This window comes from Canis aureus, chromosome 16 (genome assembly GCF_053574225.1).
Source record: "Canis aureus isolate CA01 chromosome 16, VMU_Caureus_v.1.0, whole genome shotgun sequence".
NCBI lineage: Eukaryota > Metazoa > Chordata > Mammalia > Carnivora > Canidae > Canis > Canis aureus.
In genome coordinates, this window is record NC_135626.1 from 63,029,441 (window position 1) to 63,090,733 (window position 61,293).

At 63.6% G+C, this 61,293-nt stretch overlaps 9 protein-coding genes and 1 long non-coding RNA gene across 28 annotated transcripts; 3 read left to right on the forward strand and 7 right to left on the reverse strand.

Annotated features, from left to right (window-relative positions):
• Positions 1-468: 468 nt before the first annotated feature.
• ALYREF (Aly/REF export factor) lies at positions 469-4,222 on the reverse strand. Its single transcript, XM_077854630.1, has 6 exons — positions 3,930-4,222; positions 3,478-3,609; positions 1,823-1,970; positions 1,162-1,225; positions 882-1,059; positions 469-795 (listed from the first exon to the last, which is right to left on the reverse strand). Exons 1-6 carry the CDS (start codon positions 4,164-4,166, stop codon positions 781-783), a joined length of 774 nt encoding a protein of 257 aa, XP_077710756.1. The 5' UTR covers positions 4,167-4,222; the 3' UTR covers positions 469-780.
• Positions 3,514-9,360, forward strand: ANAPC11 (anaphase promoting complex subunit 11). Of its 6 annotated transcripts, none has more exons than XM_077854634.1 (3): positions 3,514-3,644; positions 5,304-5,423; positions 8,919-9,360. In XM_077854634.1, the coding sequence occupies exons 2-3, from the start codon at positions 5,315-5,317 to the stop codon at positions 9,179-9,181; spliced, it is 372 nt and encodes a 123-aa protein (XP_077710760.1). In that variant the 5' UTR covers positions 3,514-3,644; positions 5,304-5,314; the 3' UTR covers positions 9,182-9,360. The 6 variants fall into 6 exon arrangements, with proteins under 6 accessions (XP_077710760.1, XP_077710758.1, XP_077710762.1 ...); XM_077854632.1 differs by lacking the exon at positions 3,514-3,644 and adding an exon at positions 4,327-4,458; XM_077854636.1 differs by lacking the exon at positions 3,514-3,644 and adding an exon at positions 4,327-4,458 and having other exon boundaries at positions 9,036-9,360.
• A 1,578-nt stretch (positions 9,361-10,938) lies between these two features.
• On the forward strand, positions 10,939-13,773 carry NPB (neuropeptide B). Its single transcript, XM_077854639.1, has 2 exons — positions 10,939-11,177; positions 11,425-13,773. Exons 1-2 carry the CDS (start codon positions 10,944-10,946, stop codon positions 11,551-11,553), a joined length of 363 nt encoding a protein of 120 aa, XP_077710765.1. The 5' UTR covers positions 10,939-10,943; the 3' UTR covers positions 11,554-13,773.
• Positions 13,194-19,641, reverse strand: PCYT2 (phosphate cytidylyltransferase 2, ethanolamine). Its single transcript, XM_077854638.1, has 13 exons — positions 19,487-19,641; positions 17,591-17,679; positions 16,983-17,144; positions 16,766-16,832; positions 16,153-16,237; positions 15,935-15,979; positions 15,158-15,296; positions 14,881-14,963; positions 14,541-14,618; positions 14,377-14,442; positions 14,232-14,297; positions 13,925-14,013; positions 13,194-13,839 (listed from the first exon to the last, which is right to left on the reverse strand). Exons 1-13 carry the CDS (start codon positions 19,573-19,575, stop codon positions 13,737-13,739), a joined length of 1,161 nt encoding a protein of 386 aa, XP_077710764.1. The 5' UTR covers positions 19,576-19,641; the 3' UTR covers positions 13,194-13,736.
• Positions 19,642-19,846: 205 nt separating this feature from the next.
• LOC144287198 (uncharacterized) lies at positions 19,847-22,849 on the forward strand. The gene is made up of 2 exons (XR_013355060.1): positions 19,847-20,143; positions 20,221-22,849. It is a non-coding gene; the product is annotated as an uncharacterized LOC144287198 (long non-coding RNA).
• Positions 19,976-26,194, reverse strand: SIRT7 (sirtuin 7). 5 transcript variants are annotated; one of them, XR_013355058.1, is made up of 11 exons: positions 26,036-26,194; positions 25,825-25,962; positions 25,640-25,744; positions 23,570-23,640; positions 23,389-23,461; positions 22,587-22,685; positions 22,275-22,511; positions 22,037-22,117; positions 21,763-21,869; positions 21,237-21,322; positions 20,478-20,620 (listed from the first exon to the last, which is right to left on the reverse strand). XR_013355058.1 is itself a non-coding variant. In XM_077854640.1 (10 exons), the coding sequence occupies exons 1-10, from the start codon at positions 26,126-26,128 to the stop codon at positions 20,422-20,424; spliced, it is 1,203 nt and encodes a 400-aa protein (XP_077710766.1). In that variant the 5' UTR covers positions 26,129-26,193; the 3' UTR covers positions 19,976-20,421. The 5 variants fall into 5 exon arrangements, 4 of the variants coding, with proteins under 4 accessions (XP_077710766.1, XP_077710769.1, XP_077710767.1 ...); XM_077854640.1 differs by lacking the exon at positions 21,237-21,322 and having other exon boundaries at positions 19,976-20,620; positions 26,036-26,193; XM_077854642.1 differs by lacking the exons at positions 20,478-20,620; positions 21,237-21,322 and adding an exon at positions 21,380-21,614.
• A 54-nt stretch (positions 26,195-26,248) lies between these two features.
• MAFG (MAF bZIP transcription factor G) lies at positions 26,249-35,207 on the reverse strand. Of its 10 annotated transcripts, none has more exons than XM_077854645.1 (3): positions 35,052-35,154; positions 31,079-31,141; positions 26,249-30,985 (listed from the first exon to the last, which is right to left on the reverse strand). In XM_077854645.1, the coding sequence occupies exons 2-3, from the start codon at positions 31,112-31,114 to the stop codon at positions 30,533-30,535; spliced, it is 489 nt and encodes a 162-aa protein (XP_077710771.1). In that variant the 5' UTR covers positions 31,115-31,141; positions 35,052-35,154; the 3' UTR covers positions 26,249-30,532. The 10 variants fall into 10 exon arrangements, with proteins under 10 accessions (XP_077710771.1, XP_077710777.1, XP_077710775.1 ...); XM_077854651.1 differs by lacking the exon at positions 35,052-35,154 and adding an exon at positions 34,526-34,671; XM_077854649.1 differs by lacking the exon at positions 35,052-35,154 and adding an exon at positions 33,731-34,127.
• A 3,336-nt stretch (positions 35,208-38,543) lies between these two features.
• PYCR1 (pyrroline-5-carboxylate reductase 1) lies at positions 38,544-42,987 on the reverse strand. Its single transcript, XM_077854656.1, has 8 exons — positions 42,924-42,987; positions 42,401-42,517; positions 42,137-42,207; positions 41,247-41,426; positions 40,810-41,031; positions 40,535-40,627; positions 40,198-40,361; positions 38,544-39,369 (listed from the first exon to the last, which is right to left on the reverse strand). Exons 2-8 carry the CDS (start codon positions 42,465-42,467, stop codon positions 39,204-39,206), a joined length of 963 nt encoding a protein of 320 aa, XP_077710782.1. The 5' UTR covers positions 42,468-42,517; positions 42,924-42,987; the 3' UTR covers positions 38,544-39,203.
• Positions 42,988-43,394: 407 nt separating this feature from the next.
• On the reverse strand, positions 43,395-47,518 carry MYADML2 (myeloid associated differentiation marker like 2). The gene is made up of 2 exons (XM_077854657.1): positions 46,404-47,518; positions 43,395-45,645 (listed from the first exon to the last, which is right to left on the reverse strand). The coding sequence occupies exon 1, from the start codon at positions 47,388-47,390 to the stop codon at positions 46,467-46,469; it is 924 nt and encodes a 307-aa protein (XP_077710783.1). The 5' UTR covers positions 47,391-47,518; the 3' UTR covers positions 43,395-45,645; positions 46,404-46,466.
• Positions 47,519-52,853: 5,335 nt separating this feature from the next.
• On the reverse strand, positions 52,854-58,863 carry NOTUM (notum, palmitoleoyl-protein carboxylesterase). The gene is made up of 11 exons (XM_077854658.1): positions 58,511-58,863; positions 57,540-57,592; positions 57,366-57,461; positions 56,892-56,952; positions 56,705-56,763; positions 56,271-56,373; positions 55,507-55,698; positions 55,313-55,413; positions 54,667-54,814; positions 53,704-53,751; positions 52,854-53,481 (listed from the first exon to the last, which is right to left on the reverse strand). The coding sequence occupies exons 1-11, from the start codon at positions 58,846-58,848 to the stop codon at positions 53,175-53,177; spliced, it is 1,506 nt and encodes a 501-aa protein (XP_077710784.1). The 5' UTR covers positions 58,849-58,863; the 3' UTR covers positions 52,854-53,174.
• Positions 58,864-61,293: the final 2,430 nt, after the last annotated feature.

The window sequence follows — 61,293 nt, forward strand, 5'->3', positions numbered from 1 at the left end:
ATGGAGCCTGCTTCTCTCTCTGCCTGTGTCTCTGCCTCTCTCTCTCTCTCTCTCTCTCTCTGTGACTATCATAAATAAATAAAAAAAAAAAAAAAAAAAAAAAGAGGACACTTTGGGGCTTGTGCCTGACGCAAATGAGAAACGAGAAAGGATGCTGTTATGAAGTCGTAACTGCTGATCCACGTTTCTGAGAACCAGAGCACCAGAAGCTAAGGAACAGCCCTACCCAGTCATATGAATCTGGCAACGACAGGGCGCCCCAACCCACCCTGTCACTTCCTGGTACAGGCAGCTAGGTAGGCGCATCCACCAGGTGGGAGAGGAAGGAGTCAGGCCTGGCGGAGCAGCAGCCATCTCCCTCCTGAGCAGACTCCAGCTACCAGGGGAGACTGCTCCCCATGCTCGTCAGCCCCCGACACCACAGCTGTGGCCCAAGCAAGGACTGCGACAGGGGATGAGCCACAGAACTCTAGTTCCACACATGTCTCTTTTATTATGGCAAAGGTGAAAACGCCACCTTCCCCACAACGGCAACCGGTAACATTTATCCCAAAAATAACTCGGTACAAAACAGGGCTGCTTCAGAATTTAAAAAAAAAAAAAGAAAAAAAGGAGAGAAAAAAAAAAAAAACCTTTACATGAGTTTTTAAATCCTATCTTAAAACATAAAAGAAACAAATCCATCATTGGCTGCACAGCCCCCAGTCCACCGCCCCCTCCCGCCAGGGAGCACGGAGGAGACATCTGGGTCCTGCTCCACTTGAGAATCTGCTGGTCTCTTTAGCTGGTGTCCATCTGAAACACACAGAAACTTCCGCTCAACAAGAGCCCTCACGCTTCCAGTCAATTCTTGCCCTCCCCAACCCTCGTCTGTGACTTACTCTTGCGTTATAAGCATCCAGCTGGGCATCCAACTCCTCTGCAGAAAGCTGCTGCTTCGAACTCCTGCCAGTGCCTCGACCTCTGCCCCGGCTCCCTCCACGAGTGCCTCTCCTGGTGCCGCCGCCACCACCGAAACCTCCAGAGCCACGGTTTCTAGTCATCCCACCTCTGTTTACGCTGCCAAGGTAGAGGGGACTCACTCACGTGATGTTCAAAGGCCCATGGGGTGAGCGCCCACTTACCACAGGTCAGCACTGTCCCAAAGACCCCAGAACTCACCTCTGCGCGGGTCTCCGCTGTGTGTCAATCTGTGACGTGACGAGCTGAATGTTCATGGGGCGGCCTGTGGCAAAGAATACAAGAGGACACATGCAGTTAGAGGGCTCGAAACGCGCCGAGGGGCACCACACCCCGGTCTCCATGCAAGCACTGGAAAGGGGCTGTGTCTCCAAATGCTCCCAACAAGGGGAGTGGCCGAGCACTACTGGTGGGAGAACGAGATGGTGCCAATGACAACCCCACCAAAACCTCCTCGCTCCTTCTCAGTCCAGTTAGCTGGGTGTCTGGTCAGGTGTCCGGGGTGCTCATGGGTGGAAAGGTGTGGGTGGCCTGACGGAAGAAGAACCGGTACCTTTGTCTTTACGACTACAGCCCCGCACTCAGAGGTGTACTATGGCGGTTCTGAGAAGGCTTCACAGAAGTGAGTCTTCCGGAAGGAGCTGAAGGAGGGGAGGGTGTAGCTTGCTGGATGGGGGTTCACAAGAGGTTGGTCCGGATGTGTGGGGCAGCATGAGAGGTGGCGGAATGGAAGAGAGAGACAAAGGGGCGAATGCAAAGTGTCCTCAGCCACAGGGGTAAGCCATACTCCTGCACGGATAGCGGCCAGCCCGACTCCACGAGACGCAGCCCCTCTAGCATCCGGGTCCAACCTCAGACGCACCATCCAGAGGGACACCGTTGTACTGTTTCATAGCTTTTAGGGCATCTGCCTTCCGTTCAAAGTGCACATCGGCTGTTCCTAAACTGCGCCCGGAGCGGTCATAGTGTACAGCTGCCTTCTTCAGAGTTCCGAATTCAGCAAAGAGTTCCTGGGGGCCGGAAAGAGCAGCTGTTAGTGAGGTGCTTCCCTTCCTGTGGCCCAGGACAGTCCCTGGGAGGGTGAGCTGCTGAGGGGGGGTTATTTCCCTGGGAGGCAGACACGTATTGGGGCAGGGCACTGGTAGTGGAAACCACGGGGTGGGAGGGGCAGATGGGACAGCCACTTCCCGGAGCAGCTGGGTCTGAGGGCTCCTGCCAGTGTGGGGACCTTACATCAGTACCAGGATGCAGGTAAAGGACCACAGAACCCGCCAGTGAAGGGAACAAGATTAAGTCGCTATCTTCTTCAACAGAGGAAAACTGACAACACACCCAAGGACTGTACCAAGAAACCGCAAAGGCCAAGATCACAGAGCAAGGGATGCTATCCGACATGTGGACACCAGCTCACAGGGCCCGTCGATTCGGGAGCCCTGACCCAGCCCCTCCCCCAGGGCAGATTCTGGCTCACCTTTCCCTCTCCTCCTACTCAAGCCTGCCGCAAAGGCTGAAGTCAAGCGCTGCCATGGAAACTGCCCTGACCTCAGGCAGGCTGGGAGTTGGAGAGGGAACCCAGAGTGTGGGGCTACTCCGGCCGCAGGCACACAGCGGGAAGTGGAGTTCACCAAAAGCGGTTTCCAGTGGATGCCAGAAACCACCTTAAAAAAAGTGTTGAGACACCGTGAGTGCTCACCGGCCTTGCTCTGTCCTCCCACGGTAGTCAAACAGCTGGGCTCTGGGAAGTTGAACCCAGGAAGGCCCAGCACCCTGACCCAGCCATCTCTGGGACTGATCCCCAAAATGTCTTTACTTAATCAAAAAACAAGTTTATATGCTTTTGGAATCCAAACAAACAAAAAAACCCAAAAGAACAAAAACACCCCAAAAAAACAAAACCAAAAGACCCCAAAAACCAAAACAACAACAACAGCAACAAAAAGAAAACAAAGAAGCTTCAACCAAAGTCGGGATTGAGAATCATGCCACTAAAAAGAGGGGAAGAAAGACAGGATATAGGTCCTGTACGACATGGAGCCGGGGGCTCAAGGCCAGCGGAACAAAAGCATGCCCAGCGCCGTCCTGCGTCTGTGCTTTGCCCGTAGGCTTCCACAGAAAAAGATCTCTGTCCTCCCAGCAAACCGTTAAAAGAAGTACAAAGTAAACAAAACGCAGATCCTAAGCGAGGCAGGAACAGAAACCGCTCAGGTTAGGTCGAGGTTTCCCGCCAGGAGCGAGGGCTCCGGCAGGGGGTTTGCGCCCCCGCGCGGGGCACGACTCAGGAAGAGCGGCAGCTCGTCCCGCTAGGCCGGGCCCGACCTCCGACACCCCGACCTGCCGGCCGCACTTCCCGGGCCAGGACCTCCGCTCTGCACTCCTGCAGCCCTTAGAGGGCCGGCGGCTGCCCCTGGGCCCCGAGGGCTCCCCGCCCTAAGGTGCGGCGCGGGCGGTTCAGGCCGCGTCCTCAACGGGGCCACCGGGTGCGGGTGACCCGCTCACCGACGAACGCCCGCCCCTCACCTGAATATCCGCGTCCGACACTCCGAAATCCAGGTTGGACACCAGCAGTTTCCCACCCGTCTCCACGCCGGCGCCGCCCCCGAAGCCGCTGTCGAAGAGGTCGTGCTGCCACTTGTCGGGAAGTTGTTTCGGCTGCGGGGGGAGGAGAGCACAGGAGCACGCGGCCCGTGAGCGTCTCCCGCGGACCCTGCGGCGCCCGCACGCCCCCGCCCGCCGTCCCCCCGGCGTCCCGGGCGCCGCCGCTCCCTCCGACCCGCTTCCCGCCGCCTGCGCGGCCGCGCCCAACGCCCGCCGCCGCCACGAGGCCCAGCGCCCGGCCCAGACAAAGGCCGGGAGGGTCTCCGCCGCCCCGGGCGGCCGCCGCGCGCCCCCCCGCCCGCCCGGCCCGAGCCCCCCGGCCCGCCGCCCGCGCCCCCGCGCGCCCCCGCCCGCCGGCCCGCCGCCCCGCTCACCCTGCTGTAGGGCGCCGGCCGGTTCCTGCCGCCGCCGCCCGCCGCGCCGCGGGCGAGGGCCGGTCGGTTCCGGATGGGCCCGCCGCCCCGGCTCACTCGCGCGGCGGCCTGCGCCCCGCCACCGCGGCCGCCCTGGGAGCCGGCCCGGCCGCGGCCCCGACCTCCGCCGCGGCCGCCTCGCTGGCTCCGGTTCAGCTTGATGATGTCGTCCAGAGACATGTCCATTTTGTCGGCCATGGCGGGCGCGGAGTCGGCCTCGGCTCGAGCCCGCGCGTCAGCACGTCGGCGCGTCACTTCCGGGGCCGCGCGCGGCCTGCCGGGACCGAGGCCGGGGCCGCCGGGGATTGGCCGCGGCGGGCGGGAGCGAGGGCGGGCAGGGCGGGCGGGAGCGGGGGCGCGTGCGCCGGACGGCGGGCTCGGCGGGCGCAGCTGAGGTGCAGGCGGCGGCCGCGGCCGCTTTTATACCTTCCCACGCGGGCGCCGCCAACGGAAGGCGGGGTCGGCGCGCGGAGGCCGGCGGGGGGCGCAGGTGGGCGGGGCCGCGGGGCGGGGCGGGCGGCTCCCCTCCCCTCCCCTCCCCTCCCCCTCCCCGCGCCCCGGCCTCGCGCCCTCCCCGCGCTCCCGCACCTCCCCCACCACTTCCTGCGCCTCCCTCCGCACCCCTGCGCCTCCCCTGCCCTCTCCCCGCACCCCGGCGCCTTCCCCACCCCCTTCAGGCACCCCCGCTCCTTACCCCACCCTCTCCCCACACCCCTACGCCTTCCCCTACTCTTTGCTCGCACCCCTGCGCCTTCCGCTCCGCCCTTCCCCCCCCACCGCTTCCCCACATCCCACTCTCCACACACCCTGGTCCCTCCCTGCACCTCACTTTCTCCTGGCCTCTGCGCACTCCTTCTGCATGCTCCTGCCCTCACCCCTTCCCCCCCAACCCCGGGTCCTGCCCGGCACCCCCCACTCTGCACCCTCACCCTGGGGTGGTGGCGCAGGCCTAGTGGGCTGGGTGGTGGTTCCCTGGCGTGAACTCGTGGTCACCTGGGTTGGGGTCTCTATTTGTCAACCCCGATTTAGTCGTATCTCTTTGAAAAAAACCCGTACGGTACGTTTTTGCAATTACTGGCGAAGCCCATGTGCCCTTTTGGGGACGCAGGGCGGACCCTGCAGTCTTCGCCGATAACTCTGGCTCTGGGGCGCGCTGTTCTCCCAAGGGTGGCCCGGGCCCTGCCATTGCCGCTGGTGCAGAGCTCTCAGGGTTTCTGAGCTCTGGCAGCAGGTCCGGCCCCGGCTGACCCTCGGCTGGGAGCCGCGCCCCTTGGGTGCCTAGATGGGTAGCTGTGCAGACTGAGTGTGGCCCGGCGATGTCTCCTTCCCCTGTAGGCTCCGCGGCCATGAAGGTGAAGATCAAGTGCTGGAACGGCGTGGCTACTTGGCTCTGGGTGGCCAACGACGAGAACTGTGGCATCTGCCGGATGGCCTTTAATGGCTGCTGCCCAGACTGTGAGTGTGCCCTGTGCTCCCTCCCCCTCGAGCTTTGCCTGCGGGCCTGGCCAGGGCATCTCCTCGGAAACACCTGCGCAAGGTGCTTGGGTTTTGGGGTCACTCTGCTCAACACAAGCTGACAGAAGAAAGGCAGGTGGTTTGGGCCCATGATTGTGTGAGGAGCCCATGGAAAGTTCTGTAAGAGAGGGCCGTGTGGCTTTTTACTGTGCTCACAGTCAGCCGTGACGCCCGTGGGCCGGGGGACGCTGGAGTGCCATGGGACGATTCTCCAGCGGGCACGCAGGCTGTCGTGGGGGTGCCCGTCCCCTCGGCCAGCGCCCACCGTCGCTGCTAAGCGCTGCTAAGGGCTGTGTTCACGTCCTGGCTTGGAAGTGGCTTCCGGGGCCCGGCTCCCCTCCAGCCCAGTCGCTAAGTGTAGCACCGTCACACCGGACGTGACGATAAGCCCTCGGTGTCCCCCCATTCCTGGTGCTTGCTCACGTTGTCTCAGGTGTCCGTGCGTGTGCTCGCTCAGCCCTGCCCTGGCTGTTGAACGTGAATATAGAACAGGCACTTCCATTCCTCTCCCTCGTTTTTCAAGGCATCTGACCTTTCAGCAAAGTGGTTGTGTCACGCCACAGAGTGCCCACCGCCAGGTTTTATCAGACCTCTCTGGTGGTTTTTGTCTCACCTCTGTCCCATCACGTTCTGGTGAAGTAGAAATGCTTGAGTGTATTTTCTTTTTTTATTTTTGCTTGAGTGTATTTTTAAGTCAAAAACAGGCTTTTGCATCAGCGAATTGTGTTTTTAGCCAAACCAAAGTGAACTTAAGCAGAAGCAGGTTGACCCTTGGGGGGACAGGGGCAGTCCCAAGAGGAAAATGAGACCTGGGGGGACTGAGGGGCCCCTCTGGCCTGTAAGTGACCAGGCTTTTTGTGGGGTCAGGAGAGCGCCCAGAATAACCGGGGTTATTCTTACAGTGAAATTCAAATTATTGAGTTTTAGTGCAAATACTATTTTGTTATGGCCTTGATCTTTACTTTGGCCGAGAGAAAATCTCATCTCCCAGGACTTAATCCATCCTGATTGAATCAGTCAGGTGGGATGTGACCGTAGGAAGTCACTGATTGGCTCTACTTGATTAAGTTTTACTTAGCAGTAAAGCTCACGATCTGGTTTTACTGATTCTGTTTTAATCACTCTCAGGTGCGTCCTTAGGGACACAGCAGAGGCAGTGGGAGCCTGCAGGGGCGCACACTTGCAGCTTCTTGAGCCACAGATTGTTAGCTTCTGGAAAGAGAAGTCTTGGAAAGCATTGCCCTAGACTGGACGTGGGAGCGTGAGCGGTGTGTTGGCGCTGGCGCGGAGCCTGCGGAGCCCAGCTTGTGCCGTTGCAGCTGGGCCTGTGGCTGGCATACCTGTGTTTGCCGGAGTGCTCAGGTCTTGTGGAAGGGGACCCGTTGGCTGAGAGTAGGGGGCTTGGAGCCTCATCTTCAGAGCCAATCCTACCGTGCAGAGTGTGTGACGAGCCTTTATACAGGTGAAGTGACACTGGGTTCCTCTTGCTAAAATTGAGCTCTTGTGAAATACCCTGAGTGACTAAGACTAATAATCTGCTCCCAGGCCCAGAAGGCTTTGGGAGTAAGTCTTCTCGAGAGGTGTTTTCTTTACTAAAGATTTCCATCGAGAGGCAAACAAGCCCTTGGGTGAGTCACCGCTTTGTGCTCCCGTGTTCGTCACATGCCTCGGGTGGCCTGCCTGCAGGTAGCATTACTGGAAGTGGTTCCTTCTTCTAACAAACCTCCCTCAGAGGGACCAAGTGGCCTGGGTACAACCCCATCAGTGGGACACCTGGGCATCCCTTGCCCCCCCACCAGTGTGTCCTCTGTTCGCAGGGGACTCTGATTTCATAGGTGTGATTCCTTTTTCTTTTTTTAAGATTTTTTATTTTGTGTCTTTGACAGAGAGAGCGCGCGCTCGCTCGCTGGCAAGCAGGGGGAGTAGCAGAGGGAGAGGCAGGCTCCCTGCCGGGCAGGAAGCCGATTCCCAGGACTTCAGGGTCATGACCTGAGCTGAAGGCAGCCGCCTTAGCCACTGAGTGCCTCCCCCCCTCCAGCCACCTCATAGTGGTGATTCCAAGCTGAGTTCTGAGTTCTGGGCTTAGGAAGGCTCTGGGGTGGGGGTGGGGGATGTAATCTCAGGTGTCACACAGCTCCAGGCACAGGGTCTCCCCTCCCCCCGCCCCTGTGGCTGGGGAAGCAGAGTGAGTGCGGTAGTTCTTTTTTTGCCAAGTGTATAATTTTTGGTGGTTCGTCATAAAAGTTCCAGAAAGGTAGTGATGTTTTCTTGTAAAAAGTTTTTTTTTAAAGACTGAAAAACACTACCCCAAAGCAAGCAACTAAAAAGACGTGGCGGATGTGTGTTCTGATTTGGTGGGGTGCGGGCACTGCCGTGGGGCAGGGGCTGCTCTGGGGAGATTGGCCGAGAGCTCGGCAGCTTCCCAGCCCCAGGCCGGTGAGGAGCAGGTGCCAGGAGGGAGCTTTATGTCGTCTGGTGTTTTGCAGGACTGAGCATCCTGTGTTTGGTGTCAGGAGTAAGGACTGTGGTCAGAGAAGTCCAAAGGCAGTCTGGGTTTCCTGCAGAGCACCCAGCTTGCATTTAGGATGTGCTGAAGTGGAGTTGCTGCCGGGACAAGATGTCCTGATAGTCCCAGCCCTGGCTTGTCTGTCTGGTTCCTGCTGTTTGTACACCAGTGACAGCTGGATACAGCTGGCGCTCAGCAGGCGTAGAGGACCCCAGGGCAGTGATGGGGGTGACACCCCAGGAAAGGTGGAGGCGGCAAGCCACAGCACCTCCATGCCGATGGGGACCCTGACACGGGGCCTGAGGGAGGTCGTTATGCTCTGTTGGCGCCAGCTGTTTGATGGGATGTTCTTGGTTTTGGAAGTCTTGTTTCTTGTGGTTGCGGGCAGCGTGGATGTCCCCTGTAGCCGTCCACGGAGGTCGTATTTCCAGGCACATGGAGTGGAGTGTGAGCAGCATGAGCCCTGGGCCTTGGTGGTGGGGCCCCTTCAGGCCAGAAATGGGAGAGGTGGGAGGTCACACCTGCTCGCTGGCTGCTCCGGGTGGGGCCACAAGCGCCACTCCCTTGTCTCGTGCTCAGTCTCTGCCACCTGGGAGAGAAACCTCAGCCCCAGGGCCCCAGCTGTCCTTCCCTTGAGCAAAAGAAATAGTTCTCTCTTCAGATAGCAGCTCTTGGGCACGGGTGTGGGGGGTGGGGGTAGGGGGCTGGCTGCGCCTAGCACATTCGTGCTGTACCTCCCGTGTTGCAGGTTCAGTGGTGGGTCTGCAGCTGGGCCTGCACCCCGGGCGGGGGCGGGGAGGGGGATGTGGGCTGGGCGAGAACCGCCCCCTGCAGTCAAGCACCCGTTGCAGGGCAGGGCGGAGCTGTTGGGGGGCACGCTGCAGAGCGTGTGCTCACACTCCTGGTTTCTGTCTTTCCTGAAACACAAGGTGTGAGGCTGTGCACACGAGCCCCCCGGGCAGCCGTCTGGCGCAGGTGCCTGACATCCTTGGGTCCTGGTCCCCGGCTCCGTATGACCTGCTGGTCCTCTCGTCCCCCTCCCGCAGGCAAGGTGCCGGGCGATGACTGCCCCCTGGTGTGGGGCCAGTGCTCCCACTGCTTCCACATGCACTGCATCCTCAAGTGGCTCAACGCGCAGCAGGTGCAGCAGCACTGTCCCATGTGCCGCCAGGAGTGGAAGTTCAAGGAGTGAGGCCACCCTGTGCCAGCACCCGCCCCACCCCCGCTGCCCCGCCACCCTCTTCCCTGGCGACAGCCCCTCCGGTGGCAGTGGGGACACACTTGAAACAAGGACTGGAGCTGTATTTGTTTTTCTTCAGATTGTGACACTTTTATCCAATAAGTAAAACTCATTAAATTGTCTGAACCTTGCTGGAGGCCTCTGCTCGCCTGTTTTCTGGTCCCGATGCAGCGTCACAGTGTCTTGATAGGAAAACTCATGAATAAACATCTCGATGCAATGCCACCAAGGCTCTGAGTCACAGCCGCAGAAGGAGCGGACGGTCAGCCGGAAGAGCCTGGGGGCGAGTGACTGGCTCTGGGGGCTTGGAAGGCCTGGTGGTGCAAGGGCCCTGGGGCACGTGTATTTACTCAGGGGGCTGGCCTCCTGGTCTGCCACCTCTGTGGCACCCTACTTCGTGTCTGGACACTGCCCAGAGGGAAGAAAGCCCTGGGGACCATTACCTTTCCCCAGTCTGGAGGCCACATGCCCTGTGTCCAGACACCCAGCTGCCAGGGCCTCTGTGCTGGTGTCTGCCCTGGAGAGGATGCACCCCAAGGGAGATGGGTTGTGACCAGGATGTGTAGGGACAGTGAGTGGAAGGAGGGGTGCCTGAGGGCCCAGGTCCCCCAGCAGCCCCTCCTGGGTGCTCTCAGCAGCCCCACAAAGTTACATCCACAAACAAGCTTACACTGGCTGCAGGGTCAGGCCAGCTACTCTGTATTCTTGAATGTTTGTGTCTACACTGTCAGGACCCGGGGAGTCACAGGGAGGGCTCTGCAGCCCACTCCCCCTGCTTGGGGGGGAGTCTCCTGGGGTGTCAGACCCTGAGGGCAGCCGCACCGGCCTTCCAGCCCTGCCCTGTGGGGTGGGTGTGCTCGTCCCCAGAGGGGCTGCCCATGGCCCCTCCCGCAGGCTGCGTCCACTGCCCTGCCACCCTGGCTCTCGCACTGTTTCCCGGGCCCCAGCATGGTCCTCGCAGGGCCTGCCTGGCCTCAAGCCGACCATGGGGCCGCCGGCCAGGTCCTGTCCTCCTCCGGCCAGGGATCCCCCCAGGAAGCTCAGGGCCCCTGCGAGGTCCTCTCAGGCCTCTGGGACCTCAGCCGTCCCCCCCTGCTTCCAGACGCTGAGGCTCAGAGCACCTGCCTTTGCCGTCACTCTCCCCTGGCTGCCCCCCAGCCCCCCCCCAGCTGCCCCCCCTCCGGCTCTGGAGCTCTGCTTTCCCAGTTGCTGTGGTTTGAGTCCCGGACGGGCTGATTCCTCCTGGGGGCCACAGATGCTCTCAGGAGAAGGCCTGAGGCTCGGCCGCCCGAGGGCAGGGAGTGGGGGGCTGGAGGGCCTGGCAGCTGTCCCTCCGTCTGCTCTCCCGAGCTCAGGCCTGGCCTTGCTGCCCACCTCTTCCCAAAGGACCCCCAGGAGTAGTCCTGCGTGTGCAACAGAGTAAGGCCCCGGGCGCACGCGACAGCCATGTCGCCTCTACCCCGGGTCGGGCCAGGGGTCCCGCTTTAGGGCCCGAGAGGTGTCCCCCGGGGGCAGTGAGGCCCTATGGGGAGCGGCGGCGCTGTCTCCCCCGCCTGGGGGCACTGAGGCCCTATGGGGAGCGGCGGGGCCCCCCCACCCAGCGGGCTCCCTGCGGCGGGGGGGGGGGGCCCGACGGCGCTGTGCGCCCGCCCCCGCGCCCGCGGCCGATATAAGGCGGCCGCCGCCGAGCCCGCCGCCCCGCGCCCGCGTCCCCATGGCCCCGAGCGTCCCCCTGGTGGCCGCCGCCCTGGCGCTGTGCCTGCTGCTGGCGCCGCCCGGCCTCGCGTGGTACAAGCCGGCGGCCGGGCCCAGCTCCTACTCCGTGGGCCGCGCCGCGGGGCTGCTGGCCGGCTTCCGCAGGTCCCCGCACGCGCGCCGCTCCGAGCCCCCCGGGAGCGCGGGACCCCGGGGCCGGGCCGCCGCCGAGCCCCGCCGCCCGCGGAGCCTCGTGAGTGTGGGGTGGGGGGGCGGGGTCGGGGCGGGGTCTGGGTCAGGGCCCGGGTCAGGGCGGGGTCGAAGTCCGGGTCAAGGCGGGGGCGGGGCGGGGGCGGGGCGCGGCCAGATCGGGAGGGCGGGGTCCGGGTGGGGGCGGGGCGGGGTCAGGGGGTCGGGGCGCGGTCGGGGCGCGGTCGGGGTGGGGCGGGGGCGGGGCGGGGTCAGGCCCGGGCGCCCCCTCAGCCTCCTCCCGCCCCCAGGCCGCGTGTGTCAAGGAAGTCTCCCCGAACCTGCGGAGCTGCGAGCGGCTCCCCGACGGCCGCGCCACCTTCCAGTGCCGGGCGGACGTGTTCCTGTCGCTGCGCGCCGCCGACTGCCGCAGCGCCTGAGCCCCCCGCCCCCGCCCCCGCCCCCGCCCCCCGCGGTAACCCGCCACGTGAATAAATGAGAAGCAGTGCTCGCTTCGGCAGCACATATACTAAAAAAAAGTGAATAAATGAGAAGCGCAGCTGGACTCCGAGTGGGGGCGGGCGGTGCCTGGGGACCCCGACTCCGCCGCCAGACACTGCGGGTCCCCAGCGGGTGTCCCAGCCCCCCCAGGCAGGCAGAGGCACCCCAAACCCTGGGGCAGAGAAGGTGCCCAGCTCGGGCCTCCGCGGTGACCACGCAGGCGCCCCACGCCCGCCCCCACCCCAGGCGGCTCCGCCCTGCTTCCTGGATCTCTTCGGGACAAGGCTGTTACTGGAGGGGCAGCCCCTGGGGTCACCCTTTCTTGGCGCTCCTGAAACACCTCGAAGTAGTAAGCACGGGGCAGTGGCCGCGGGGTGGGGAGCAGCCTGCGGACCTCACGGCGCCCCAGGAGGCCTGACAAGGCCGCCCCGCCCCTCGCAGGCCCAGCGCCCGCACTCAGCCCTCCTCCAGGCTAATCACCTACTTTATTGGGGGGAATCTGGGTTCATTCGAAACCCCAGCCTGCTGAGCCCGACCCTGAGGTCCCTTCTGGGCACGGACCAGGCCCTCCGGGGAGGCTGGCTGAAACGAGGTGGGCACTGTGCTGGGCGTCCCCCAACCCCGTGGGCGTGCAGGGCCCTGCACTCAGAGGCTATGGGAGCCCCACAGCCCCGCTGCTCCCGAGCGCATTCTCTCCAGGGGCACGGGCTTGCCAGGCTCTGGGCCTCCTTTGTCGGTCCCACAGGGCTCCCCGCTGCCTGCAGTCCTCAGCTGAGGGCCACAAGGGGGGATTCTGGACAGGTGTAGGGCTGATTGCTCCCGTCCTGCCCCATCCGACTCCATGCAGGGCAGGCTGGTCCCTCCTTGTCCCTCCGCTCATGAGACCCTGAAGCCCAGGGGACCAGGAGCCTCAAGTGTGGGGAAGCCGGACACCACCACGCCCCCAAAGCTGGGGGTCCCATGCCTCTCACGACTTTCTACCCTAACTTGGGGAAGGAGGAAAGGAAAGCTGGTGGTGGCTGCCCAGCCGAGAGTGGGGATGTGAACTTCCACGGTCACTTCCCTTCTGTGTCCTGCACGGGGTTCTAGTTACATCAACGGGAAGAAAAGGACAGGCCGTGTCTTAGAGGGAAAGGATCCCAGCCCTGTGCTCCGTGGGCCAGGCTGCAGGGTACGGCCTCACCCGGACCAGCTGCTGAGGAACGGATGCCCTTGGTGGGGGCTGAAAACACCCCCACCGTCCCCACCTCTGAACACGTCTGAACTACTGCTGCTCCCCCCTGCCCTAAACAATGAGGTGACCAGAGTCAGCACCCTACAGCCGCCGGGCTGCTCCCAGTGGGCCCTAAGATTCTCTGGGTCCAGTCAGGGAGCTGGAGCCCGGTCCTTCCTGGAGGTGTGGGCTCTGCAGAGCCACAGGGAGTGGCTCCCTTGGCCTCGGGACAGGGTCTCGGGGACGGGCTCCCTGGGATGGGGTCTCCGGGACCCAGGGACTCCTCGCTGCCAGGCCGCCCACACCCCTCCGCCGCCTCCCTGCTGCGTGGACGGTGGGGAGCGGGGCCAAGAGCTGGACACAGAACACCTCCCACCAGGTTTATTTGGTTGTACGCCAGCCAACTGGACAAAGTCGAGAGAACAGTCTGTGGGGAGACCAGCAAGGCCCAGGAAGTGGGGGGAGCGGGCCAGGGCCCAGGAGATGTGCCCACGCGAAGGAGGCATGGTCTGTGACCTGAAGGGGCAATGGGTGTCCCCTCCAGGTCTCTGCTCCCCTGAAGCTGGCTGCCAGGGAGGCTGGGAGGGCAGAAAGTGCTGGGCAGTTGGGCGTCCTGGGTCTGCAGGGGCTGGGGGAGGAGTGGGAGCCAGGCCTTCTGTGGCGCACGGGGCGGTGCCCCCAGGCCGAAGGGACCCCGTGCTCATCCTGTGCTGGGCCACCCCGCTGTGCTGGGTACCCCTCTGTGCTGGGTGGGAAGACCACCCGGCAGGGGGTGGGGGCAGCGCCTGCCCCTTGGAAACCTCGGAACTGGGCGGCGAGGGGGAGCGCCGCAGTTAAGAACCGTGGAAACTGAGGCCTGCAGGCTGGGCAGCAGAGCGGGCCGGGCGTGGGACGTCCTGCGCTCACAGGTCACAGTCGCTCCGTCTCAGGCTGCGCCTCCTGTCGCCTCCTGGACTCCAGGAAGGCCAGCTCCTTGGCCTCTTTCTTCTGGTTGCGGGCCTCATACTCCAGCCTGGGGGCGGGCCGTGTGAGGGGTGCCCAGGCCTGGGGCCGTGGGGGCTGCGGGCACCACCCCAGGCCCCACCCGCCACCCTCACCTGTTCTTGATGATGCGCTGCACAATGAGGTCTGTGGTAAGGTCACTGCCACTGTCAATCTGACAGAAGATGCCCCTTCTCTTGGGCTCCTGGAAGGGGAGGGTGGGGGGGAGGGGGTGAGGGCCGTCCCCCGGGCCCCGAGGACACTGCCCAGCCCCGGGCCTGGAGGGTCATCACCCCCGGATGCCCAGGACATGGACGCGCAGACCCCTGCCGCCTCCTTGAGTGGGGGGGGCGTCAGCTGGGCACCGAGCCCCTAGCCTGGCTCCCACACAGGTGCCATGAGCCCAGGGACCCTCGTGCCCACCTGGTAGGGGTCTGAGCCATCCTTGTCAGGCACGATTTCCGTCTTCCCGTGACAGACCAGGTCCACCTGCGAAGGGAGCGGGTCAGGGCCCTGGCGCCCTGCACTCAGAGGCCCTCGGGGGGACCTGGCCCACCAGGAGCCTCACCTTGAAGTGGTCCAGGAGCTCTGCCGTGACAGCGTAGGGGGCCCCGATCACCACCTCTGACACGTACTACGGGGACAGGAGCACAGGCCATTAGCGGGACTCCGCCAGGTCGGGCCCGTGCACCAGGGGCCTCACTGCCGCACCCCAGCACGGCCCACACTCACCCGGCACGCCAGCACGCTTAACGTCCGCTCATGCAGGTTCATGATGGGGTAGTTCTTCCCCTTGTAGTGGTTGACCTCCTAGGGCCGGAGCGAGCTTGGGTCAGCGCGCAGACCCGGGCAGTGGGGGAGGAGCTGTCATCGCCCCCAAAAGCCCCTCATGGGTGCTCCTCATGGGTGCTCCTCATGGGTGCCCACGGGGGGGGGGGAAGCCCTGGTCCCCAGGAAGTGGCCCCGGGTTGTCTCCTCTTCCATCAGCACCCAAGGCCTCACCCCGTGGGCCACCTGTGCCCAACCTCAACCCCAGGAGCCACTCAAGGGGGCCCCACGCTCCATCCGAGACCTGGTCAAAGTGCAGGCCGGCGATGACGTAGGGCCTCTCTGCCAGGCCATGCACCTTCTCCAGGAAGTCCACGTGGCCGATGTCTGTGTCCAGGTTAAGAAGCAAGTAACAAGACAGGGAGTGGCTGCCTGCAGGACCAGGGCCTCTAGCAGGGCCCCTCGAGCTCCGCCCCAGCCCGGGGGCCTCGAAGAGTCGGTGAGGCTGCTCTGGGTCCCCTGACCCCAGGGTGCATAGGGGGCCAGGCAGGGCAACCCTCCCACACGGTCTCGGAGGATACGGAACAGGTCAAAGGCGCCGGCCACATAGATGACCGTCTCCCCTGGCTGGGGTTCCTTCCCAGAAGCAAACTGGATGATCTTCTGAGATGTCTGCAGAAACTGGGACACCCCCGTCCAGGGGTTCCGTCCCCCGGGGCACTGAAAGCCAAGAGGCCTCTGGTCAGCCAAGACGCTGGTCAGGCACGTCCTTGGCCTCTTCCCACCCCAGAGCCCCTCCTCTGGGCCTAGGGCTGCCTGCGCCTGCCTGTCCGCTCTGGGAGCAGCTACGGGCTGATACACCAGAACTGCAGACCCCCATCGCCCCCACACCTGCCCGCAGAGCCCACAGGCAGGCGCCTCTGGCAGGAACATGCCAGGGCCAGGCTGGGCCAGGGCCCCGTGACCAGTGGGACGTGTGGCTTTGCCCTGTGACCACAGTGGGTACTGCAGCCAACACCACTGCCGCCTGGACCAGCCCACCTGTGGACACTGCCGTTGTGGGGACCCAGCACCCTGAGGCCACCTTCTGGTCACCTGGGAGGAGCCTCCCGAGGAAAGCATCTCCCGGGTGGGTGTCGGGTGAGAGGGCTACAAAGGGAGAGAGGACCAGTCGGCCCGACTAGAGCCAGTCCCTGCTCCTTCTCCAGGGGCCACCTGACCTGCTAGCTTGCCAAGCCTGGCAGCCACCACCTAGTCAGTGCCCAGGAGCCGGGGAGGGTGAGGGTCCCAGCCAGCCTTCTCCCGGGGGTGGCCTGGGGGCATCAGGTACCGGCCTGGCTAGTGGGGGCCGCACTCACCTTGCCAAAGCTGTCCGCGTATTCCCGGTACTCAGAGGATATCTCCTGAATGGAAAGGTGGGGGACATGGAGGACATGGTCAACCCCCAGACCCCGAAACTCCTTGTCCTGGAGCCCGCAGAGGAGTAAGCACCGGGCAGATCGGGTGCTCCCTCCCTCCCAGCAGTGTCCTTAGCCCTGGGACCTTGGGGATCCCGCCCCGTTCCCCCCAGGCTCACCTGACCACTATGATGGGCCTTGGTCACCAGCAACATGCGGCCAACAAGGTCCGTGGTGGACACGCCCTGGGTGCGCCTACACTCTCTGCGGACGGACGTGGGCTCAGGGCTCGCACCCAGACGTGCTCCCGAGCCCACCGCCAGCTCCCCCCGGGGCTGCCTCTGTGCGCACACTGCCCACTCCGGGCCGGACAGAAAACCGGGCCCAGGAGCGTGGGGGAACACTGTGCTTTACCAACTGCAGGACCCACTACAATGGAGGGAGCGTGCTGCCACAGCTCAGTGTGCAGCGTCGGGGGCCTGGCCAGTCGGGGGGTGGGGGGGCGGGCACCACCAGCCCCACGGCGCACACGGACTGCAGATCCGGCCTTGCCCTGCAACGCGCCCTCTGCCAAGGGAACTCCAGGCTGTGCTGTACCCGGAGGAGCCGCTGGCCACAGTGGCTGAGTTCCTCAACAAGATGACACGCTCCTAGTCACACCGTCCTTCTCCCCGCCCGACAGCCACTTGGATGTACCGCATGCGCAGCCCCCTGGGCAGGCAGAAAGAGCCCGGGGGGGGGGGCGCTTTGAGCCCCACTCCTTGACAAGATGGGGTCCTCGCGGGGGCTCACCTGTACCTCCCGGCCGCCTTCACTTCCTCGTAGGTGTCCCGGCCATCTACGGTCAGCGTGATGTCATCTGAGGAGCAACACACGTGTGAGAATGAGCACCCGTGAGCCTCATCCCAGGCCCCTGGGGGCAGGGACTCTTTCAGGGCAAGGACCCAGCGTGACGAGGCCCCAGCACCCTGGTGGCCCCTCCGGCCCGCCCACAGGCCCACCCACTCACTGCCATGGACACAGAAGTCGCAGCTGTACTTGTCCAGGGTCTCCAGCGTGGTAACGTAGGGAGCCGCCGGCACCACCTCGTCCACCCACTTGATGGCGCGCACCATCTTGTACCTCTCCTCCTGAGTGAACACCGGGGGCCCCTTGTGCTTGGAGATCTCCTCTAGAGCCAGGGAAGAAAGCAAGGACGAGGTAGGCGTGGGAGCCCCTGGCACACAGCTGTCTCTCTCCCTGGGCCCTCAGCCCCCGAGGGCAGAAACGCACCCAGTGGCCTCTATCCTGTTCTCTATGGGCCAGTCCAGGTGCTCAGGACGTGCTTGCTGGATAACTGCACAGTTCCCTCACCCAACCAGAGCTCCAGGCAAAGTCCTCTGACAGCCGGGCGCTCCATTCTCGAAGACCCTGGGACCCAGGTTGTTGGGGGAAGGGGAGTGGATGCCAGGGCCAGAAGCTTGACCCCTCGGCTGCATTGTTCAACCTGAGCCGTGAGATGGAGAGCCCCCGGCGGGTGTACCTGCCGCGCTGGGCTCTTGGGAGGGATGGCCATAAGCGTGGCCTAAACCCTTGCAGGGCCTTTAGGGTTAGTCAAAGGCAGCAGCCCCAGCTTACCGTCGGTGTGCACGCCCACAATGAGGTAGTCACCCATGGCCCGCGCCTGGCGCAGCTGGTTTGAGTGGCCGTAATGCACCATGTCATAGCTGTGGAAAGGAAGGATGATGAGTCCCTGTGCTGAGGGGGGGACTGAGCAGCTGGGGCTGGGTGTGGGCGGGGCAGCCTGGCTCCTCTGGGGCTTCCTTAGGGAGCCCTCTGGGAAGCTGCCTCTGGGAATGGCTCCTCAGGCTGAGCTGGGGCTTTCAGAGGGGAGGTGGGCACTCCACTCTCCCCACCACTGGCCCCGGGCCAGATCCAGCGAGCGCGACGGGCTGGGCTGTGCCCAGGGACAAGGCCTGCCGGTCCCCGGGGCTGGTGAGCACAAGGAACAGTCTCGGCTCCCCATCCGGGCCATGGAGCTCTGCCCTCTGCCCTCACCCTCTCCTCTCCCCTACTGCAAACCATGGGGGTGGGGTGGGGGGAAGTCCCTGCAAGCTGTAAACTGATGTTAACTTAGGAGTAGGCTGGGGGATCCCTGGGTGGCGCAGCGGTTTGGCGCCTGCCCTTGGCCCAGGGCGCGATCCTGGAGACCCGGGATCGAATCCCACGTCAGGCTCCCGGTGCATGGGGCCTGCTTCTCCCTCTGCCTGTGTCTCTGCCTCTCTCTCTCTCTATCATAAATAAAATAAATGTTTAAAAAAAAAAAAAAAGGAGTAGGCTGGACTCTGTACTACCCTGAGACAGGTGGATGGTCTTTGGGGCCAACACAAAACAAAGTCCAACAAATGAGCAAACGTAGTTGGTAGCTTTGGAAATCCTGCGCGCTCCCCCACAGCCTCCAGAAACTCAGCGAGGCTTTGCTCTCCGGGGCTGACAACCACCTCCCTGCCACCTTGTTCTAGAGCTTTTATCCTTAAACCTGGGCCTGATGAAGGAGTGGCTTCTCAGGTGCAGGCCCACTTGCTCCCTGGGTGGGCTGGGGAAGACCCCAAATTGGCCCCAAACCAGCTGTCTCCTGAGTAGGAGATGCTCCCTGCTTCTCCAGGAGACCCGGGCCACCTGGTGCACGAGCCGCTGCAGTCCCCGACACCTGTTATTTCCACCACGGCCCACCCAGTCCCCGCACACAGGCCTGTGGGTCACATTGCTCTGGCCCTGGGGGGAGAGGGGAGCTAAGTCCAAATCCAGCAGCCCCACTGGCCCCTGAGCTCCCTGGACAGGCAGGCCAGGGTGGGCAGCTCGGACTGCGGCATGTCCTAGCCACACGGGCCTTGTGGCTGTGGGTGGCCTGCTGGGGCAGAGGCCCAGACAGACCCCGGCCAAGGTCAGAGTCCACCAAGGGAAGCCGTGCTCCCTCTCCCCAAGGTGACTCAGGCAGGGCCGCCAAGGTCCAGCTCTGTAAACTGGCCAGGTAGGGACTATTCCTGCCGTGATTCGCCAGGTAAAGGCCCGAGGGAACATCACAGGTGACAGCCCTCAGACGGCAGTCCTCCTCCTGTCTGCTGACAGCCCCAAACTTCTCTGGGAACAACCCCAGGTCTCCGGCTCGCCGGGGAGAGAACGGATGGGCAGTGTGGCCCCCTGGGCGGGACCCGGGTCGCGGGGGCTTCACCGGGGTCGCGGGCACACGTGTGCTGCCCTGGCGACGGGCAGGCTGGGGACCGACGGCGAGACCGCGGGGAAGTCGCTCTGGGCGCGAGGTGTACCGGGCTGGAGCGGTCCGGCTCGTCGGGGCCGGACACGGAACTCGCGCTGCCACCGGCCGGGGCACCCGCGTCCCCAGGAGGGGCCGGGACCGGGACCCAGGGCCGGTCGGCGGGCGCGTCTCGGCCGGCGGCGCAGCGGGCCCCGCGGCCCCCGCGGCCCCCGCCCGCCCCCCGGCCCGCCCGCCGCCGCCGCCGCCGCCGCGCTCACCAGCCGTCGCACCACACCCGCACGGCGCGCCTGCCCCCCGGGCCCGGGGGCTCCGCACCGCCCGCCGCCCCATGCCCGTTCCGGATCATGGCCCCGCAGCAGCGGCGCGGCCCGACCGGCTCCGCGACTCCCAGCGGCCGCCGCCCGCCAGCCCCGCGCACGCCCCGCCCAGCCCGGCGCACGCGCCGTCACGCGGGCCTCACCCGCCGCGCGCGGCCAATGGCGAGCGCCGCCCCGCCCCGGGGCCCCGCCCCCAGCCGCCGCCAATGGCGCGAGCCGCCGGGGCCGCGCCCCGCCCCCGCCCCCCTGCGCGCGCGGCCAATAGCGCACGCGCACCTGGCCGAGGGGGCGGGGCAGGGCCACGCGGGGCGCCGCCCGCCTCCCCGAGGAGCCCCATCCCGGCGCCCGCCCCCGGCCCGGTGCCGGTGCCGGTGCCGGTGCCGCCCCCGTCCTGGTGCCAGCAGGGCAGTCATTCGAGGACACGCGCGAGACAGTGCAGAGACGTTTAATAACAATAAAAAGGGCTGCTGAGAGCCCAGGCTCAGAACCACCCCGCCGCCGCACACCCAGCACAGAAAAGGTTGCTGTAAAGTTACCATGTTTTAGTAAGAAGCAGTAGAAAGGGTTGAGGCCCCTGAGACTAGCCCGGCGGACCAGGTAAGGCAGCCGCGTGCTCCCCCTCCCCCCCTCCCCAGCCGGCCGGCCGCAAAATAACCCGAGTTCTGTCCTCGCAGGAAGGCATGACCGCCGCCAAGGACGGGTGAGGCATCCTCCGGAGGCCCAGGCCGGAGGCGGCCACAGCAGTGCAGGGGGCTCCCGCCAGGACCCAGGGCTAAGCGCGTCACCCCGGGAGCACGCTCCGGGCCCCGGGCCGGCCCCTGAGTAAGACTTCTGCCGTCCGCAAAGTGCCAAGTGTTCCTGTCCACAGCCCCAGGTTACGTGATCTTCCTCCGCTTTGTGCGTTTGGCGCAGCCCCTGCCAAACCAGCCACCTAGGACAGGGGCCGAGCTCAGGGCCGCACCCCGGTCCCCAGGCGGAGGGTCCTCTCGGCTTCTGCACAGCGACTTCCGACTGTGGCTACCTTCTTCACCCGCACGCAGGGGAGTGGCCAGGGTGAAGATGGGGTCCTGCCACCTACCGGAAAGGGAAAGCTGGGTCAGGTGTGCCTGGAGGCCTCGGCACAACCTGCCCCAGGGCGGGAAAGCTGACTGAGGTCGCCCTGCTCCCCTCCCGATCTTAACTGTGGCCAGCCTTGGCTTAGCGGCAGCTCCACTGTTCCTGAGCTACAGAACAGCGCCAAGAGGAGTAAGCTCCCAGGAACTCAAAGGTCAGCGCTCACACTACTAGCTCAGCCTCTGCAGAACTGTGTCCGTGCTGGCGATGGAGCAGGCCGTGCACACCCAGGGTGGGGCAGGAGTAGCCCCGAGAGGGACGGATCACTAGCAGCTCTGGGTCCCACCTTTCACTTGTATGGCCAGGGGCAGGTGGACCAGACCCTCTCCCTCTTCCCAGGCTGCAAGACCTGATGGTGGGGGGCTGGGGGGTGGGGAGGCCAGCTAACTAGGGAGGTGTGGCCTATAAACTACACCATGAAGAGATCATGTGTCTGAGATGCAGAACCACATATTATAAACTTAAGATACAGATAAGCACTGATAAAGAAAATGAGCTAAGTTAATGTAAAAAAAAAAAAAAAAAAAGTACGGTACACAATAGGCCCACATTACAGAACACCACAAACATAACATACAAGAATTGCCAGGCCCAGAAGGTGAAGGGATCCTTAATTCTTGAACCCTTTGATTAAAAGAAGTTATTGATTTCCCCTATAAGACCCTGAAAATTCACAGAGAAAGAAAGTGTAAACTTTTTGCTCAATACATACACCATGTCTAAATTATCACAAATTCTGTATTAAGGTACAGTTTAAGTTTCCCCAAAGTATGCCAGCTCCCCAAACCAGGTGCACCAAGAATCTGTTTGACTGGAGTTGCCGAGACCACGTCCCTTCGAGGCACCTTCCCGTCCAGGCTGTCTAAGGTAGAAGGGGGCGCTCCAGGCACACACTGGCACATTCCCTCTCCCCACAGGGAGTCACATCAGCCTTCGCTGATGCCTCAGCCACTCCCTGCAGAGGTCACCAAGCTGCAGTCACACCTCAGACGCCATCTGCAACATCTCAGAGCATTCTCTATGCTCAGGTTCACGAGTAAAGACAGACACGGCCCATCCACACAGGGGCAGGGAAGGGGCGGATGCCCCCGTGCCCCCCTCACCTGCTATAGGGGGGGATCTCCAGGCCCAGCTCATCCATGAGGAGCTGCATGACGTCATCACATTTCCCATGTAGCTTCAGGGCAGCCCAGTCATCCTTCGGGGTCCACTAGGAACAGGGGGAGGCGAGTGAGGACATCTCACTTCTTTGCAATGGCCCTTTCTCAGCCAGACCTCTGTGGCCCATAAGTTTGGGACACGAATGCCCCAGGAACTCTCTGGTTCTCCTGCTCTAAGGTCCAGATCTAAGGAGGTGTATCTTGGTGTGCAACTTACCTGCAAGTTCACGATGTAGAGCTTGGGCCTCCGGCTGGGGGGCTTGGTCATGCACCAGAGGCGAGGGTATTTCTTCAGAACCTGCACGAATGGACGGACAGACAGAAAGAGCCCATGCACAAGAGCAAACGAAGCCACAGGAAGCTAGGGTCCGACACTGATCCAGCTAGGGACTGGCAAGCAGGCTCCCTCCCCTTCTGTCCCGTCCACTCCCTCCTCCATGGCGCTGTTCACATACCTTTAAGCTGGAACCTAAACATAGGATTGTGTCTGCTTTGCTGGCAGCTTGAGTGGCTGCCTCCCAGTTCAGAGGCTGCCCCAGCGTCCCCCTCTCCCCAAAGTGCACAATAGTGTCCCGGAGCTGGCCCCCACACTTGTGGCAGGCCCGGCCTGTCTGGTGCCGGTGAAGGGCGGTGCGCTCAGTGACATCAAACACCCTCACGTACTCCCTGTTGGGTGTGCAGGCTGTACAGACCTGAGAAGGAGAGGGCGCTGTGGGCAGGAGCCGCCGGCCTGCACCGGCCCCCGAAACCCCAGAGGGGCTGCTCACCTCAATGTACATGTTTCCATGGAGCTCCGAGATGGCCGTCCGAGGCAGCCCGCTCCGCAGGTGGAGCCCATCGCAGTTCTGAGACACCACATGCTGTACCTGAAGGGGAGATGGGGCAGGTCAGCAGGGGTCGGGGTGTGTGTGTGTGTGTGTGTGTGTGTGTGTGTATGTGTGCTGGTGCTGTGGCGCTGCGTTCAGCCAGGACACCATCCGTAACCCTACGCAGAGCTCCCAAACCAGGGGGGACTCCAGTCCTGCATGAAGCTTCAAAGGCAAAACCGGAATGGCAGGCTGGTCTTAGCTCGACTCAGGAGGGTCCTGGGTGGGAAAGGCCCCAGGCACACCCCCCCCCTCCGGCATCTCCCCCACCCCAACAGCTCTGAAGCACTTGGCGAGCTAAGAGGGCAGATGCTTGCTCTCAGCTAGGAAGGGCTCAGCTCATTACATTTCAGGTAGCTGAAGGACCAGAAGGATTGACCCTTCCCCACATGGTTCAAAGTGCTCAGCAGAGGGTCTCCAGAGGTTGCCCACGAGCTTCCCCTGTATGTAGGTGCCTTCTGAGATCTGTGGGGACAATGTGATAGAAACACAGGGGGAAAGAGCCACCAGCAGCTCTGGGCCTGAGATCGGTCCCGTACAGGATGATTCACGAGAGAGATTCGAACCCGGAGTCTCAAACCCGCGGTAGGCACTCATCTCAGCGTCCAAGGGCTGACAAGCTATGACGCAGTTGCTGCTCGGGCACAGAGGTGGCCCTCCAGGTCCTGTACTGGGGACCCAGCTAGCCACCTCGGGTTCTTACCAGCTTTTGCTCATGTAAGCGGGCGATGCTCATGTGGGTGAGGGTCGGCTCAGCCTCACTCAGGTCAGCGGCACTGCCGGGTAGAAGGGAGCACAGGGGTGGGAAGCTGTGAGGTCAGGCCCACGCTGCCTTGGCTGGACCGTGTGCGAAGGCTGTGTGAGGGCTGCGCTAGGCCGCTTACCTGATGCTCCTCCCTTTCTGGAGCAGCGTCCACACTCCATTGGGGCCCCGGTAATCTGGGATGGAGGCTGCCTGCACGTCCACAAAGAACATAAACCCGGTGACAATGCATCACTGTAGGAACTGGCACAATTTGCAAGAGTGAAAAGCAAACGTTCCTCTTCACGTGGTGTTCCAGGCTTGTCCTCGCACTAGGCTCTATCCATTCTGGAGGCTCAGCACTTCCTACCATAACCTGCCTGCACCCAGACAGAGGGGCTCCTTCCCTCTGCCCACACCTCTGCTCCCACCTGGTCTAGCTCATCCCTCCAGGTCTCAAGGATCCTGCCGACTCTGGGAACCTCTCCAGCACTGGGAATAGCCCAGGCTATGTAGCCACACCCGTCCTCTAAACCGAGGCAGAGGACTGGCCAGGCTCATCTGTGGGTCCCCAGGGCCCGGCCAGTGCTCCGGGAAGGTTTAGCAAATAGTGAAACCTCAGGTCAGAGCACTCAACTGTCCTAATTCTTGTATCCTGGTAGTGTTTGCTGTCTTCCCTTCACAAAGATAGCCAACCTCTCCACACAAGATAAGCACCACTGAACTTCTCTAGTTCTTGATCCAGCAAAACAAAACCATCATGAGAGAAGACAGTAGGCCAGGATCAAGGACTCCTGTGTTCCCCAGGCTGTGAGTGACCTGCCTTCTGGGGAGCCCTGTCTCCCTCCTGCAGCTGAAGCTTGGAAAAATGCCCATCCTGAAGAGCGTGGTTCTGAATGACACTGAAGAGAAACCTCAATCAGTAATGCTCAACTACAGAGCAGCACACGGCTGTCCGTAACCCTGTGCAGCACCCCCACAAATGACAGGAACGCACACGTCACTGGAGGCAGGAGACCCCACTACCAGGGCTCCAGGGTCTGCAAGTCAGGGTGCTCAGTGCTCCTTACACATTCTTGTTTTGGAGGCTCTTACTCTCACCCTTGCCCGTAAAACCTTACTCAACCTTCAAGGCCTGGCTTCAATGCTGTATCGCTCAGAAAGCCAACCGGATGGATTTCGCTGCTGAAGCCATGAGGGGGTGGGATGGGGAGGTGGCTGTCTGCGTTTCCACTCTAGCAACCTAGCACAACCAGCTTTGCCTTAGCTGTCTGCTTACACGCCATATTCTCATCGCCTGCGGGCATCTTGAGGCTGGAAATCCTCAGGCTCCCCTGTGCTGGGCCTACACTGCGTCACACTCAACATGCACCCGCTAAGTAGACAATGACACTCTCAAAGCTACCCATGTTCTGTGGCCCGAGACAGCTTCCCAATAAAACCTGCCCAAACCCCACGCATTTCTCTCCTTCCCCTGGTGTACTCTCGTTCGTCCTGCCTTGCTTCCTAGTGACTTTCAACACGTAGAAAATGCGGTGAATGGGGAACCTGGAGACAAGTTCTGGGCTTAACTCTGCCCACCTAACCTTGGGCTAGTGATGAACCACCTTGACTTTAAGTGAGGAGCTGCCCGCAGGCACTGAGGTTTCAGTCCCTCTTACGCCTCCTTCCTTTCTTGTGTCTAAACGGGCATCGCAAAAACTGCATACGTTGATAAATGCTTATCTCCCCAGTGAAGTTTGAAGTGGAATCATTTCAAGCCTCTCTGGGAAACCACATGGGTAGGGGGCGCTTGGTGGCCACCCAAGGTCCTGATCTCCGGGTGGTGGGGCCCTGCGCTGGGGGGGGCGGGGGGGAGTCTGTCCGAGAGTCTCTCTCCCTCTGCCCTGTGCACGTTCTCTCAAATAGATAAGTAAGACTTTAAAAAATGACGAGAGAAAACAGTGGGGTGCCTGGCGGCGTCAGTCGGAAGAGCGTGAAGCTCTAGATCTGAGTCCTGCGTCCCAGCCCCACACTGGGTGTAGAAATTGCTTTTAAAAATGGACCAAGCAACGGCTTGGAGACAGCACAGCAGAGCTGCTCTGCGCGAAGGTGCGTTTCCTGCGGGTCAGGGCCGGCGCGCAGAGGGCTCTGCCGGGTCCTGGGGCCCGTCACCCGGCAGGGGGCGCCCCGCCCCGCGCGGGCGGCCGGACCCTGGAAAGGGCCGCCTCACCGTGCTGATCCCCGCGCCGGTGTAGACCACCAGGTACTTGGCGTTGCGCACGGCGCCGGCCAGCTCGCGGACCTTCCTGCGCAGCTCCTCCGGGTCGTCGCACACCTGCCGAGACGCCGAGGCCGGTCGTAAGCCCCGCCCCGCCCCGCCCCGCCCCGCCGGCCCCGGGCGCGCCGCGGACTCGCCTCCTCCTGCCGCCGCTTCAGGCCCTCGCGCCGCCTGCTCCGGCCCTGCAGCTCGGTCACCAGGTCCTCGCTCTCCGCCAGGAGCCGGCCCTCCTCGGCGCTGCGCTCGGCCACCGCCTTCCTCAGGATGCGCGACACCTGCGGGCGCGGGGCGGGCGGTGAGGGCGGCGCGGGCCGGGGGCGCGGCGCGGGGCGGGCGGCGGCGGCGTACCTGGCGGAGGCGCTCCCGCTGCTGCTCCTCCCGCAGCCTCCGGACCCGCTCCGCCGCCTTGCGCTCCGAGCGGCTGGGACCCCCGGCTGCCATCGCTCCCGGGAGGCCCGCGCTTCCGCTTCCGCCTCCCGGCAGGCCGCGCACCGCGCATGCGCGCCAGGCGCCCCGCCCTTCCGGCCCCGCCCACGCCGCGCGCAAAGGAGGCACCTGACGGTCTCTTTAAAAGGTGTTTATTGGTCATATACAAAATAAAGAAAACCTTATATATCACAAACATACACTATGTACAGCAATAAATACCCGGGGTCCGGCCCAGTGCCGCCCCCCCCTGGACAATAATTTAGCAATAAATACTGCACAGGGCAGGCGGGGCGCTGCGCCGCGGCCCAGGGAGGCCCCTCCTCGCCTGGATCTTCAACGGCCCGGGAGCCCCGGCAGCCCCCGGACCCCCGCCCCTGCTTCCAGCCCTCGGCGACTCCCTGCACCCAGCCCCTCAGCGCCAGGGCGGCCCCGGGGCCGGGCACCGGGCTAAACGGCGGCGCCACCCACTCCCGTTTGGTTAAAGGCTTCAGAGAGCAGCAGGGTGCGGGGTGCCGGGGAGGGAGGGCCGGCCCCTCGAAGCTCCCCGGCACGCTCCCCTCCTGCTCGGGCTGCCCAGGCACCACGCACCAAGGCTGCTGCCCCAGCGCGGGGTGGAGACCCGGTGACTGGCCCACGGGGACAGCACATGCTCAAAACACACAGGCCTGCAGGAGGACAGGCCACAGCCCTGCCTCGTGTGCCCTCCACGTCTCCCCGCCGGCTCCAAAACTAGACGGCCAACAGGAAGGCAAAAACGCGCCAAAACGAATTATTCAGTGGCTTCTGGGGGGGGGGGGGGATCGTTACCGTGTTGGTTCCTTTCACCAAACCACAGCCTAAAAAAGCAACTTACAAGATCCCAGAGCGGAAGCGGTGCTGCAGGCTGTGGCTTGGGCTGCCCAGTGGTGGATGGGAGCTTGAGCCAACTGGCCACCTCAGAGAGGGGAGGCGACAGGGACAGGAGGGGGCTTGACCACCTGTCCCAAAGCAGGCCGCAGCCGATCAGAGCCGTGGGCTCACGCGCTGACCACAGAGGCTGCTGTTGACCATCAGCGGTGTGCACAAAGACCTGGAGCAAGAGCAGAAAAGCCTCCAGGGGAGACCTGGCATCCGGCAGAAACCAGAGCACCACACGGCTGAGCAGCCACATCTCCTCACCTGGACAAACAGCAGTGCCACCCAGAGCAGCAAGCCAGGGCCATGGGGAGGTCTCCCTGGGGTCATACTCAGGGCAGGAGCTGACCTGTTCCCACAGGGCTCTCCTCTGAAATCTGAGTGTCCGTGTTGGGATAAGGGAGGAGTGAGGGCAAGATGGGAAGGAAGGTGCACATCATGGTTTACTTAGCGGGCAAGTTTGGGAGACTTGGCCTCTGCCAAAGCCCTCGATTCGCTGTGTCAGAAAAGTCGGGAAAAAGAACACGACACCGTCACAGTAGGAAAACTAAATTAACAAGAATCAGAAAGACACCAAAGCAGTCACATGTGGACACAGGCTGTACCTGTCAAGAAACCAAGGTGATGGGAGGGAAGGGGCAGAGTGCGGAGTGGCCCCGCTGGGCGGGCTTGACAGGAACGGGATGTTCCCCCAGACCCAAGGAACAGTTGCTCCAAATCCAAAAACCATGAAAGGAAACATGGCCTCACTAACTCTAGAAGCTTCTTCTATTACCTAAATCAGATCTGCAATTGGTCTTCTCCGGGTGCCCACCCCCACAGCCTGCCTATCACCTACCAAGCCTGTCTCCTTCCTCTGCTCTCCAGGTCTCCAGCCTGGCAGATGGATGACTGCCTCCTAGCCAGGACCAAAGTGGGGACCAGAGGTGGATATGGAGGGCACAGGCTTCTCCCTCTCTTCAGAGACTCTTAGGATGGGATTCCAAATCAGTGCCGCTACGACCAACATCGACAACTTTCATCTGGACCCTAGGTAGACAAAGCCACATGGCAGGGAGGGGCAGTAAGCCACTAAGTATTGAGAGTCAACAGTCAGAATCTCCACGGCAGGCCGACCCGAGTCCAACCGGGACCGGGGAGCATCTAGGACCAAGAGAAGATAGAATCGGACAGCGTGGCCCTGTTCCTATCCCACGGCACCCGGGGTCACACCCAGGGAGGGAAACCCTGCTGCCCCCAAAGTCATGCCCCACCAGGCTGCAGTGAGATTCTTTTCACCAGCCCACACCTCTGTGCTTTATAGGGGCTCAAGCCCCCAGAGAAGCTGCCCAGCGACCTCCAGGAGAAGCCGAGACCCATGTGGCCAGAGACAGGGCAGTAGCCTCTTGAGGGCAGGCACCGCAGGCAGCTCCCGTCACAGGCCTAGGAGGAGCTTCCAGAGCCAGGGCTGGAAGACTAGCTGCCTCTGTCGAGGGGCCATGGGGAGGTGGGCTCAGCCCCGGAGAGATGCACCTCCACAAGCTGAGCAGCGCATCCCTGGAAGACACAGATCCCAAAGGGAGGCAAAAAGTGGCCCACAGCCAAGAGCCGGAGCACATTCAGGGCGAGGTGAGGGACAGGACCTGGCCCTGGAGACTGTAGCCCTTGTCTGACACTGGTGGAGACCCCCCCCACTCTGGCCCGCAGGCAGGGAGAGGGGCCACCCCAGACAAGCCCCAAACCACCTGGTTTCCCGGGAAGTATCCCTTCACAGCATGGAAACACGGCTAGGATAGGTGGGCAGCAGGCCTTGACACTCCCACATGGGCCATAGGGTTCCCCGGATGGGGCCCACGTGACACCTGCAGGAACAAGCCTGCGCTCGACGGCCAGAGCCCACACGTGTTGACGAGAGGCCAGAAGGAAGACACCTGGGGGCACCTAGTGACTTCTTGGTCCCTGCTAGTCTGTCACCCATGGCCAGAAGCGGTGGGCACGGAAGCGGTGGGGTCGGGGGGCGCTCTGGGATGGCCCCTGGTCTCACCCACCCGGCCACTGGTTCAGCCCAAGCCTTCCAGAGACATGCGAAGCCAAGGCTGTGCAGAGGTGAGAGCGGCAGAGCCCCGTATCTGATCCTCTGGGGTCCTGGGTCAGGCACCGAGGCAGAGGGGCCGGGCTGGCGGGCAGATTCCCAGGCCCTGCCGAAGCAGGAGCTGCCCAGCACCCAGTGCAGGCCCAGCATGCCAGCAGAAGCAAAAACACAACCAAATCCAAAAAACAGACACGGGAATAACAGACACAAGAAGTGACACCCACAGGTCAAAGGTCACCAGAAGCACCAGCACGGGACGCTGCACAAGACCTCACCAGGCTCAGACGACAGCACGACGGCACGGCACCGGCAAGAGACGGAAGCAGGAAGGGCAAGGGAGTAAGTCACTTTCGGTACAATTGCAAAAGAGATAGCAAAGAGGGCGCCAGCACGCGCCTTGTGGTCTCTCACGGCTTGGCTTTTTTTTTTTTTTTTTTGTCTTTTTTAAAACTAAGTTTTATAAATAACGTCTGATAACTCTGTGTATATAAAAACTAAACTCCAACAGCCACAAAGACTTGTCCATAAGTTTACAAGAAAGGGATTTTTTTGTTTTTTTGTTTTTTTCTTTTGTTAAACTAGCAAAGTTTCTATTATACTTTCCTTCCTTGTCCATATATACGGTCAAATGTTCTTGCTTGTTTTTTTTTTTTTTAAAAAGAGTTTTATAAATACTCTGCAGCTCTTTTTTCTTTAGCTTTTAAACATATAATTTAATAACTTCGTAAAAGGAACTCCTCTCTTTTAAATAAAGGGCTATGTAACCACACAAATAGCTCATGTAAACAGTGACACGGGACCCATCGCAGGACACGGGACACACCCTTCACGTATGCTCACAACCAGTGATTTGGTCTTGTTCAGTGCAATGTGTCAGGCTGGAGCGCCGTGGCCCCTGGCCCAAAGCCACAGAACGCCCTGTCCCTCCCAGCGCCTGTAGCGCCCAGGCTGGTGGCCCGCCCATGCAGGGCCCTCGAGGACGCCCTACTCGTAGGAGCAGAGGCCATCTATGCCCATTGGCCGCATTGAGAGTGAACCACAGCCCCCTGCCAGCCGGCAGCGGTCAGGGCTGTGGGCCACCAGGAGTGGCCAGCGGCCCCCTGCCCTGGAGCCCTCCCTGCTCAAACTCGCAAGCCCCAGAGTGCGCGTCCGGTGTTCCTCTGTTCCCACGGGGCCAGCCCTAGACTCCAAGCCTGCACGGCCTTGGTACAAAGGGGACTGGGGCGACCCCACACCACCGCCGAACTGACCAATCCCAACGTACAAAACACACGATGACAACGACGAGATCAGAGGGGCTCAGCCCGGCGCCCCCGGGGTGCAGGTTGTGCTTTGCAGGGGAGGGAGGAGGCGGGAGAGGAAGAAAGGAGAGGAGAAAGAAGGGACAGGGCTGCCAAACTCGCCATGCGCCTAGTGGCCCCTCGCAGACCCGCCCGGGCAAGCGCGCGTCCCTACGACCGGGCGTCCGTCTTGGACTTTACTATCGTGATGACGCTGGTGGCGGCCACCTTGCCGGGGACGAGGGGCCCCAGGCCGGCGGCGAGGGGTCCCCGGGCCGGCGCCACGGGGCTGCGGGCCACGGTCCTGGCGAAGTTCTGCAGGGCCTCGTACTTGGAGCGCAGTGCGTCGAGCTCCAGCTTCATGCTGGCGTTCTCCGAGGCCAGCTTCTCCACCTCTTGCTGCAGCTCCGCCTTCTGCTTCTCCAGCTCCTCCTTCTGCGTCACGCGCTTGACACGGCAGCTGGCAGCATAGCCGCGGTTCTTGAGCGTGCGCCGGCGCTGCTTCAGCTGGATGATCTCCTCCTTGGACAGGCCTCGCAGGTGCTGGTTGAGCTCCCGCACCGACATGGTCACCAGCTCCTCGTCGGTCAGGCTGGTGCCATTCTCTCCCGGCTCCCGCTTCACCTGGGGGAGCGACAGGGCGTGAGGTGGGGGCGGAGGGGGGACGCCCACCCCGGTGCTCCCCGGCTCCAGACGCCGCCCCCTCTGTCCGCTCACCTTCAAGGCTTTGTTTCCTTTATTGGGGGTCGTCATAACCCGGGGGCACGGCAAGCAGGCACTCTGCGGGACAGGGAGCAGAGGTCAGGACCCCACAGCCCACTCTCCTCTCCCTCCCCAGGCCGCAGAGCCCCCAGCCTCGCCTCTCACCTGACCATTCCCGATACCTGGCCCAGAGGACCACCTGCCACCCTCTGGCTAGGCTGCTCCCCGTGCACCTTGTGCCCAGGAACCCAGTGGGCCGGATCAGGGGAGGGAAACTGAATGAACGGCTGTTAGAGAACGGCAGAGACTAGAAAAGGGCCTCGGGAAGAGATGGAAGGGATGCAGGAGGGGCCAGACTAGAAGGAAGCCGGGAGCTTTAAAAATAACCCCAGTGTGCGCCCCAGAGCATGGCTGTTCCTGGCGAGTCACGCTGACTCAGCACATCGCTCCCGCTCCCTCACCAGCCTGGCCTGGCGCTCCCCAGGGCTGCCAGCCAGCACAGCCCCGGGGACCCGCAGCCTGGGCAGAGCGCTGCTGGGGCCAGTGCCCCCACACCTGTGCACTCCAGGGCCCGACCTCCGACAGCCCCCTCCCCTTAGCTGCCCTGGTACAGGGGTCCTGGGGGCGGGGGGGTTCCCGTGAAGGCCTCGGGGCCAAGACGAGGATGCAGGCGAGTCAGACTTTTTACTTTGAAGAGCTTGACCGTCCTCAGCATTGGTGGGAGCCCCCCCCTCCACCCCCAGGTGGCAGGCACCCCAGCAGAGGCTGGGCTCAGCCCACCTCCGCTGCCTGGTGGAGCAACCTTCCTGTGGCTTTGGATTGCGGCATCTTGTGCCCCTGCCCCACCCCATCACTGCTATTTCCTAACAGTGCCCGGTTAGCCACCCAACCGGGGGACCCGCTCAGCCTCCTCCAGCCCTCCCCCCCCACCAGGGGTCAATGCCCACAGCTCAGAGAACAACAACAAAAGGACTGGGGGGTGCAGACCAAAGGGCCCCCTCGCAGCCATTCAGTTGCCTTTCCCATACCCGGCCCTCAATGCTTTCTCAAGCCCTGCCAAGGACATTTCTGTGCACCTAATCCTGCAATTCTGGCCCAGCCAGCCCCCCACCAAACCCTTAAACAAGGACGCTTCCCTCTCAAACCCCTACTTGCCAGGTTTGGCACAGAAAGGTAAGTGGCTGGAGAAAAAGAAGGACCGTGGTCTCCCTGCTGCAGGAGGTCACAAGCTCTGCAGGTAACCCTGGGCTGGGGGCTTTCTCACCCTCACTGGGGAGATACAGCACAGGTGGGGGAGGTGGAAGTGCAAAGCGGCTTCAGGGTACAGCGGCCACCTCACCTAGCCCCGTCCTAGTCCCGGGACGTGCCTCACCACAGCCGGGTTCCCCAGGGCTCTGAGGCAGACCCTGAGGCTGGTCCCATGGCTGTTCCAGAGCAGAGGATGGAGAAGACACCAGCTGGAGGCCAGAAGATCCCCAGAGCCCCAGACCCACCCAGGGGGCTCCCCCAGCCTCGAGTCTGAGTCAGGGTACAGGGACACTCCCCTGGGTCTAACCGTTGTCAGCCCAAAGGAACAGCCCAAGCACCAGCTTTTCCCGCCAGCCATCCTCCCTCCACCCCCGAATGCTGAGCACAACGGTGACTTCCTGAAGAGATCACACAGAGAAGTGCCGAGTGTGGCGGCTGGAAGCTGAAAAGTGCCTCCTCGACAGATTTCACCCTCTGCAGAAGGCCTGAACTCAGCACAAGTGCAGCCACTCGCCTCCTAATCAAAGGTGTAGCGTGTGTCTGCGTGCGGTGGGGGAGGGGCAGGTCTCTGCAAAGCCTGTGCTTCAGGCTCCTGACCAGGCCTCTGCCCACCTGGGACACACACAGGTGTGACAGTGATAGCCTTTGGGGAGGGACTGTTAGAGACAGCTCAGGGTACCCCTAGAAGCCAAAGGAAGGGTACCCGGGAGGCCGGATTAAGGAGAAGCTTCCGCTTTTCCCCCGTCCCACAGGCTCTGTCATCCTTCCCCGCTCCCCTTCCCCAGAGGCTGAGCCACCTCGTAGAGAGGGCTCGGGTGGTCCCAACAGCCTGGAATCCCCAGGGTATGCTGGGCCACCTCCTCAGGCTGACAGCCAGCTGGGAAGGGAAAAACGGGTTCAAACAGTGCCACCCCTTACCTGGGCCCAAACCAGGATGTGGACAGGTGGCAAGAGCAACACAGCCAGCCAGCCCCTGCTCCTGGGCCTGCCCCAAATTCTAGTGGCCTCAACCTAGCCTGGCCTTCACCACCTCCTCCGAGATCCCCCAGCCGCTGAAAGCCATTCTGGAAAAAGCCAACGACTCAATTTCCACTAAGAATAAAGAAGAAGACTTAGAAAACCAGCCCTTCGGGAATCTGCATTCTTCAGGTATAACGCTGCCACAGAAGGAAAGATCAGCTGAGGTGTTAAACATCTGGCATCGATGAGCCCAAAGCTAAGTATGCGTGTGTCTGTGAGTGCGCGTGTGTGTGTGTGTGTGTGGGGGGGAGGGGGATCCCTGAAGACAGACCACAAGGCCGGCCTGACCTAGCTATGAACCACACCCCCGCCCCTGGAGGCCAGGAGCCATCCACAGTCAGGAAAGGTAGCCCAGGCCACACCACCCTCAGGCTGCCCCCTCCCAATCCCGACACTCACCGGGGCCACAGTCTTCACTAACACCCACACAGCACGGAGCCCAGCCTGGAGGGGGACAGCTCTGGGGTGATGGGGAGCAGAGTGCCTTCCGCGTGCCTCCCACACCAGCCCACCGGCTGTGCCCCAGGACCAGGCGCCCTCGGCTGTGGCCGCCACCTGCAGGGCTTGGACCCAAACCCCAAGGCCAGTCTGCCAAAGGGGCAGGGCCTGCTCACCAGCACCTCACTCCCCAGGTGCCAAAGTCCTGCCGCCCCGTCTCATTGGAGTTTCCTGGTAGAGCTGCACCTGCTCGCCCCTGCCCTGTCCACTGTCCTCCGGGACTGGAGAATCCAGGCACCCCTGTTTCTGCCACTGACTCCCTCTGGCCAGGGTGCATCCCTCCCTTCCCCGCCCAGGGGCTGCCCAGCCCAGCCCACTAGACCAGTCACAGGGAAAGCCTGCTTCCCAGCCTGGCAAGCACGGCCCCCCTAAGCTCCTCCCCTCCTCTCACTCAGAACTATTTCCCAGTTTGGGGAAGTGTCCCAGACGCCGGTTGGGGACCCGGCGCCGGAGGCGAGCACGGCCGGGGGGGGGCCGGGCGGGCGGGGGCTTCATGTTCGGCCGGGACACGACACCTGCACGCAGGCCCCTGCACCTCGTCCTCGCCCAGCCTTCAGCTCGCCCAGAAGCCCAGACTTGAGCCGCTGCCCTGGGCCTGGCCCCCGCCCCGCTTCCCCTCCCGCTCTCATCCCCCGGCCTTTCAGACCCCAGGCCCCTGGCTCGGCCCCCCCCCCATTAGAACGAGCATCCAGTGACCTCATGCTGATGACTCAGCAAGTCTCCCTCTGGGCTCTGGCACGCGTGTGACGGAGCGAAGCCGGCGCGGGCAGGGTCTTCCCGGGCCCGCCACGTGCCGCCCCCCCCGCGGCCCGCCGGGGACCCCAGCGCCCGGGCCGGCGGGCACGGACACCTGATGAATCAGCAGCCGGGCCCCGGGCTCTTCCGCGGAGCCGCGGGCGCCCCGCTCCACCCCACCCTTTCCTCCCGCCACACGGCCGCCCCTCCCACCAGGGCGCCCGGGGCTCCGCCGAGCGGGCCCCGCCGACGCCCCGCCCCGCCCTCCTCCGGCCCCCGCGGCCCACCCCCGGCACCCCGGGCGCCAGGGCCCGCGGCCGCTCCGACCCGCGGGGAAACCGAGGCACGGGCCGCCGGGAGCGCGCCGGCAAACGAGCAGCGGGGAGCGCGCGGCCCGCCCGCCGCCGCCGCCCGGGGAGCCGCCGCCCGCCCGCCCGCCCCCGCCCGGGCCCGACCCCCGCCGCCGGCCCGCCGCCGCCGCACTCACCCAGCACACTGCGGGCCCGGGCGGGCCGAGGCCGGGCGGCCGGCGGGCGGGGGTCGGGGCCGCGCGGGGGCTCCGGGCCCGGGGTGGGGGCTCGCCGCCTGCGCGGGCCGGGCCGAGCGCGCTGGGAAGGCCGGGCCGGACCAGGCTCGGGATCCGCCGCCGCCGCCGCCGCCGCCGCCGCCGCTCCACAGACGTCACATGATGTTTGGTCACGTGGGCTCCATTCATGAAGCGGCGACGGGCCGGCCGCGGCTTAAAGGGGCCGGAGCGGCGGCGCGGCGGCACTGCGCCTGCGCGGGGAGCCGCGCCCGGGGCCTCGCCCTGCCCCGCGCTCCCCCCGCCGCCGCCCCCGCCGCCCCCGCCGCCCCCGGCTCGCAGGGGCCCCGCAGCGCCGTCCAGCGTCCGCGCCGGGGGCTGCCCTGCGCCCAGTCCTGGAGGCGCCCGCGCCGCGGCCCGCTCCGCTGGCGAGACCCTTCCCGCGCCGTCGGGGCTGTCGGGGCTCCGGGCCCGCGAGGCCGCGTCTGCCCCCGCCCTCCAGGGACCTCTGGCTGCTGCTCGGCTCCCAGGGAAACAGGCCCCCGGGGGAAGAAGGGACGTCGGGGGGATCCCGTCGCCTCTGCACTTCCCTTCTCGGGCGTAGAGCCGAGCAGGGCCGAGCAGGGCGGCTCACCTGGCCGGGCGGGCCCGGGGCACCCAGGTGAGCTGGCGCAGGCGCAGCGAGAGGCCGGCGGCGGGGTTTTGATGGGAATTCAGTGCCACCGCCTGAGGAAGGCCATCTGCAGAGGTCCCCAAAGCCAGGGCGCGAGGGCACCCGCAGGACCCCCGCCCCCTCCAGGAGGAGGTTTCCCTGTGGTTGTCTGTCCCAAAGTGCTAAGGCCAGGGCGCGACCTCGTACGGGGCGTGGCTGCAGTCTCAGAGACTCCAGGGCCCTAAGACATCTGGGCTGTGACTCTCAATTTCTTTTTCTTTGAGGATTTTGTTTGTAAGTACTCTTTCCACCCAAGATGGGGCTCGAACGCACAACCTCAAGATAGCACGTCCTACAGACTGAGCCAGCCAGGTGTCCCTGGGCCATGACTTTTACAGCCAACTCGATATACTAGCAACAACGAAGGCCTGCCCTTGAGGACGGAAATGCAGTCCTGTGGCCTCTAGCTCCACCAGCCTCCCCACCGCCACCACCAGCTCAGTTCTCCAGGTCACACCTGGTGGAGACGTAGAGTCTGACCGACTGCTGGGCCAGGGGCCACTCCACACAGCAGGACCCTGGCAGGCCACGCAGGCTTGACCTGGTGCCGCCCAGCTCAAGCCGGGAATCACGATGCCATCAGAAAATAGAAGCAACTGACCCCGGGGCTGGGACCACCATGGGTGCAAGCTCACTGGCTAATCCGCTCACGTTCCCACACCCCCAACTCCTCAGTCCTCACAGGATGGAGTCTGGCTGCCATTTATACACGAGAGGTGACTGAGGGGCTGCTTTATCAGCCACCTGCTGCTCTGCTCTTCTCCCCAAGGAGGCTCCTACTCTCAGGAAGGACTCTCCTCCTTCTCCCCCCACTGGGAACACAGTTGGCCACTTCTTCCATCTTGGAAGAGGGGACAGGGAGGCAGGGGGATGCGCCCACCCAGGGCCACCAGAGAGGTCGATGGGAAGTGAATTGGGGCCCAATGCACCTGGAGGCCAGTGAGAGGATGTTAGGGCTGCTTCCTGCAGATGGCCCCAGGCCCTGAGGTCAGCCCTCCGGACACGTGATGGGATGTAGTGCTGCCCACCTTCTCATCTCTGGGACCTGTGTGGAGGGGAATGTCCCAGGAGACAACCCAGGCCCTGCTGCCCTCTCACCCGAGACTTCTCCAGGGGCGTGGGCAGAATATGTGAACAGTGTCCTGATCACCTATAGAGTAACAGTGGGTTTGTCTGCATGTCTGGGGGAGGCCATCGAGGAGGAGGACGTGCCACGTTGAAACAGCCAAGATAGCCAAGCCTCCAGGAGCAGTCTCTGGGTCCAGCTGAAGAGCCCGAGGGAGTCCATGGTGGGTCTCAGCTGCCCTAAGTTTGGCTGCCTCCCGCCCAGGGTCCAGGACGGTTGTCCCCGGGAACAGCACTGCAGCCTTGCTTGGGAGTGAGACCTCAAGGAGACAGGGCCACAGGTTTCAACATCCCTGCTGGTCCACACAGAGTCACCATGACCAGCTTCCAGAGCTGCCTGTTGAGGGCCAACGCTCAGACCCGGGTCTCTGGCCTGGTCTGGCCTTCGCTGGGCCTCCAGCACTCTGCTTCCTGCTGCAGCTGGATGCCGCCCTCCTGCTGGTGCCCCCCCAGGTGTCCTCCCAACTCCACAACCCCCCTTCAGCCTGCACCCTCCACCAGCAGATCCTGGGACCCCACTGGCTTCTCCTGGAGTTCAGCAGGCCCCCACCTCGTACGGAGACTCAGGGCACACGGGATATGGCTGCTGTCCAAACTGACTGACTGGCTCTGCTCCCACAGGTGTCCAGGCCAGGGCCCTCCGAGGATGGACCTCTTCCTTCTCTGACTAGCCAAGGGCTGCTGGTCCTTTTGTTCTGCAGCCTGAGCCCAGCGTGCATGGGGGCCACAGGACAAGGTGAGCCTGGTACAGGAAAGGACTGGCAGAGAGAAGCAGGGCAAGGCCCCATCTAGGCAGGCAGGAGCCGAGGGCAAGATTCCAGTTAGGAAACTGAGGCAGAAGCTGGACCAAGCAGAGGGAGCTGGTTCTTCCACCAGGCTCACCTGGCCCACTGAGCAAAGGGCAGGAAGTTCATTCCAGGCTTTGTCCCCTTGGGGAGGTCCAGGACATGGGAGGTATCAGATCTGGCACCATGGGAGCCAGGAAAGCTGGCCAAGCTGACCCTCCCCAGCGCAACCCCTGTGGTGGCTTCTCTAGGTGGTAGCATTGCAGCGCTCCCCAGCTTGGTCCTGGAAAGGCCGGTGGCCTAACCTCTTCTGGGAACCCCTTTTCCCAGGGCTCTATGAGAGAAGGGGTGACTGGCTGCTCACTGCCCACCCTCGTGCCCACCTCCATCCACACGGAGAAGCAGGGCACAGGCACTCCAGGCCCAGACACATACGCATCTACTGGGTCTGTTTCTCTGGAGAGCCCTAGGGGCTCCTTCCTGGCCTCCTGCCTGCGTGAGTCGAGGAGCCATCTGCCCCCCCCACCGCCCCCCGAGCTGGGAGGTACGGAGGGTGCAGAGGCGGTGCCTCTCCCCCAGCAGGGCACACCGAGCCCATGGTGCCAGCTTCTGATCACACCTGTAGAGCCCGTGTGGCTGGAGCTAAGAATGGCCCAGAGCACCGCACTCCTCCCTGGAAGCTCCCTGTAGCCTTGCTCACTGAGGCCCAGAACGCCTTGCAGGAAAGGGCTCAGGACCTGCGGGCTGCGGGTGGCGTCTCGATTACACTCAACGAGGACCTTCTAGGGCAGCTGGGGTCCCCGCAACATGAGGTGACAAAGTTAGAAACAGGCACCGGGTTGGAAACTAATGTATTTCACCGAAAAGGTTGGGGACAGAGTGATAGACTCTGTAAGTCAGGTCGGGAATGGGCAGTAAGGCCCTCAGAGATTGGGACCACCCAAGGAGCCCTTTCCTCAAATGCCAAAAATAAGGCATAGTTGGCAGCTGTGGTCTGGCCTGGGCTCAGGATGCTTGGGACCCTCTGGTCCTTCTCACCCCAAGTGGAGGCTGGAGCAGGAGCAGGGGTGGGAAGGGGTTCCCTCCTTGGCTGGGCCTTCATGGGAGGGGAACTTTGACCTTTGTACCCAAGAAGAGGCCAAGCCCCAAGCCAGCGGGCCATGGGGAGTAAAGACCCCCAGGCCTCCTGAGGGCCTCCTGGAGGAAGTGCTCCTGACCTCGTCTGGGGGCAGAGGAAGGGGGAGGTTGAGGGTCGGAATCCATCTCGGCGCTGGGCCAGGAAGCGCTCAGCGACTGCACCGGTTCCCATGGGCAGAGATGTGGGCCCGCCCTGGTTACAGCCCCCGCTGACCCAATGTGACCAAAGTCACGGGTAGTGGGCAGCTACGGGGACACCCCGTGTGGCTGGAGCTAAGAACAGCCGGCGCAGGAGTTCCAAGCCCGGGGAGGGGGGGCGGACAGAAGGTGGGGAGCCAGGCTAGCCTGGTGGACACCTCAGTTCTCCTTGCCTGCTGGGGCCAGGCTCTGCGGGAACAGCTTGGAGTGGCCAGAAGGGGCCAGTGAGTGCCCTGGAGAGGACTCCAGCTTCACCTTGTCCAAGATGGTCTTCTTGATGGAGGCTGGTGAGACTTTCTCCTGGTCAGCCATGGACTGCAGCTCCCTGGGGGGGCAGTGAGGAGTGCTGGCTCCAGGCCTCTGCCTCCCTCCTGAGCCCAAGGGTCCACCAGGGCAGAGGGGGCACCTGCCCACCTGGGTTGCTGTGCTGTCACTCCCGTCTCATGTCCTCCTGCCAGCCACTCCTCCCCCAGACAGCCATCTGCCTTCCTCTCCCCTCGTTCAGATCAGCTCGGGTCACCGAACCTACTAGCAGCCCCCCGGCCCAGAACCCATCACCACCCCACTGGGCCCTGGGCCCTATCTGCAGGCCCTGAGGATTGGCGCCAGGAGGGCAGCACGGCATCCGAGGCAGCCTTGCCGTCACATTGTGGCACTTGGAGAAGTTCTGGGTTTCAACTGGGGGGCAGGCAGGGAGGTGACAGTGCCGCCTGTCCATCTTGCGGACCTGAGCCGGGCACCACGGCTCCAAGCCAAGCCACCAAGCTCTGCTGTCCCCCCTCTTGGATTTTCTTTCTGCTGTCACCCAGCTGGGGACACTGAGCATCTGGCCAGCTGACTTGCTTCATCTCCCCAGGACCGGGGAGGGGGTGAGGAGGGTGGGGCCCACCTGGGGTTCCCTCTTGTACCTGCTGGCCTGCCTCCCCGGCTTGGGTGACCAGCCTGGTCTGCGGGCTACAGCTGGGGAAACTATGGGGGGAGCACAGCGTGAGCCCAGAGGGCAGCCGTCCCCCCAGGGGCCATGGCTGCTGAAGGGTGCTGCCAGCTGTGACCCCAGGGCACCACTGCCAGGCTTCGATAAATGTCTGTTGGGTGAATGGCTGAGCAAAATCTGCAGGGGCTCTGGGGAGCGAGGCGCGCGGCTGGGGCCCACCGTGTGCGGATGCAGGAGGCCTCCACGGCGTTGATGAGCAGGGAACGGAAGCCGCCGCTCTCCAGGACGTGCAGGGCGTGGATGGTGGCCCCGCCGGGGGAGCACACGTTGTCCCTGAGCTGCCCGGGATGCTTCTCCGAGTCCAGTAGCATCTTGGAGGCCCCCTACAGCCAGAGAGAGCAGCTGGCTGCCACGGGAGCGCCTGTCCGGCCCACAGGCCTCTGCCCCCAGCCCCGGGCACCGTGCACCCACTGACTCTCCACCCACCTGCCCCCATGCAACAGCATCAGGCCCAGCCAGGAGGAGCCCCCACCAAAGGATCGGGAAGAACACTGACCAGCAGAGCCTGGGCCCCGAGGCGGACTGCCAGGCGCCTGGGAAGCCCCATCTTCACGCCCCCGTCAGCCAGGGCCTCCAGGGCTGTGAATGCCTGCAGGGAGAGGACACCTAAGGCCCCACCCTGGGCCCTTCCTCCTCCTCCTTCTGGCACCGGCGGGTCCAGCAGCTCTGCCCACAGCAGCCAGAGCAGGGAGGAGGGCGGAGGATGTGCCCGGAGGCCCTGGAACCATCCATCACCACCACCACCACCCGCCGCCCATCCCCAGGCCTCACATAGGCTGGGCCGCTGCCACTGAGCCCCGTGACGGCATCAATCAGGTCCTCCTCCACCTCCGTGCAGAAGCCCACGCTACCCATGAGCTGCTCCAGGAGCCTGCCGTCCTCCACCTGGGCGTGGGTGCCCGTGGCGTACACGGTGGCCCCCTCCCGCACCACGACCGGCGTATTAGTCATGCAGCGGATGACTTTGGGGGCTGGCTGGAACGCCATCAGCTTCTGGAGGAGAAACCAGCTGTGTGTCTGTCCTGCCCCTTGCCCGGCACAGCGTGCCGGGCGTGAGGGTGCCCCCACTCACCCAGCTAAGCGTTTCCTGACTTCCAGCTACGGGCTGGGCCGCTGGGCCCACTTCACAGCCAGAGCTCCTGAGCGCTGTACAGAACACACTCGCTTCCCCTCCACAGGTGCCCCTGGCCTAGAGCCACAGTGCCCACCTTCTCGATGGAGCTGATGGTGACACCAGCTGCGCAGGACACCACGATGTGCCGATCCTCGATGTGGGCGCCAATCTCGTCCAGGATAAAGGGGATGATGTGGGGCTTCACGGCCAGGAAGAGCACGTCGCTGTGCCGCACGGTCTCCTTGTTGTGGGGGGTCAGGTTCACTCCCATCTTCTGCAGGGAACGCAGCGTGGGCTCAGCCTGGCACCGCAGCTGGCTGGCCCCCCAGTATCCTCCCCAAGCTAAGAGCCCCACACGTGGACTAGGGCAGAGCTTGCTGAGACTGGACAGCCGGGGTTGGAGGCTCGGTATGGTGCTCTGACAGCCCCCTGCCACCCTTCCACCCTGAAGTGGAAGGAGCGCTGCTCTGGGAATGTGATCCTTCCGCAAGAAGAGAAGAGATGTGCATCCCCGCCTTGGGGGGCTGCTGTCCTCCAGGGGTGCGTGGCATTGGGGGGGCTAGTTGCAAGCTGGGGGCCCGCCCCGCCCTCGCACCTGGGGCCCTAATTCAGCCCTGGCAGCGAAGCTGTATTCAGTGCCTGGATGTGTCTGACCTGGCCCCAATCCCGAGGCCCCGTCTGCCTGGCTCCTGCGGCCCCGGGGGGGGCTCCATTTGGGGGGCCCCATTCCAGTCCAGCACACCTTCCCTGCTAGCCGCCTGTGTACCTGTCACCCAGAGGCCAAGAGCTGAACAAGAGGGGCTGTGAGCAGGCCAGGAGGCAGGCTCTGGGATGCTGTAGCCCGGGCCCTCCTCCTGTGTGGGGGGCGGCGAGCTGTCTCCCCCTGGGGCCTTCACACTTGGCTCTCAGGGTCCAGGCTATCGCGGCTCTCCCCAGCACAGGACTAGCCCCTTCGGGGACTGCCCCCTCCCACCCCGCACCTACCCTGAGGCCAGAAACCGTGGGCAGGTCCATGTCCGGGGAGCTGGCCATGATCTTGTGGGCAGCCACGATGCCTGCAGGTAACACCCTTCCTCAAGGCCTGCCCCCCATCCAGTTCCCAGGAAGGGAAGTGGAGATCCCCCACCCCCAGCAGGACAGCCAGCCCCCGCCCACCCCAAACATCACAAGGACCCAGTCCCACAGGACTCAAACAAGGCGAGTCTTCCAGGCGCCCAGCTCCCGCGCCCGCCCGGCTGAGGGACCCACCTGCCGCCGTGAAGCCCTTGGCCAAGGCAAAGGCCAGCTGGCCGGCGCCGATAAAGCCGACGCTCATGGTGTCGGGCGCGCCCACAGCTCCAGGCCGGCACCGGCGCTGCAGGGCAACTGCGGACCAGACGGGGCAGGATCCGGGCAGGATCCAGGGCAGGACGTGGGCGGGCAGTGCCAGGCCTGGCCCCGCGCCCCGGCTCCCCCCGGCTCCCCCCACCCCCCCCCCCCCGTCTCCTCCCCTCCCGCCCCGTCCAACTTTCCCCCAAGCGCCCGCCAGCTCCGACCGGGTAGTTACCCCCGTCCCCGCCCCGCGGAGCCGTCCCCGACCTGCTCCCGGGGATCCCGCACGGAGGACACGCGGGCGGCCGCGCCGGCCCCCGGAGCGGGTCAGAGCTCCGCGGGGGCGACGCATCGGAGCCCGGGCCCCCCCAGGCCCCCCCAGACCCGAGCCGGGACGCGGATGCGCGTCTCCCCTGCGCCGCCCTCACGCGCGACCTCAGCTGTGCCCGACCCCACTCACCGGTCCCCGCGCGCAGGTCGCCCAGGCCCCGCGGAGCCGCGCCCGCCACGCGGCACCCCAGCCTCCCGGCCCCGCCCCCGCCGCCCCGGCCAATGGGCTGCGCGGCCGCCAGGCGCCGGCCAATCGGGGGCCGCGGGGGGCGGTTGCATCATCCGCTCTCCCGGGGCCACGCCCGCGCCGCCCCCGCCCAGCCGGTCCGCGCCCCCGCGACCGCGCGTGGGGACTGTGCTGGGGGCTGCGGCCGAGGGGTCCCCGCGCGGGGCCTGGCGGGGGGACACGCGGACACGGACACGCGGGTGTCCTCAGTCGCGGGGCCGGTGCTTGCGGCTACGTGGTCATCCTGTTTGGAGAAGCCCAAACTGTAAGATTTTTGCTTGCTTGCTTTTCTTTCTTTCCTCCCCCCCACCTTTTTTTTTTTTGTGGGAGGATTGAAAACAATTTGCAAAATGGAAACATTCAAAAATAACACCATTTTGATACTGTGTTTTGTCTCTTTGAAATTTATTGTACCAAGAAGCTTGAACACTGGAGAGGGTACTCTAAGCTTTTGAGAATCTCAAAATTGGGGGGCACCTAGGAGGCGTAGTTCAGTCCCCTCTGAGATCCGACCCTCTTCTTCCCAAGTGAGGTTTTATCTGCAAGTGTTTTTTTTGTTGTTGTTGTTGTTGTTTGTTTGTTTTTTAGATTTAGTTATTTATTCAGGAGAGACAGACTTGAGAGAGAGGCAGAGACACAGGCAGAGGAAGAAGCAGGCTCCTCACCGGAAGCCCAGTGTGGGACTCGATCCCGGATCCCGGAATCACAACCTGAGTCAAAGGTGGGCACCAAGCTACTGAGCCCCCCCAGGCGTCCCCCTGCAAGTCTTTACCCAGGCTCAGGAGTGACTGAGGCCATAGGCTTGTTACCATGTAAACCTCCCCAAACAGATGCTTGGGGTAGGTAGTGATCAACCGGTAAATAGAGGAGAGATCCCATAGTGCCCCCCCACTCCCGTGGAACACCCCATGTCTACTGACATCTTGTCTGCAGCGTGCATGGAAATGTTGGGCCCTACCTTTGGGAGAAAAAGTCATTTTCTCGCTGTGGACATGCTCAGGGCTCATGGGAGTTGAGTTTGCATTTGGGTTTCAGGACAGTCCAGGGTCCGTCAGCAACACGGTTAAGGGCAAAGTAAGAAGCAATAGTCATTGAGAACCCATTCTCCCCCAGGGGATATGGTTTATTTTTTTCAGTTCTGTAACTTAAATGGTAACAAGGTACCCTCAGACGGGATCCAGCATTCCTCTGGTGGATATGCCCCAGAAGCAGGGCTGTGAGCTCTTGTGGACACGCTGGTGGCCACCAGCACCATCAGACCACTGGGTAGTGACGGTGTGGGCGACTTCCTGGCATCCCCCACTTAGGTGCATCTGAGCATTTAGTCCTTACCCTCGGGGGGAGGGGCCGTAGCAAGAGGCCCTACCCCAGTTGACACCCCCAGGATCCATGCCCACCAAGCCTCACGACCCAAGTGCCCCTCCCCCCGAGGCCCCTACCCTCCAACCTGCCCCCAACCCCACCCCACTTGTCCAAAGTGGACTGTCTGGGGAGTGGCCCAAACTCAAACCCATACACATCAAGCCCAGCAGCCCCACTGAGTTTTGCCTGACGATACATAATCAAAGGCCATGACCCCTTCTTTAAAAAGTCCTGTTTTTCACTGATAAGAGCAAATAACTCCTTCCTCCAAAAAGAAGGAGTCCTCTGACCCAGGGAGTGACTGTCAGCAGGAGCATCCCAAGACAAGCGTCCTGGAGGACTTCTGCCAAATGTAGGGCCACTGGGGGCACCAAGCTACTGGACAATGAGGAGATTGGGGAGCTGGCAGCAGATAAGCGTTTCAGAAGTTCAGCTAGAGAAGGAAGGAAGACTGGTTAGTGTCCAGGCCCCCCTGTGAGCAACGAAGGACGTGGCCCCTATGCTCCTCTGTCACCCGGAGACGTACCCCTGGCCCCCGCTCCTCATCAGCCAGCCAGGGCCGTTGGGACACCTCAGGCCCCCGTGGCTCCTGGTCCCTCTGGTGATTGGCTGTGGAGCCAGTAATGCCCGCACCCTGCAGGTAAAGGACAGGTGTCATCGTGCCGCTCCGACCTGCCAGGTGAGCCCTGCTCCCCTGGTCTGTGTGGCGCCCGCTCAAGGGGCGCAGGGCTAGGGAGCCTGCGGAGCCCACGCCTTCGAGCTGCTTGGGCTCAGGCACCCTGGGAACAGCAGCCCCCCCTGCCATGGCCATGCCCCTGGCGCCCCAGCAGGAGTGTGGGGTGCCGCAGGGGGCGAGACAAGCTCTGCCTCACCCTCCTCTCCTGCCGCCCACATTGCCCACTGCCTGCTTCTTCCCCTGGAGGCCGCCCACGGCCTGAGGGAGCCCGGCTCTGCCGCAGCCCCCGCCCCTCCCTGGGGCCTGTCGCCAGCCTTTGCTCTGCTCACACTGGGGGACGGCCCAGGGGCTGCTGCTGCCCATCGCCCCTCGGTACAGACTGCTCACCAGAGCCGGGGTGCAAGTCAACACTGGCGTTTATTCCGGCTCAAGGCTGCTGCCATCTCAGGGGCCCTCCTGCAGGTTGCTTTGGGGTGGCCCCGTCTGAGCTCTTGAGCGGGAGAGGCTGGCTGGAGCGGGGCGGGTGACAGCCCAGTGGGCCCTGGTGGTCGTGGCCGGGTGAACGATGCTTGCTCAGAGGTCACGGGCCTGTGAGTACCAGAGGGGTGCTCGGTGCCCAGGCTCTGCGGCCCCGTGGCTGTCCCAGGCTGGGCCCTCCCCGGTCAGGGCTGCCCTGCGCCAGCCGGCCTCCCCGGGGCCCACAGCGGGCACCGCAGGAGCTGCTGGCAGGGCTGACGGGGGCGCCTGGTGGGCACTCCCTCACCGGGGCGGGCGCCCTGCTTCCCCTCAGCACTCTGGGCTCATCGTGGGGCTGCCCACCTGCGGCGGGCCCCTGCCGGCCCCCGGCACTGTCCCCAGCCCTGTGCGACCACACCACGAGTCCTGCTCTTGTTACAGCCACTCAGAGGTGGGCAGGCTGGGTCCCAAGTCCCAGCTCCTCTCTGAGCTGGCACGGACTCCCGCCCCAGCAGCACCCTGCTGACACCCGAATGTGGTCTCCGGGCACGTGGGGCTGCTTCCAAAACCCTTGCCTTGCTGTCCCCACCTATAAAGTGGGTCACAACAGCATCTGCTTCAAAGGCTTCTCACATTACAGTGGGTAGCACGGAGCCAGGGAGGGCCAGGACATGGGGAGAGACAGAGGGGGGGTACGGACAGAGACGAGATGTGCACAGCAGGAGAGAGGCAGACAGCGGCTGGGAGCTGCCGGCGGGGAGGTGCTCGCCTGGGTCCTGCTCAGGCCTTGATCCGATCGTCTTCCCCCTCCTCCCCTTGCTGAGCCAGAAATCCAGGAGTGCTCAGTTGGTTGCCTCCCTCCGGCTTGCTACCCGGGGATCTGGGTTCACCTGGGTCCCCTCACGGAGCCGCAGCTCCTGGAGAGCGCGGGTGGGCAGCGGCTTCCTGCAGAGCTACAGGGTGGGCACGAAGCGGATCCTCTGGGAGTAGGCGAGGTCGGCAATGTAGAGGAGCAGGTTGACGTAGGTGAAGGTGGCCACGACCAGTTGGCTGTCCCAGGAGCAGCTGCCTCTTGGGCAGTCGGGGGGCCGCCCAGGCTCACCATACTTGGGGTCGAAACAGAAGACAGGCCAGATGACAGCGGCGCTGAGGTAGAGAAGCACGGCCAGGAAGGTGTACACCACCACCAGACGGTCGAAGGGGCAGCCCAGGCCCCCCGTGTGGCCCGTCACGCTCAGGGCCACCACGGCCACCGTGGCCAGGAAGCACAGGCTGTAGACAGCCACACACCACTGGGTGGCCACGTAGCGCCCGTAGCGGCTGTCGTAGACCAGTGCCCCAAAGATGATGCAGGCCACGAAGGCCTGGACGATCTTGAGGAGCCCTGAGACCGTGGCCATGTAGCTGGTCACCTGGCCTGGCCGGGCCCGGGTCAGGGCCACCTCCGCGGCGTAGGCCAGGAAGAGCAGCCCGGCGAAGACGCTGGCCGCCAGGCGGAAGTCCCTGGCTGTGCAGCCCGCGGGCTCGGGCGGGCACTCCAGCCGGGTGAAATAGAGCGGGTAGATGACCGCGGCCGTGGCCGACAGCAGCGTGGCCAGCATGGCGAAAGCCGCTGTGAAGTTGCCCCAGGACAGGTGCAGGCAGCTGTGGAGGCGGGTGAACTCACAGGCCACCACGAGGCCCGACAGGGCAAAGCAGAAGCCCCAGGCAGCCATGCAGAAGGTGCCCTGCACGCCCGCGAAGCCCCCGCGGTGGGCCACCAGGCTGAAGGTGGTGCAGCCGAAGGCCAGCTGCAGCGCCCGGGCCGTGCCCACGGGGGACGCCACGGCGCCCAGGTGCAGGTACCCGCCCCCGGGGGGCTCCATGGCGCTGCCCATCCGGCTCCCTGGCGGGCCGCGGGCCCTGTGCTTCCTGGGGTGGCTGTGACAGGTGCCGGGCGCCTGCAGTAGCGATGACGCCGCCGCTTGACATTGCAGCAGGGCAGCCTCTCCGCGCCTGTGGGGCGCAGGCCCCCCCCCGCCCCCCCCACACTATAAATAGGTGCTCACGATTCAATTGGAGCCCCGGAATAGCAGCTGAGAGCGTCTGTCCCTGGGCCGGAGGGTCATCTGACCCCTGCGCCCGCCGCCAACCCCCGCCAGGACCGTTAACCCCTTGGCTGCTGGCGCTGCCCGCCTCCGAAGCACCTGCGTCTAGCCCAGCGTCTGTCTGGTCTGTCTGCGGTAGGCTGCCCCATTGCCTGCGGGGAGGGGAGGGGGATGGGCAGGGGGAGGGGGAGACCTACGCCTCCAGACCCCTCCTTGAGGAGGGAGGGGGATCTCAGGCCCCTGCTGCCCAGTCCCCTGGGCTGTCCCCCCACCACCCCCGACCTGGAGGTGGCGGGACTGACCTTGGGGTGCAGAGTTTTCGCTGTCATGAGGGGTTCATTATGGGGCTCTTCACTTCCCTTTCCTCAACTTATGATAATGGCTAGAAAAAACTCGGGTCTCCCCTCCTTAGGCTAAAATATTAATAATATGTGAAATGATTTTGAAAATGAAAAACAGGGCACCCAGGTGGCTCAGCGGTTGAGGGTCTGCCTTTGGCCCAGGGGGTGACCCCGGGGTCCTGGGGTCGAGTCCCACGTGGGGCTCCCCTCAGGGAGCCTGCTCCTCCCTCTCTGCCTGTGTCTCTGCCTCTCTCTGTGTCTCTCATGAATAAATAAATAAAATCTTAAAAAAAAAAAAGGAAAATGAAAACCAATTTTCTGACTGTAAAAGTTGTCCATGTGGAGGCCCAGTCACCACAGGAAGAGAGTAATAAATTTGCCTGTAACACTATTGCCCAAGTCAGCTCTATGAACATTGTGCATCTCTATACATCCTTATGCATGTTTCTTTTCACTTTTCATTTAGAAAGATTGCAGATTTACAGAAGAGTTGCAAGATAACACAATGAACACTCAGATATCTTTCACCTAGATTCAGGAATTATCAATAGTCTGCCCTATTTGTGTTCTCTCTCCTGTACACCATTAATAATTAGTAATACAAAAAAAATAATAAAGGGCAGCCTGGGTGGCTCAGTGGTTTGGCACTGCCTTCAGCCCAGGGCGTGATCCTATTTATTTATTCATGAGGGACCCAGAGAGAGAGAGAGAGAGAGAGAGAGAGAGACAGGCAGAGGGAGAAGCAGGCTCCATGCAGGGAGCCCGACATGGGACTAATTAATTATGCAGATATGACAATTTGTCAGTAGATACTTCCAAAAACATCTCCTAAGGAGGAGGCCATTCTCCCATAGAACCTGAATGCAGGGCAGCCCGGGTGGCTCAGCGGCTTGGCACCACCTTCAGCCCAGGGCCTGATCCTGGAGACCCAGGTTCGAGTCTCTCATCGGGCTCCCTGCGTGGAGCCTGCTTCTCTCTCTGCCTGTGTCTCTGCCTCTCTCTTTCTGCCATGAATAAATAAATAAATAAAAGCTTTAAAAAATTTTTTATAAAGATTTTATTTATTCATGAGAGAGAGAGAGAGAGAGGCAGAGACACAGGCAGAGGGAGAAGCAGGCTCCACGCAGGGAGCCCGATGTGGGATTCGATCCCGGGTCTCCAGGATCAGGCCCTGAGCCAGAGGGAGGCGTTAAACTGCTGAGCCACCCAGGGATCCCCAAAAGCTTTAAAAAAATTAAAAAAAAAAAAAAAAGAACCTGTATGCAATAACTTCAGTTGGGAAATTTATTCTATTCTATTTATTTACTTATTTTTATTTATTTATTTATTTTTTAATTTTTTATTTATTCATGATAGGCACACAGAGAGAGAGAGAGAGGCAGAGACACAGGCAGAGGGAGAAGCAGACTCCATGCACCGGGAGCCTGATGTGGGATTCGATCCCGGATCTCCAGGATCGCGCCCTGGGCCAAAGGCAGGCGCCAAACCGCTGCGCCACCCAGGGATCCCTATTTACTTATTTTTAAAGATTTTATTTATTTATTCCTGAGAGACACAGAGAGAACTAGAGACACAGGCAGACAGAGAATCAGGCTCCATGCAGGGACCCCAATATGGGACTCAATCTGTGACAAAACGGAGACCCCTGACCCGAGCCACCAGGCTCCCCGCAGCCACACGGTCCCCCCACTCGGCACTGGTGCCTCTGGCCAGCAGCCAGCTTGGGGGCCGGGCCCAGACTCAGGTCTGCAGACTCTGCCCTGGGCCCTGCCTTTCCTGACCACTTCGTGCCTGCTGTGCCCGAGTCCGGGTGCAGCCCCCTGGCTGCTGGACCCCCAGCTCTTCGCAAGGCCCTGGGGGCAGAGCCAAGCCCTGAGTTCCAGGAGGAAGGAGTAAGGAGGCGGAGGCCGAGGGGGTCTGCTCAGTGGTGGCCCCAGGCCCAGGGCCTTCCCGTTTCCCCCTTCTCGGTTCTTACCGGCTCCCTGTCTGCAAGGGACCTTGATCTAAGACAACAGCTGCATCAACTCCCTGGGCTGGGCCGGTTGGCCTCTGCCCGCCTGCAGCGCCCACGGGAGCCTCCACGTCCTCGGCCCTGTCTGCTTGGTCGCCCCACCCTGGGAGCAGAGGCGGCTGCTTGGTGGCGGGGACGGCGGTCAGGACCTGGGGCCTGACATGGGACCTGCTCCACATTCCAGACCCTGGGTCCCCAGGTGCTCGGTCCAAGGCTGCTGGGCCATGTCTTCTGTTCTCAAGCCTCCGCTAACGTGTCACCCTCGGAAACCCTGCGATTCTAGCTCCTCACGGTGCAGAAATGGCAACAAAATTTTAAGTGAATTTAGCCTTCCTGGGGAAGTCTGTGAAAGCCCTCTAGAGAGGAAACAATTTGGCTGTGAGCTCAGTGATGACACTAAGCAGGCTGAGGGCCGGGCTGGGCGCAGGTGTCAACGGGGGCTGAAGGCAGGTGTGGTGTCTGCTCTCAGGGGCACGGGGGCTTGGGGTTGGTGGCACGGGTGGGACAGCCGGGCAGGGCCTGGAGGTCACAGCCACTCTGAGGGCAGAGGGAAGAGGGGCAGCAGGTGGTGTACATCTTGCTCTGGCACTCGGCACTCGGATCTTTTGGCTTTTTTTTGAGACAGAGGTGGGGCGGGGGGGGGAAGAGACAGAGAGGGGGGAGAAACGGTGGGGGGGAGAGACGGTGGGGGAGAGAACTCCGGCTTACAAGCATGCGGTGGGGGCAGAGGGAGGGGGAGGAGCGTCCTAAGCAAGCTCAACGCCCAGCGAGGGGCGGGTTGCCAGGCTCAAACTCACACCCCTGAGATCATGACTCACGCCGCTGAAATCAAGAGTCAGACACTTAGCCGACCGCACCAGCCAGGTGCCCCCCTCCACTTTACAAGAATGTGCTGAGCATTTTTGCTCCTATAGGACTCACGTGACACGGAAGGTGTAAAGTAGCAACATCTCTGGGAAAGCGGGGCCCTGAGCGTGCAGAGGTCTGCAGGTCCCAGGGGCGGCCTCGCTGAGTCCTATGGCTTTGGCTTAGGCACCCACTGTCTTTGCGTGTCCTGGGCTCATTTTGTCACTGGTCTGGCAGTAAAGTGCACCAAGGACTGACCCCGAGGCCCTGGGCTGGGTCCTGCCTCTTTCCTTCTTTGTCAGGAACACAGGGGGAAAGCGTGTATTCCTTTGGTGGAGAAATCCCATCTGCCCGAGCCCACAGGTATAATGAACGCTCCACGCACCCCGGGCTTCGAAGACACGCAAAGCTGTCCGCTGACCCCGTTCGGCCCGCCTCAGGCGCGGTGGGACATCTGTCTAACGGTGCCAGTGTCACCGCCCACCACCCTTCTCCGCACAGGGCTGGTCTTCAGGCAGCAGCACCTGAGTCCCCCACATCCCAGGTGACCATGGCAGGCCCCTTCCCCTGAAGTCTCTGCTGTCGGGCCCTCCCAGCCCCTCTCTCCCCGGAAGCCCACCGTCCGTGGCCCTCCGGGAGGCCCCAGGAAGAGGCTGCCCCCCAAGCTAGCGGCACTCTCGTGTACACCTGTTTTCATCTGCAGCCTTTGGCCGCCCCATCCCTGACCTCAGTTTCCCTGGGCCATTTGGACTGCACAGGTCCCACAGGGTACATGGAGCAGTGGCCCGTGGAGGACACCACAGGTCTCCACTCAGGGCCACCTGGGGATGCCAACACGGTGACGAGTTGGCCACAGGTGGCGGGGAGGAGACCCCTCTGCAGACGACATTGGCGCTCTCGGGGTCTGCTTGGGTCCCTCTAAGGCCCACGGTGGCTCTGACGTCCCCACGGCACGGCCCCTGACCTTGCTGGGAGTGAGGGTGTGGGGTCTCTGAGAAGCTCCCCATTCTGTGCACAGGCCTGCCGGCTCCTGACATCTGTGCTGGGGAGCAGGGTGTGGAGCCCAGGCTGACCCGGCGGAGACCTCCCTGTCACACCCTGCAGGCCGCAGCAACTGTATCTGTTCTTCTGGGCCTTAACAAAACCTACTTGAGGGACGCCCAGGTGGCTCCATGGTTGAGCATCTGCTTTCGGCTCAGGCCGTGGCCCCGGGGTCCCGGGATCGAGTCCCGCATGGGGCTCCCCGCAGGGAACCTGCTTCTCCCTCTGCCTGTGTCCGTGCATCTCTCTCTGCGTCTCTCATGAATAAATAAGTAAAATCTTTAAAAAATAAAAAATAAAAACCAAACATGTCAGAGTGGGGGCGGGGCCCAGGGGGATTTTCACCCTGAATCTACATCTTCGAATATGCCCAGGTGACCTGGTAAGAACAGGTACGAATGCAAACTTTTAAGAAAACGTTAGGGGACGCCTGGATGGCTCAGCAGTTAAGCATCTGTCTTCAGCCCAGGGCGAGATCCTGGAGACCCGGGATCGAGTCCCACGTCGGGCTTCCTGCATGGAGCCTGCTTCTCCCTCTGCCTGTGTCTCTGCCTCCCTCTCTCTCTCTCTCTGTCTCTCATGAATAAATAAAATCTTTAAAAAAAAAAGAAAAAAGAAAAAAGAAAAGAAAGAAAAGAAAAGAAAAGAAAAGGTTAGCTGGCTAAGGAGTGTTTTCCTGGGGATGGTGAAATTTTGCGCTGTGTGAATGTCACTAGATTGAGAAGCATTGGCTGTGACCGCTGTGTCAGGGCCTTGCTTGTGCTGTGCCCGTGACTGGTGTTTGCTGAGCGCATGGACGGAAGGAGGCTTTGGGATGGGACAGGTGGGGTGGGGGCCACGGACAGGATCTGTGCGTCCGGGGGTCACGCCCAGTACCCCTGCTTCCCTGGGGATGGGGCGCAGGGTGTGTCAAGTGGCCAAGCTACCCATTCAAATAAACACGTCTGCAGGGTGAGGCTCTTTTGTTGTCTTTTTTTCTTTTTCATTATTTAAAAAAAATATGTTACAGAACAATATCATTAATCATATATTTCTTATTTTCCTTTTAAAAAAATTAAAGTAATAAAAAAGTCACTTTATAAAATAATACAAAACGCCAAGAGAGGCTGGGGCTGGGCTCGGGGGACTTCCGGGCTGGTGGGCTGGAGCCCAGTGCTTGGGGCTCCCCAGCGTGGGCAGGAGGCAGGGCTGGGGGCTGTGGCTGGGCTCCCGGTGGCAGTGGTAGAGGGGCAGTGAAGGCAGCTGTGGGGCCAGCCGGGGCCCCGTCCGTCCTAGGAGGGGCAGTGGAGCCCATGGCGTGGCCGGCCCCAGCGCCAGCTCCCCGGGGTGAGACCCCTAGCTCCCGCTGCTCAGCATCCCCAGCAGCGTACTGGGCTCCAGGCCCTGCTGCTGCGCCACGGTCTGCACGTCGAAGCCCATGTGCATGAGGAACTGGGCCACGTTCATCTCCTGCCCGGTGAACTGGTCCCGGATGGTGGGGCAAGAGGGGTTGCAGTGGGGCCAGGGGCAGCTGTCCACCAGGTGGACGGGGCAGCCCTTCAGCGGGGCCTTGCTGGCCTTGTGGCCGTCATGCAGGCTTCTGTCCCAGCAGTGCAGCGCCCGGGGCAGCGAGGTCCCCTTCACCTGGACGTCCGTCCAGTGGCTGCAGACAGAAATCCAGGTGGGGTCACGCGGGGTGGCCTGACCAGGTGGAGGCAGGCCCATCTCAGCCACGTGGCTGGTTGTACAATTGGCACTGAAAGCCCTGGAAGGAAGCCCTTTCTACAGAGCTGGGGAAGCGGTGACGAGCAGGTGGGGGTGGGGCCGTGGGTGTTTGCAGGAGACCCAGATGCCATCTATCCCGGGCATGGGGAGGGACACTGACCTCCGGATGATGATCTCATGGGAGAGGCAGGCGGGGGCGAAGCTGGCCCTGTTGGGGAGGAGACAGCAGGCTTGCAGCGATCCCCTGGGCCTCTTCCCCACCCCACCCCCGTGCCCACAGGTCACAGTAGCTCCAGCCCCCTCCCCCGGGCACCTCTCCTGTCCCTGGCTCCCATCCCCCCTCCATGGCTGCGCCTAGCCAGCTGCCCTCTGGACCAGGCCTTGTCCCCAGCAACCCACGTGCTCCCTGCTCACGCTCGTCTCTTCCTGCCTCCAGACCCTGCTCAGAGTCCACCCCTCCAGGGAGGGCCGGCTGGGCAGTGGCGGCAGGTTGACCCGGATGTGTGAGTATTTTGCTTTGTTCATTTAATAGACTTTATTTCTAGAGCAGTTTTAGGTTCACATCAAAATTGAGCAGGGATTTCCCGCACACGCCCTCTCCACACGCACAGCCTCCCCCGCTTGTCAACACCACACCAAAGGTGTGCCTGTCACCACGGATGGACCTGCTCGGACACACGACGGTCACCCAGAGCCCGTGGCGCACATCACGGCTTGCCCTGCTCCTGTGCGCTCTACGGGTTTGCACACATGTGTGACGATGTGCGTCCACCCTCTTGGGCTGGATAGTTTCCCTGTCCTAAAACTCCTCACTGCTCTGTGTACCACCCCCTCCCCAGCTCCATCCCTGATTGTCTCACTGTCTCGTGCCTGCCTCCCGCCCCCCCAAATGTCACGGAGCTGGAATCGTACACTCTGCAGCCTTTTCCAGATCGGCCTCTTGCTCTTGGTAACATGCAGCTACGCTTCCTCCACGGCCTCCCCTGGTTTGAAAGCTCTTGTTTTTAGCTGGGGAAACACCCCTCGGCTGGACGGCTGGACACCTGGACGCCTGGGAGACCACTCACGGTTCCCCCCGTATCTAGAGGGCTGAGTCGGGGGCGGGGGTCCCCAGGACACTCACGGCACATCCTTGAGCGTGTTCCGCAGCTCACGGCCCAGGTTCTGGATGTACAGCCACTGGCCCTCCTGCACAGGCTGTCCCGTGAGGTGCACGTTGTCCACGGTCAGCTGAGCCTCATCGAACAGCCACTGCACCACAAACACCGGGCCTGGGGGGCACAGCTCAGCTGGGCCTTGCCTCGGCACTCTGCCCCACCCCAGGCTCGGGGCGCCTGAGGCCCCGGCCCCTTCCCTGGTGGGCTCACAGGCCAGCTGAGCTCTCCCCTCAGAGTGCTGGCCGCCAGCCCCCCGCGGCACCCTTGTTACTCCCCCTCCCAGCCCGTCTTGGCCTGGCTCCCAGGGTCTCCGCTTTGACCACAACTTGGTGACCATGTCCCTTCGGGCGTGAACCTGAGGAGGACAGCCAAGGCCCCGCCAAAGGCAGCACGTTCCCAACCGCGACTGTGGACAGGGTGACCAACTGTCCCGGTCGGCCTGGGCCCCAGTGGACTTGTGATGCTAAACCCAGGCCAGTCCCAGGCAAACCTGGCCAGCTGCGACCCAGCTCCCTCAGAGGGGGCAGTGGCCTCCGGGCTGGCCGCAGCCGAGACCAACGCTCCCAGCCCCCCACCCTGCCGCGTGCACCCCGACCGTGGCCGGCCCCTCACAGCGCAGCGTTGGGTAGACTTTGTAGCCAAAGAAGCAGTTCCACTCCTCGCCGGCCTTGAACTGGTGCCGACAGCGCTCCGGGACCACCCCGTTCCAGTACCTGGGCACACGCTGCGGGTCAGGCGGCGCCGCCCCCTCCCCGCCCATCATAGGCCCCGCGCCAGCCCGGCAGCGGTCCCCCGGCGGCCGGCACCTGATTCCTCGGCGTATGGCCTCCGTGGGCGCACAGGTGACGGTGTCGATGCAGTCTGTTCGGCGGTACTGCTTGTTGTCCAGGAACCAGCCCGAGTCCGCCAGGCCCCGCACCTGGATGGCCGGGTAGCCCAGCTCCTCCAGCTGCTCGGCCACGCGGTCCACGTTCAGCAGCACCCCTGTGCCCCCCGCGCTGCAGAGGAAGCAGCCCGTGAGGTCCCAGAGCTCGCCGGCCCCAGGCCCACGGCCGTGGACAGGCGCGTCCTGAACTGCCCACACATTCCGGATCATGTGGAAGACCCACAGGCCTTCTGGGGTCCCAGAGGCACAGGAGAGGCTAGCAGAGCCCCTGGCCCTGAGCCCACGGCAATGAGCCAAGTTGCAGGCCATCCCACTTGCTCCCACTCCTCTTTCCCTTCTCTCTCACTCTCTGACTCAGTTTCCTCATCTGCAAACCATGGCGAGATATGCGACCTCAGGCCCCTTCCTCTACTCTACAGATGTCCTCTGGGCCCCCGCACACTGCAGGGGCACAGCGACCAGGTGCTATCCCACTCACAGGGACCCCAGGCGTTAGAGAGGGCGCCCTGGTCCCCGTAGTCCAAGCTTCCCTCGCATGCGCACCCACAGAGCCCAGAAGCGTCCTCTGGAGGCTTCCAGCTACCCTGGAGCAGAACCCTCCCGCTTCCTGCCCAGGCTGGGTCCCTCCTTGCCCTCCCCTCCCGCCCCACCCTGCACGCTCTGGCCCTGACCCGCCTGGCCCACCTGCTCCCTGCCAGCAGCAGCACCTTGGCCCCACTCAGCCCCTTGCCCAGGAGCTCTCGGACCACCTCCTGGATGATGAGGGCGCCCATGAAAGCATACTCGTCTGCGTGGGGGAGGAGGGTGGTTTCAAGGGGGGCCTGGACAGAGAGCAAGGCCTCCTACCTCCAGGTTGGAAGGAGGAGATTCTTCCAGGGGAGGGGGCTGGGATGAACGGAGGGAGGCGGTCAGGTGTCCCAGGCTAAGCTGGGGGCCCCTCCCCAGGGAACACGCAGGAGCGGGATCCCTGCAGCGGCCAAGCCAGCCATGGACAACTGACAGCAGGTGCTCGGGGCAGGCACCCTGGGACGTGGCGTCAGGGGATTAGAGGGAGTTATGAGACAGAAGCCCTGTCCTCCCCGCTTGGGCTTTGGGGGCAGGAAACGGAGGGGACTCACTCTTCTCAGACTTGGACGAAGCCCCACTCCAGACATCGCTGGAGCAGTAGGGGATGAAGCTGCAACAGGAGAACAGAGTGAGCTTGCCAAGACCCTCAGGAACAGGAACCCTCCCCAAGGAGGACCACCCCCCACAGACTCCCCAGGGAAGGACCCCCTCAGGAGGCACCCCGCTGCTCCCTCTTACACCATGTTGGCATTCCACCAGTGGGGGTTTTCCTCTGGCTGGGAGGACAGGATCCCGGTGCCTGGGGAAGGACAGAGGCAGGGGTTTTTCTGGGGGGAAGGGCTGTGCAGCGACCGGGGCTCCAGGACAGTGTGGGATGTGGGCCATCTTATTTGGCCACAACAAGGCAGGCAGGCCAGGCCAATCACTCGGACGTGACCCTTGCCCTCTTCCACCCTGCACTGGCTGCCTTGGCCCAAGGAGGACTGGTGCGCAGAGCAGCCATGGTAAGCCTCTGAGGTTACCTGTGGAATAAGAATGAAGAATGATAAGTGGGTGTCCGCTGACCTTAGGAGGGGGAGAGAACTGGGTGGGGGGCTCCCCAGGGCTCTAGAAAGCAGAGGGCAGGAGTTCTTTGGGAACTTGGAACTGTGAGCCCCACCCTGCCCCGCCCACCCCCCAGGAGGTGGGGGGGGCAGTCGGTGACCTGCTGACCTGTGCGGGTGCGCGGCCAGTCCCTGGAGCTCATGAGGCGCCTCATGGTGTCATAACGGGAGTCACAGTTCTCCCGGTTGAAGCAGTACCAGCCACCTGCGGGCACAGCCACCCTGTCAGTGTCTGTGCGCAGGGGCCTCTGCCCACCACGCAGCCTGGGCTCCCCGGACGCACCTTCCAGAAAAAGAAGCCACCGCCGACTGCCCTTGGATTCCTTCAGGTAGTAGCTGCAAAGGGGGGGCGGGGACGGGAGGAGTGTGAGGTCAGCAGGACCCAGCTCTGGGGAAGGAAAGGGTCGTTCCACCTGTTGCCCGGGCAGCGCGGGCCGCACGAGGGCGCCAGTGACCAGGCCCCGTGGACCGTGCGCGGCGCCGCCGGCAGCGACCGTCCCGAGAGGTGGCGCTGGCGGGGCGGGAAGGGCCGCGAGGGGCTGTGTGGTCCGTGGAAAATCCCCACGGCCCGCCCCGCGCGGGACCGCTGTAACCCTGGCGCCGGTGCCAGGAGCCGGGCAGTCTTCGCTGGGCTCAGGATCTCCCGGAACGCGCCAAGGTGCTCGGAGCCCGAAAAGGGCCCCCACTAGACGTGTGTGTGGGGCGAGGGCCTGACCCGCCAGTGGGGCGTGCGAGGTCACGGGTGTCACCGAGGCTCGACCCAACCTCTGGTCCTCCGGCCGTCGGGGCCCTCCCTGACTGTCAGGCGAGCATCCTTCCTCTGCACACTTCGGGGCTGGAGAGGGGTGGACGCCGCTCCCCCGTCCTCCGGTCCCACCTGCGCCCCTTTCCCGTCCCTCCGGCTGGCTGGGATCCCAGGCAGTCCCGGTGGCAGCGCGGAGGGGACTGGGGGGGACAGCAGGACTCTCCCCGCCCGCTGGGCCGCCTCCTCCTGCCGGAGCGGGCCGCTCGGGGACTGCATCTGCCCGCCCAGAGCCCGAAGGACGCTAGCAGAGGGGCCGGGCACGGTGACCCAGGGGTCAGTGCCCCCGCCTGCCCATCCGCCCGCCCGCGCTGCGAGCTGCCCCACCCCCGCGGGTCCCAGGGCCGGGCCCTCCGCCGGGGCGCCGAGGGAGGGGGCAGCGGGCGCCCAGCAGCCAGGTGGGGCGGCAGGCAGGGGCGCGGGGCGCGCGGGGGCGCGGGGGCAGGCCTCACCCGGCGGGGCTGCCGTCGTTGCAGGTCACCGACGTGTTGAGCAGGAGGTGCAGGCGCAGGTCCTCGTTGAGCTGCTGAGCCGAGCAGGGGTACAGGGACTGCGCCAGGCTCTTGACCTGCGCCATGAAGCTGTCCATGTTGCCCTCCACGGCCGTGAAGTCCAGCGGGAAGCTCTCCACCGGCTGCGCCGCCGCGGGGGCGGCCTCGGCGCGGGGCGGGGGCGGGGGCGGGGGCGGGGGCGGCTGCGGGCCGCGGCGCCGCCAGGTCTTCCTGGCCTCGCCGCCCCCGGCCCAGTGCAGCAGGCCCAGCAGCAGCAGCACGCGCACCCCTCGGCCCATGGCCGCGCCGCTCGGGCCCGCGGCCACCTGCGGAGAGCGGGCGGCCTTGAGGCGGCGGGGCCGGGCCGGGCCGGGGGCGGGCGGGGCGCGGGCGGGGCGGGGCGGGCGCGGGCGCGGGCGCGGGGCGCTGCTGCCGGCTCGGCGTCGAGGGCGGCGGGGCTCGGCGCGGCGGGCGAGGGCAGCGCAGGGTCCGGGTGCGCTGGCTCCGGCCCGCGCCAATGAGCGGCGGGGGCCGAGCCTGGGCGTAGTTTGCGGGGGCCGCGGCGGCCCGGGTGCCCGCGCCTTAGATGTGCCGCCGCCGCCGCCCGCCCGGCCGAGGGGGAGGGGGGCGCGCTCGCTCCTTTCTTGGCGGAGGCATCGCCTTTTCTTCCCAAACCGCAAGCCTGACGGAGGGGCCTGGCCTATCCCGCCGCGGCCGCCGGAGGCGCTCCCGGCCGGCTCCGTGGGGGGCAGCGCGGCCCCGCCGTCCCGGCAGCCCCGTGCCCCGCGGCCCGCCCGGCGCCGCCGCCCCCGCCCGCGGGAGGCTGCAGGGGCGCGGCCAGCGGGGCTTCCTCGGCGCCCCGACTCCGCCGCAGCGCAGGGGCCGGGCCGACGGGCGGGGGCGCGGGGGGCGCGCTCACCTGCGCCGCCGCCGCTCCCCCCCGCGCCCCCCGCGCCCCCCGCGCTCACCTGCGCCGCCGCCCCTCCCCTCCCCTCCCCTCCCCTCCCCTCCCCTCCCCCCCCCCGCCCCGCCCCGCCCGCGCCCCCGCGCTCACCGCCGCTGCCCCGCGGCCCGGCTCCTCGGCTCGCCCGCTGGGACGCCGGCTCGGCTGCGCTCCCCCTCTGGCGCTGGCGCGGAGCCGCCGAGACTTTTATCCAGCGGGGCCCCCGGGATCAAAGCGACGGCGGACACGGGGCCCCGCGCCGAGGGGCCTCCGGGAGGAGCGGACAGGTGTGGCGCGGTCCCTGGCGCCCTCGCTGACCTGCGCGGCGCCACGGGGGAGTCGCCGGTCCCCGCGCCGGATGCACAGACTCTGCGCGGCCCTGGAACCCGTGGGGGCCGCCGCTTACCGGGCCTGGGGTGGGGCTTGCAGCGCCCCGGCCTGACCCCGTCAGCGCGGCACCCCAAGGACCCCCAGAATCTCTCCCTGCCCCGCCGTCGCAGGGAGGGCGGGGGGCCCGGATCCGGGAGCAGCAGCGGGCTTGGTCTCCCTCGTTGTCCTCCTCCCGACCTAGTTCCTCCGTCCCATCGCTCACCTCCTCACTGAGGACAGAATGAGATGCTCAGACATCAAAACGGGGAGGGGGGCAGGTGTTTGCTTAGGAGGCTGCTAGGCGGGGTGGGTGGGGAGAGAAAAAGAGCATTTATTCGCCCTCCATCCACACCCACAAAGTGTCACGGACAGCTTTCGCAGGACTCTCCTTACCCCTCCCCGCGGCGGTCCAGCGGCGGCATCACACCCGCGCTAAAGACAGGGATCCAGAACTGGGGGGGGGGGTACTGAGCCCCTTTCCTAAATCAGGGCAGTGGGGAGGCGGTGTCCCCTGGTGGGGCAGGGTCTCAGCGGCTGCTGGGGGCTCTGGCCCAGCTCCGCACCCAGCCTCCCGGATTGCTGCTGGCCCCAGCGCCCTCTGTCCTTCTCGGGAGGCCTGAGGCTGGGCGTGGAGCTGCGCACACAGCAGCCACTCTGGCTGCGCTCCAGACCCCAGAGGGTCCTTACAAGCCGATGTTGGGGCACTTGAGGGGTGAGAGATGCTGTGGCAGAGCCCTTGAAGCCTAGGATGAGTCTGAGGTGCGCGGGAGGTTGACCTGGGCTGGGGTCATTCAGCTAAGGAGGGGGCAGGCTGTGTCACAAGCGCAGGTCCTCCCCACAGGCACCGTCAGGGCAGCCGTGTGCCCATGTTCCAGATGAAGGGAATTGAGACTCAGAGAAGCTAACAGAAGAGCTGACGATGAGCTCTCCTCATCCCAAAGTCCACACTGGCCGTCCCCCTGTCGTTGGTCTGTTTAGAGGCCGTGCTTAGGACTGGCCAGCCAGAGGCAGTAGCTTCAAACTTAGGTCCTGTCCAGAGGTATCTAACCTCCCCACCCAGCCCCCGCTGACCCTGGCTTCAGGGAGAACCTGCCCAAGGAGCCCTCTCCTTCTAGGAGCCTACTATTCCAAGTCCCAGGCGGGAAGTGCTACCTCCAGCCAGATGGCGCGACCACGTTGGGTTGTGCTTGCTTCACACTCACCTGGCTCTGAGTCATTTCCTGGCTGGGCGATTCAGGGCAAGGCCTGTGACCTCTGTCTGTGCCTCCGTTTCCTCTTCTTTAAAGCGGGGTAATGACCGTGCCTCTATCAGTGGTTCTTTTGTGGGATTACGGGAGCCCATGCGTGAAAGTGCTCAGCATGGTTCGCGGCAGGGATGGCGGTCACGATTGGCAACGAAATTCCAGGACACGGGAAGAGCACGCATATTATA

Excerpts from the sequence above, each read along its gene's own strand:
- PCYT2 (XM_077854638.1), bottom strand. The coding sequence starts at position 19,575 with ATGATCCGGAACGGGCATGGGGCGGCGGGCGGTGCGGAGCCCCCGGGC. Across the intron at positions 16,833-16,982 it reads CGACTTCTGTGTCCATGGCA|ATGACATCACGCTGACCGTA; the intron begins GTGAGTGGGTGG and ends GTTGCTCCTCAG. Across the intron at positions 15,297-15,934 it reads ACGCGGACAGCTTTGGCAAG|TGCCCCGGGGGACGGAACCC; the intron begins GTGAGTGCGGCC and ends CTTGGCTTTCAG.
- NOTUM (XM_077854658.1), bottom strand. The coding sequence starts at position 58,848 with ATGGGCCGAGGGGTGCGCGTGCTGCTGCTGCTGGGCCTGCTGCACTGG. Across the intron at positions 55,699-56,270 it reads CTGCTGCTGGCAGGGAGCAG|CGCGGGGGGCACAGGGGTGC; the intron begins GTGGGCCAGGCG and ends CTTCCTCTGCAG. Across the intron at positions 53,482-53,703 it reads CATGAGATCATCATCCGGAG|CCACTGGACGGACGTCCAGG; the intron begins GTCAGTGTCCCT and ends TTCTGTCTGCAG.
- MAFG (XM_077854644.1), bottom strand. The coding sequence starts at position 31,114 with ATGACGACCCCCAATAAAGGAAACAAAGCCTTGAAGGTGAGCGGACAG.
- PYCR1 (XM_077854656.1), bottom strand. The coding sequence starts at position 42,467 with ATGAGCGTCGGCTTTATCGGCGCCGGCCAGCTGGCCTTTGCCTTGGCC. Across the intron at positions 42,208-42,400 it reads CAAGGGCTTCACGGCGGCAG|GCATCGTGGCTGCCCACAAG; the intron begins GTGGGTCCCTCA and ends TGTTACCTGCAG. Across the intron at positions 39,370-40,197 it reads GCCTCCTGCATCCGCACACG|GGAGCTGCAGTCCATGGCTG; the intron begins GTGGGCCCCAGC and ends CTGCCCCCCCAG.
- ALYREF (XM_077854630.1), bottom strand. The coding sequence starts at position 4,166 with ATGGCCGACAAAATGGACATGTCTCTGGACGACATCATCAAGCTGAAC. Across the intron at positions 1,226-1,822 it reads CAACGGTGTCCCTCTGGATG|GCCGCCCCATGAACATTCAG; the intron begins GTGCGTCTGAGG and ends TCTTTGCCACAG. Across the intron at positions 1,060-1,161 it reads CAGCGGAGACCCGCGCAGAG|CGTAAACAGAGGTGGGATGA; the intron begins GTGAGTTCTGGG and ends CTACCTTGGCAG.
- MYADML2 (XM_077854657.1), bottom strand. The coding sequence starts at position 47,390 with ATGGGCAGCGCCATGGAGCCCCCCGGGGGCGGGTACCTGCACCTGGGC.
- NPB (XM_077854639.1), top strand. The coding sequence starts at position 10,944 with ATGGCCCCGAGCGTCCCCCTGGTGGCCGCCGCCCTGGCGCTGTGCCTG. Across the intron at positions 11,178-11,424 it reads CCCGCCGCCCGCGGAGCCTC|GCCGCGTGTGTCAAGGAAGT; the intron begins GTGAGTGTGGGG and ends TCCCGCCCCCAG.
- SIRT7 (XM_077854640.1), bottom strand. The coding sequence starts at position 26,128 with ATGGCAGCCGGGGGTCCCAGCCGCTCGGAGCGCAAGGCGGCGGAGCGG. Across the intron at positions 23,462-23,569 it reads CAGAAAGGGAGGAGCATCAG|TGCCGCTGACCTGAGTGAGG; the intron begins GTAAGCGGCCTA and ends TCTACCCGGCAG. Across the intron at positions 22,118-22,274 it reads GTTTAGGTTCCAGCTTAAAG|GTTCTGAAGAAATACCCTCG; the intron begins GTATGTGAACAG and ends CCATTCGTGCAG.
- ANAPC11 (XM_077854634.1), top strand. The coding sequence starts at position 5,315 with ATGAAGGTGAAGATCAAGTGCTGGAACGGCGTGGCTACTTGGCTCTGG. Across the intron at positions 5,424-8,918 it reads TAATGGCTGCTGCCCAGACT|GTGTGAGGCTGTGCACACGA; the intron begins GTGAGTGTGCCC and ends CTGAAACACAAG.